This window comes from Emydura macquarii, unplaced genomic scaffold (genome assembly GCF_026122565.2).
Source record: "Emydura macquarii macquarii isolate MOO-44397 ecotype Brisbane River unplaced genomic scaffold, CSIRO-AGI_Emac_v2 contig_2676, whole genome shotgun sequence".
In the NCBI taxonomy this organism is placed as follows: Eukaryota; Metazoa; Chordata; order Testudines; family Chelidae; genus Emydura; species Emydura macquarii.
In genome coordinates this window covers 12693368-12765456 of record NW_027132813.1, presented here as the reverse complement: position 1 = coordinate 12765456, position 72089 = coordinate 12693368, and the positions used below count along the sequence as shown (strand labels likewise).

General features: G+C 42.5%; 1 long non-coding RNA gene across 1 annotated transcript; it reads left to right on the top strand.

Annotated features, from left to right (window-relative positions):
* Nucleotides 1-56054: 56054 nt before the first annotated feature.
* On the top strand, nt 56055-62502 carry LOC137164504 (uncharacterized). Its single transcript, XR_010923060.1, has 4 exons — nt 56055-56740; nt 59299-59431; nt 61138-61247; nt 62223-62502. It is a non-coding gene; the product is annotated as an uncharacterized lncRNA (long non-coding RNA).
* The last annotated feature ends 9587 nt before the right edge of the window (nt 62503-72089 follow it).

Genomic DNA, 72089 nt, shown 5'->3' with positions numbered 1-72089 from the left:
TTAAAGTCTCATTTCGCTGGGATAGCTCCTTTGAGAGAGAGATGGTGAATAATGCTAGGGAACCACTGAACCAACACCACATAATTACATCACCGATATTAAATATTCCTGTTTATGCATTCATTATGGTTTCATGCATTTGATGCACGAAATTTGAGATATAGTAAGCAAAAAAAACCACCTTAGGACGCGCTCAGGTTTAACTCAAACAGCAGGCATATTAAATTCAGTGAAGGTTCCATATCCTCTCCCCAACCAAAGCATTACTGCCAAAACTTTATTTTATAGCATAGCTTTCTGAACAGCTGCAGGACACCACAAAATGCCTGCGAGAGTGAAATACAGGTCAGTGGATAGCTCACAGTGTAAAGGACAGTTACTGGCTGATATTAGTTGCATTAGTACCTGAGGCAAGCAAGCGCTCTCTCCAACCCCAAAAGAAGAGATGCTAAAAATTCTGAAAGTCATCTGTCCTCAAAACAGGCTAGAATATTTAGTGACGTGAGTGAAAGGTAAGTTAAAGGCCAGATTCTGATATCGTTAATGATATGGAAAATAATGCTTTGCTCTATGAGTGGTTCCAGCAAAACCAGATGAAACTACTGTCAGGGTCAGGCACTATTCATCACCAGTAATGGGATCAGAAACTGGTCCCTTAAATGCAAGACCCTCAGTTGTGTGTACTTTTTCCTCCCCTTACCATTTTTTCCTCCTGCTCTCTTCTTTCTTCCCTCACATTTTATATCAAACACATTCTCTTTTTTCCTCCTGTTGACTCATTCCCTTTTCTTATTTCCCTTGCCCTCTGTCATGAAGAGAAAGGCACGGCACTTTGGAACCGCTCTGATGAAGCCAGTCAGGACACTAATGAAGTGGCTTTCTCCTCAGGCTACACAACCACGAGGGCTTCAGCGCCTCTTGGGTCCCACCTCAGAGCGTTCAGCACCCCTGTTCCACTGTGAGCTTCACACAGTGCGTCCCCCTAGATGGGATGCCTCGGGGAGCCTTAGAGGCCTCAAAGGGACCATGCCCCCTGCCATAAGAAGTGATTCTCAGCCAGCTTGGAAATTAGAAGGGTTTATTAGTCTTTGAGAACACAGCGTAGAACAGTCCTTGTTAGCACAGAAATCAAGAAGTTACAGCAAAGGCAATCTCGGGGAGTTCCAGAGCCTTCATTCTTGGGCTCTTCTCCCTGGGATCCCACAGGGGACTGACCCCTTCCAGCCACCCACCATCAGGCACGCCTCTCCCCTCTCCTTGCCTTTGTCCTTTTTCTCGGGCAAGGAGGTCACCTGACCACTCCTCTCTTCATCACCTCCAGTCTGTGCCCAGGCAGCTAGAGTCAGCCACATCTGGTCACGACAAAGATCACACACCCTTAACCCAACACCTAAATACTTGAATAATACACAGAGGAAACTGAGGCACACAGACAGTATTCAGAGAAAACAGTAACATTCCCACTTTGTCACACCTTCTGAAAATGCCCTCCATAGGGCCTGTGGTGACACACATTGCCCTCTGTGGGGGGAAGCAGGACTGCTCAATGGTGCTCATCACTGGCCAGGTCATTACAGCGCAAAAGGAGATCTACACTCCAGTAACATTGGTGAAAAAATCGGTTCCAGATCCAGTCCAAACACGGAGACTGGCCCTATAGCTTTAATGGGTCAAACCAAAATCCCAGTTCTTAACACCTCTGGCAGTCTGCCCGGAAGTGAACATGGCTACCGGTCTTTGCAGGTCACAGAGATTTAAAGGTGAAGTACACAGAAAGAATGACAGAACAGTTATGTAGTTAAATATGCCATAGCTCCAGACTTTTTAGCTCAAGCCTCGTTATAATAATGTAAGATGCTAGCACTTTAGACTGTGAACTTGGTTTCCAGAACAAGGACACACAACCCTAGGTGCTGCTGCTTTCCTAATGCTGTCCTTGTAATCTGAGTAGCTTACACTAGCAGCTAATGAATGAGGGGACATGCTAACTGTGCACATCTACAATGCAGAGCTTCATGCTTCTTAACGCCAATAAAGGCTATGGCTAGTTAGAAATGCACTCACTGCAATAATTGACTTTGCATGGTGCACATGGACTAAGAAAAGATTTCAAGCTGCATGCCCCCAGCTTTTACAGTGTGAGGTCACGTTTCAAGTTCATTTTACCTCCTTTAGAGTTTAATATCAGTTTATGGGAGGGAGAAGGGGAAAGGGAAATTTGGAGCCCATTGCATTGTAAAGGAGGCAGGCAGAAAGGGAAGGAAAGGAAATGCCTTTTCCTTTTCCCCCAGCCTATGGAACAGCTGCAGAGGCATTCCTTGGCAGCTACTCCAACCTAATGGCTGAAGTAGCATCCACAGACGTCTTCCCCCAGCGCTCCGCAGTGGGAAAGATCTGTGTAGCAACAGATCCTCCAACCCCTCCTCTTCCCCTAGGTCTGCCCTAGCACAGCCTGCGAGCGACACCCTTCCCCTCACCCCTCTCCAGGCTCCCATGCCATTCTTAGGGCACATGCCTCACCTCTCTCCAGCATGCAGTAGAACCACACCAGTTCCACTGCCTTTCCAGACACCTGGACAAGGGTAGATCTGTCCCTTAGTTAGCTTATAGGTATTTAACCTGGGCTCCTGGCACCATTTCATTATTATAGTGATTTGAAAACATCATGCTTTATAGAAGTATGATCAGACATGCTGCAGTGAAAATCCTGGACCAAAGCTCAGGTAGAAATTCAGAGTCCCGGTCCCATCTCTAGTGTTTTATCCATATTATTGCATGGCTTGTGGAAATATTTGTTGGCCACAGGCACTGTAGAAAACATTTGTGTACACATTGCAGCTAGCCACTGAATTATTCCATACTTCGGATTCTGCCTCCAGAGAGGAACACTACCTCTATGCTCCAAGGGCAATCATTCAGGTTCCTGGCAGCAAATCAAGGTGATGCACATGGGACTGTCTCAGAGGTTGAGCTAAGGGCAACAGAGATAGGTAAAGATCACATGAATCGGCTTCCTTTGTTATTGGGTGGGTTCATAATATTATTAATTTCATAATATGTTGCATAAACCCTACAGAGGGGTCCAGTATGGAACATGGGATCTAAAACCCTCTTTTACAAACTCTTGGAAAATTCAGGTTCTGATTCAGCATCTGTTCTGAACTTGGTAAATAAATAATGCTTTGACTTGCATAGTACCTTTAAACAGAGGATCTCAAGTCACTTTGCAAGTATTAATATTTTATCCCTGCTACATCCCTGAGAGACAGGGAAGCATTATCCCTATCTTATAAATGGGATAACTGAGGCATGGAGGGATTAAATGACTTACCCCAAGTCAAAGAGGAGGCAGCTGTAATAATATAACCAGGTGTCGTGGCTTCCATGACTAAGACCACCAATCAGGCCTGGCACTATTGCATTTAATGTTTCCTTTGAAATTTTTCATAAAAACAGGAATTTTTTTTAAATGAAGCATTTTTGTGAAAAATTCCATGTTAAAAAAGGCCAAATTTAGAGGGAAATGTGAGTGCTAGAATAATTTGCAGCAGATCTAGCAATAATACTGGCCCACCTACCAGGCAGCGGCGTGGTAAGGATTAGCTAGTTAGTTAATGTTTGTACAGTGCTTTGAATGTCAGGCACTCTTTGGATGCTAAGTATTATCCTCACATATTACAGCAGGCATGCTCCCCTTCTGCATCGGAAGCTCTGGGAGACAGCGCAGTACATCCCAAAGCATCCCTCAGAGCAACAAAGCTCCGCACCACGGGCTTGGGTGGGAATGGGCAAATGGGTCACTGGCCCAGGACTCAGGAGAACTAGATTCTTTTCCCAGCTCAGCTACCGACCTGCTGCAGGACATGGGCAAACCATCATTTCTACATCTCTGTTTTCCCTTCTTTCCTTTGTGTCTCTTGTCTGTTGAGACTGTCAGCCCTTTGGGACAGGGACAGTGTTAGGCCTTGTCTACACAGACAAGATTTTTCAATATAAATTGATGTGCGGATTTAAAACCAATAGAATTACACTGGTATAATCCCAGTGTAGACAACTTATACTGATGTTACTTTAGCAGTATAATTATACTGCTAAAACTTGCCCATATATACAAGATGGCACTATATGTCTGTATGGAGAATAACACAATCAAGCCCTGATCTCAGTTGAGACCTTCGGTGCAAACACAACACCAAGAGCAAGAATAGCAGTTTGGCACTTAAATAACGATGGCTTGATTTTGGCATTGTCATGTGACTACAATTTTTTAAGTCCATAGTTTTTTCCATCCATTGAGCTAACAGCTGTATATTAAACAAGCTGTACTGAACAAGGGTTGCTGCTGATTATCTTAGGGCTAGCCCACACTTAAAACTTACAGCTGTGTCACTGCAAGAGCGCTTGTGTAGCCGTGTTATGTCGACAGGAGACAGATGTTGCCCCGCCCCCCTCATTATCCTTGCCAATCCCCTGACTCTCTCCAGCCAGTGGTTTCTGTCACTCCAGGCAGAATCCAGCTCTGTTATTACTGTCCTTTTTCATGGTCCCCTCCCTTGATGGCCCATTCAAAATTTTAAGGACTGCAGTCCTTTACCCAGGAGCCTCAAACTATGCGGCATGGCAGGATCATCAGAAGGATTCTGGACCTTCTTCTCTTATTGTTGTGGGATGGAAAAAGTTGGATCTATAGATCCAATCCCCAAGAAAGTTCTCTGCTAACGTTCACTGTCGCTTACTATCTGGCCCAAGGCATACAGGAGGTTCAATGAATGGTAAGCAGGTTATAGCAAGGAGAACTAATAGGGTACTTGGACACTACAACATTTAGATCTCCACCATTACGTCTTTCCCCCAAAACAAGGGATGGTAAAGTTACGGTGTGGTTCAAAGGCCAGGTGAAAGCTTGTCTGTTCTCAAAAACTAAACACCTAGCTTGGACCTGAAAATTTGTGCTCTCCTAGAGCTTCCTACCTGCAAGGACCTGCGTTCAAATCCTATGAGAGGTCACAAGAGACAAATGAATTCCATGTGAAAAATGAGTTTGGTGCTCTCATAACAAGTCCACAATCTACATTAATCCCAAAGCACAAAGCACCTCTAGACAGATCACTACGGATAGCACTCGACTCATGCTAGTTTTAGCTGGTTAGACGCAAAGGTATAGTGCAGATTAAAAATGAAGTGCATTGAGTAGCAGCACAACTTGCACGCGGAAAGCTTGCACAGCACTTCCCTGGCTAGTGCCAGAGCTATTCATTCTCACCTCTCCCATCTCGTTTCTTGCAAATACACTTCAATGAAAGGTGACCCTGATAATATGAGGCTAGTCTGTTCCATCGGGAACAGTTTCTATTTCTTTATCAATGAAGCTGAAACAGACACTAAGAACTTTTGAAAAAACCAGAGGAAACAGATACTCTGATCGTCCTAGGTGAAATGAAATAGTGCCATACGTTTAAAAATAAAGAACATATCACCCATGTTGCTGTATTTTTTTGCCCACACAATGACTTTATATGTATGATGGAGGTTTTGATTCAAGTACTTAGCATCTAAGTCTCTGTAATCAAATACTTCCTCTCCCTGGAAAGAGAGCATCAAATTAACATATTTCCCTTTTCCCTCTGGCACAGATGCACAATGACTAAGTCATTTGATGCTAAATCACTTGTTTCCCATGGGAGATTGATAGCAGAAAATATTGTCATCTGTTTGGCCTGTATGTCCTAAAACAGCAGTCTCCCACAGGTTCAAAAAACACTGACAGCTTAGTGTATCTCAAATGTTTGGAATTTCATTTTAACTTGCTCACCTATCTTGGTTTCCATAGATATGGGTAGCCAAATTAATGGTGCCATAAGAAGCTAGACAAAGGTGGCATAGGAAGAAACTAAGAAAAATTGAAATGTAGTCATCAAAAAATTCCATTGAAAAGAAGAATAAATTGATAAAGTTTTAATTATCTTATGCTAGCTCAATGGTCATGTAAAAAGCTGCTGCTATCCTGACACTCATGGGTGTTTGTCTACATTCACTGACTCTGTATTCAGTACCAAAAAGGAGATAAACTATGGCTCTTGTCTGTACTGAGACACTATAATTTCAACTCAGCATAAGAATGTACAGGCAAGGTAGGAGGCTTTCACCATTATACGGAGAACTCTATCAACAATTGCTTTGGTTAATTTATAAGGTCTCATCTAGATTCCTGCTAGACAATCCTAATAAAACGGCAGCTATCAAATTGATATTAGCACCATTCACAATCTGTAGGAGTCCCTGGCATTGAATTAAAACATTTTTGTATACATATATCCTTTAGTTAAAATTTATTCTTTTTATTATAGAAGATCACCAGCTTTCCTCTAGAGGGCTATCACTATGAATCAGCATTTGAGTGCCCATTTTACATCCTAGGTTTAGTTGGCAAGTATTAATTTAATTAGTATTTAAGCAGGAAAGAGAGTAGACGCTAGACAGATACTGAGTAGTGCGATTCATTGCTCCACTCCTCTTCCTTCCTCACCCTCATCTCCCATCCTTTTATTTTTTCCATACACTAGACTGCTCTTGCTGTGTCTTTGGCTCCAAGGTGAAGCAGAGTCCGTGGATAAAAGGAGTCTGATGCAGTTTGTACGCTCATGTTCCGATGCAAACTGTCTAAATAAAGAGCTGACACCAAAGGCTGGGAGAAACTTGAGAGCCTGAGCCTACCTGGGAAGAGCATGATGCAAGTAGAATCCCAGGAACCAAAAATCAAAGTGTGTGATCTATTCCCTACAGGTAGATTGTGGACAGTTTACTAGATCTGGAAGGTGCTGACCTTATGCCTCCAATCTCTGCTTTCTCCCCAGTGCCCTACCCAGGAAAAAGTGTAATATTAGTGTAGTGTAAATACATCGCTTTATCTGCCATGATTTGTTTTTTGTGTACTGAACCTTCCACTGATGATAGGTCTCCTTTCCTGCAGAAAGGAGAGCTGCCATTTTGTTTTGAGATGCAGCCTGCTATAAAAGACACCCACACCATGCTTGCTAATAACCTTCATCTTGTTCTGCTTTTCTATTAATAGAAAATAAAGGTAATTCTGGATGAAAGGATGTAGCTGCTCTTTGTGGGCCTGATCAAAAAAAAACCATTGACTTCACTGGGCTTTGGATCAGGCCCAGAATCTGGAAAAACAGATCACAATAATGTACAGTAAGTACACTTTCAGAGTGTAGTGTGCTGGTCAGAAAACAGACTAAACAAGACAACATGTGGACTCATTTATCCTCACAGGGTGAAATTCACCATGTGCATTCAGCCCAAGACTACTTGGGACTCATTTGAGTTCTCCTTCTTGGGCTGAACAGGAGCAGCCTTGACCAGAAAGCCCATCCAGCGGAATTTCACACCAAGTGCAACATATTGTTGTCTTTAAAATCCAATTCTTCTTGCTGCAAAAAGAGTTGAGCTGCTCCATTGTGTATTTAACTCAGCAGCCCTGCCTACATGATAAACAGAAAGGGGTTAACATTTATCCTCTTTGAAATGCTTCCCCTCTCCCCCTACCCAAAACAAAATGTAGTCCCTGATTTAAGGGTGTCATTGCCTGAACGTATATTGGAAAAAAAGGATAAACAGATCACAGAGAACTGTATTTTAATTGCTTCAGAATCAATACGCTCAACATCAATATCCCCAAGCAAAGAGTTTCCTTTACTGTGTCAAACGGTAGACATTTTGTGCTCACTTGTTTCCCCCCCTCCCAGCTCAATCAAAATAAATGTGTTCCTTCCATTCCCTCCCAAGGGTGTTGGAACAATTTTTATAGTGGGGATGCTGCGAGCCCTTGAACCAAATGGTAAATCCTGTTTATAATGGAAACCACTTCAAGCCGCAGGGTGCTTCATTTCCTCCCACCCTCGTTTCCCCGCCCGGGCACTCCTAGTTCCAGTACCTATGTTCCCTCCCCTCGGGGGCTACAACTGTAATCTACTGAAAGCCTACATGCAATGGAAGTGGGGCCCACCAGATACTTGGGGGTGGAAAATTCCATGGGTTACACTGTTCAATCAGTGATTTCAGTCCTAGACACAGGAAGGTTTAAACCCAAACAAAAAACCCAACAGGTTTTTTACTTGCCAGTGGAAATTAGAGTGCTTGCTACAGTCTGTAACTCTCGTGACACTAATAAAATTATGTTGTGTATGCAGCTAGCATTTATGATGATTTTATCTGCCTACTCGACCGCTAAACAAAGTAAAAATCTTCCCCTCTGCTGCAGAGACAGCTGCCATTGTGTGTTCAGGTGTAGCCAGAGCAAGGGGTTTGGTTTTTTTGGAGCAGCCTGTAGATGTTTTTTGCCTCCTCACTCTCCAAATTAACTGACGCGATCCACTAGGACCATACCGCTCGATGTCGCTTAAGATTTGGGGACACTGGTGGACATGGAGAAACCCCAAACTCAACTGACTCATCAAAACCACGCATGGTTAGAACCTCTCACCCTTCTCCCTTTTACATCCACTTATGTTTCCAAAGCGGTCTTCGTCATGAAAAGGGCTAGAAAACTCTTAGCATCTGCTCACCACCACCTGAAAAGCTGACACTGTCCTTCACATTTATAGTGACCATAAATCATAGCAAGAGGATCCATCACTGGGCCCAAAGATTGGCTCGGAATGTAGCCTGCTATGGAAGAATTTGTTTTTGGTTCTTGCCTTGCTGATCTTGCCATTGAACAGTAAAGGCCATTCTCATAGGAGCAATATAGCTACTTATTGTGTATGCATTCAAAAATAGGCATTCAACACCCCAGCCTTCTTTATTTCATCAGTTATTAGCTCCCCTTCTCCAATAACTAGAGGACCTACATTGTCCTTCCTCTTTCTGCTAATGTACCCCAATACAAAGTGGGTGTCAGACTGATTGGGTGGCAGTTTATAGAGAATTAGAACCTAGTTCTACTATAAATGAATATTTCATGCCCAAAAAATAAAAGACCACCTACATTATCTTTTTGAGTTGAGACCACTTTTGGGGCACAGCTGTGAAAAAGGGCTGTAGCACTTCCATTGTGTTTTATCCCTTTGATCATACCACATCTGCTTCTCCCTCAGCCATCTTTTCTTTACTCCTTTCATCTATCACTCCAGCTCCCCCCAGATGCTGCTGTAGCTTTCTCAGAATAAGTGATGTGATCCAATTAACAACATAGCCCCTCCGGACGCTCGACCTCAAGTTTCTAAAGGATCCAGTTCTGCCACCTTTGCTTACAGTGAGTTCCAGTTGGTTTCAATGGGGAGTATTCACAGAGAAAGGTATTATTCAGTGTGAGTGAGGCTTGCAAGAGTCAGGCCCATTGTTACTGTTAGGCGGGGAGGGCTTCTTGCTTCATTGCCTTGATGGGATGTTTAAACTGATTGCCATTTGAAATGCAGCTCCTCCAAGATCGGAGAGAAAGAAAGAGGTACATATAGAATCACGAGACTAGGCTAGTCTGGGATTTTGAGCACCCCAAAAGTTACTGGGGTACTGCCTCTAATTAAGAGAAAGGGGGAGAACAGCAGCTAGCAGAGGTAGACAAGGAAGCAAGGCAAGGGAGATTCTGTAGTCACTGTTACAGGCTGGACAGCAGGCTCAGGGAAACCAGTGTAGTTTTGAACTAGAGCCAGCAGAATAGGCACAGTTGAAGGGTATTGATGTGATCCACCTATTACAGCCTGGAAGCCAGAATTAATAATGGAAACGCTGACAGTCCTTTAAAACTAGAGCCATTGGCCAGCACCATTATGATGGTTAAGTGGAAATTACTGTGGCAGACATGCAGAAAAATGGTGTGATATGTTATCAGTAATTCACTTATGAGCCTAAGTATTACCGTGTACGAACATTACTTGTACCACTACATCCGCTACAAGATGCTTTGCAGGCATTTTCCTTTGCTACACCAGGTGAGGTCAAATAGCAGTGTAATTGCGCTATAAAATAGATTAGCAGCAACAAAATCGTTTAAATAAAAATGAAGCAAATAGAGTAATGCATATGGTGGGGAGAGGGAGTAAGATGTGATTTTTACCTCAGAGTAAGAAAGGCACTATAGGAAATGTATGAGTAATCAAACAAGTAATTGGAAACAAGGAAGCAAATTCATTCTCGACATAATTCCAGTGGAATCAGTAGAGTTGAACCAGGAATAAACTTGGCCTAGTTGGAATATTAACAAGGACAATTTAAACATTTCAATCAATAAACTGAAAGGATTTTTAAAAGGGAGGTGAAAAATAAGTCTGAAAGTCTTAGTACTGTGTTGCTTGAGATAATCAGGGACTTCTGAACATCATGTAACTTTTCCAATAAATAAACTATAGAGGTGATCTTTCTCTCACTTAGACAACTTGTATACCAGTGTAACCACACTGAATTGGAATTACTCCCAATTTGCAATGGTGTAAGATAGAGGAGAATCAAGTCCTGTGTCTTCAAATAATAAGTTAGAGAAGTGTCAAAGGATTATATTTTTAATAAGAGGCAACACTAGCCAATTAACATGCTTCTATGAAAAACATTTCTATTCACTGGGAAAAGTTCAGGTCAGATTAATTTTAGGATCAAACTGTCATCAGCTATGCAATTTCAAGAGGTGTTATGTTTGTCCATCCCTTACTTATAGACTGTAAGACCATAGAACAGTTTATTGGCAAATTTTCAGGCTGAGGGAATAAGATGGAATGGAGTCCTTGGAAGCTTTCATTTAAAGATGACAAATGTAACAAGGTTTTGTCATGGAGGTGAGGCAAAAACTACTTATTGTTTGAAAACTGCTTTGCAGTTGAAAACTGCTTTATAAGAGCGATATATATTGTTACTGTGTTGGCTGGAGGTTTTCAAATGAATCTAAAGGGAGTGAGGCTCTCAAATGTCATTGAAGTTAAATGGGTAGAAGAACTCCCTTTGAAAATCCCAGGTACTCTTATAGATATATACTCAGGAGGGGTGTCAGCATTCCAGTCTGACCCAGTGTGCCCCCTTGTGGGCAGGCATAGTGTTGCAGATGAGCCCATTGTTGGTTTTCCCCTCACCCAGGGTATGAAGTTCAAACAGCTAGTTAGGTAACAAAAAGCACCACCTGGGAGAGTCATTTATTAACAGAAAAGCCAATGCGGAATATAAACACTTTCATCCCAACTTCCAAGCAGGCTGACTGGGTCATTCTTAGTCCATGTGCCCCATCTGAGTGCAGTGTTCACCTCTACCCAGGACCTTCCTCCAGGGTTCTTTGTTCCCATCTCTGTCCCTGGTGTTAGGCCTCTTGCCACTCCTGAACTAACATACTTCTCCAGAGCCTGGGGTCCTGGGAGGTCTGTCCATTCCAACTCTTCTCTGGGGACAGCAGGCGATCCTTGCCAGGCTGTGCTTCTGGCCCATGTCTGCAGGACTCTTGGCTAAGACTAGGTCCTCTTGGATGCCTGTTGGATGCAGGCCTTGATCTAGGGGGCTCCTCCTTTCCATGAGCTCCTCTTACATGCTCCCTGTCATGGTAGATTCCCCAAAGAGCTCACCATCTAGGTTCCCTGTTCTGCACTCTGGCTCAGGCTTCTCCAGGAGACTGTGCTCCCCTCCAGAGGAGCCTCCTGTCTCCCCTTGTAGTCCCCTCTAACTGAGATTGGGTAACCTTTTTAAAGTCCAGGTACTTGTTTACTAATCAGCCACCAGTGGCCTTCATGGGCAGTCATGGGCAGACCGGGCTCTAGCTATGCATGTAGAACACCTCCCCTTCTTACAGGGCAGCTGCTTTTTAACCTAGAAAAACTGTCTACAAGTTGCCTGAACATTTGGTGAGAACAGATTCTTGTAATGTTTCCATCACTTCCTGTCTGCCCTAGCCGAAAATACCACAGGAACAGCTGGACACTGCTTTGGTGCTAGAAACAGGAAAGGCAGAGGAAAGTAAGAGTGGTGAAATGCAGGATCTCAACTGCTGTGAAATTCATACAGGTGCCATGAACATTTGTCAGTTACTTAGAGGTTTGGATGAAAAATGCTATAGAAAGTAAACACTAAGGCTCAGATCCCTCAGATGTACTTAGGCTCTTAACTCCCACTGATTTTAAGTGGAGCTAGGTACCTAAATACTATAGAGCATCGGAGCCTAGGAACTAGATTGTTAATTGTTTCACACTTCCACATGGGGAGCAAGAAAGCCTTTCACACTCCTACATAGGTTACCCTTACTGGCTGTCTGGAAGCAATGAATGGAAGGGGAAGCCAAGGCTCCTACTTCCCCTTCCTTTCTTGATGGCCAGTATAGCTGAGCTGGCATAGAGAGTAGTAATTGACTGCTGCTTAGACCAGCAGTCAAGAGAAGCATGAGAGGAATTGTGACTCAGAGAAAAAGTGCTTTCCCCAGCCACTCCTGAAATGATACAACTTCTCTATCAGGCCTGTGGCTAGAGGTACAAAGTGTGGTTACTTGATATATTGTTTTTTCTATTCTATTCCCCCACAAGGGATCTTGAAAAAATGAACACAAATCCTGATGTCCTGGTAAAGCACTGGAGCTTAAGCCGTCACATCCACCATTTTGCAGGTTATTACAGTAAATTGGGACAGTCTGGCTGTGTTATTGCTATTTCCATCCCAGAAAAAAATCTAGTTACAGAATATTTTACATCATGTTGTTACAGCGTAAACTGTACCTCCTGTGGTCTAAGCTAAGGGGCATATTACGAACAGTTGGTTCCATTTGTCCACCCCATTCTTCATTGCCCACTAACTTCAGGAGTATAATCAGAAATACTTCCTCCACTTTTCATGAACAAACTTGCAAAGACCAATGTCTGACCTAACTGAGAAGTGTCTCATGAGTCACTTCTTCGTTAGTGATAAGATATGTTGTAGGTGGTGGTACCAGTGTTGGTGCTTGTCAGCGTAGGCTGCGTGTGTGTCCCCATGGAGGTGCTGTCCCAGCTCCGCGCAAGTAACCGAGACGGCGCTCATGATCAAATGAATCTACACAACCACAGATTAGCTGAGCAACAAAAGCACCCGGGCCAGGTTTTATTGCGTGCGGCACAATGAGAAGCGACCTACAGAGTATCTATGGGTCTACTTCACATGAGTGTGGCGTTACAATGGACACGGCCCAATGGCGGGACTTTCCGTTATCCCCTAGGCCGGACTAAGTTGTTCCCTCTGACACCTTCTTTTATACACTGTTACAGTCAGTTTTGTTTTGCCCCCTTTGACGTAGTCCAATACCACCCTTTACCGTTAATTGGACAATTTGGGCAAAACAACTCCATTTATCACCTTATTAGACATTTCTATTCATCAAAGTGTCATTTCAGGGAGTCAGTTATCTCTTTGGTGTCAGGATGTCTTGGTGCCTTCTGCACCTGCTGTGTATTTTTAGTAAGATTTTGGAAATGTGTATGCTTGCAGTATCAGCGTTTTCTCCGTGCCAGTTTCAGTTAGGTCGTAGTTCACAGGCTGGTTTCTGTTAACTTGGATTTTTCCACTCATGCTTCTGTTAACTTGGCTTTTTCTACTTAGGCCTTAAGCCTTAGCCTGTTTGCAGGCCTTAAACTCTCACTTCTTACTACAAGATAGTTTAATTTGGAATCCCTGCATCTATTTCCATCATCATCTTAGATGAAAGGATTTTAAAATTGGCTCATTTCCCAAACTCAGCAAAGCTCCTTGCTTTTACACCAGAGGACTTTTTTTTCCCAAAGTCTGAAGCTGAAGGGTCTGTTTGACAACACATGAGGGGGCACAAACAATGTGGTGGACTGAAGTACACAGCAGGGAGATGGAGAATTTTACTCCTCATGCCCTAAGAAAAATCTAGGGCAGATGCATTATGTGTACCAGGATAGTGCCAACTGATGATAAAGGTACAACAGAGGCACTGCAGTGTCACCAGTCAGCCATAAAAGTTACCAAGACTAGTCCAAAACACTTAAGCATGTTTGAAAGCAGAAGAATGGTGCATCTTTGATAAGGTGGTTTTGTTTTGCTTGTAAGTGATAAAGGACAGTAATATGCATGTCAAAAGTTACATATAGTTCAAAGAAGCCCTAGAGAAGACCAAGGTCACATCAGCATAAAGGTTAAGTTGGATGAAAAAAATATTCTCAATATAGCAGAGACAGCTTTTCACTCTAGGGACCAGTTTAATCCTCCCACCCAAGCTTTTTCTATACAGGTATACAGGGATTATTTTATCCCAACACCAAGCAAAACAACTGAAGCAAGTGAATTTTCAAAAGACATGTTGATACTACTAAAGAAAAGAAAGCAGCTTGGAAATCTCAGGGTTTTTCCAAAAAACAATTGTGTCCAGAGCTATGTATGTCCTCATGAGAGACATGAAAGACAAATAAACAGAGCTCTCTGCAAACAGGTTCAAAATGATTCATAGTCATTAATCATTCAGAAAAAAAGTTGTTTGCAGTGTTGTACGTGTATATCCTAGAATCAAAATGGCTACAACTATAAATACAAAATGAGGAGGTCTAAATTAGCTGTTACCCCTCTAGAAAGATCTTGGAGTTATTGTGGATAGCTCTCTGAAGACATCTACTCAACATGCAGTGACAGTCAAAAAGCTAAAGTTAGGAACCATTAGGAAAGGAATAATTAAGACAGAAAATATCATGTCACTATGTAAATTCATGATACATCCACACCTGGAATACTGCATGCAGTTCTGGTCACCCCCCATCTCAAAAAAGATATTAGAATTGGAAAAAAGTACTGAGAAGGGCAACAAAAATGATTAAGGATATGGAACATCTTCCGTATGCAGAGAGATTGAAAAGACTGGGACTGTTCAGTTTAGAAAAGGGTTGACTAATGGGGGATGTGATAAAAATCCATAAAATCATGAATGGTGTGGAGAAAGTGAATAGGGAAGTGTTATTAACCCCTTCAAATAACACAAGAACTAAGGTCATGCCATGAAACAGTCATCAGGTTTAAAACATAAGGAAGTATTTCTTCACACAATGCACAGTCCACCTATGGAACATGTTGTCGGGGATACTATGAAGGCCAAAAGCATACCTGGGTTCAAAATAGAATTAGATGGATCCATCAACAGCTATTAGCCAAGATGATCAGGGATGTAACCCCATGTCCTGGGTGTCCCTAAACCAAGAAGCTGGGACTGGATGACAGGGGCTAAATCATGAAGTAATTGCCATGTTGTGTTCCCTCTGAAGCATCTGACAGTGGCCAATGCCAGATGACAGGATACTGGGCTAGATGGATCATTGGTCTGACCCAATATGGTAATTCTTATGTTCTTAGGATAAGAGAGACAAGGTAGGTGACAATGTCTTTTATTGGACCAACCTCTGATGGCAGAATGTAACCTTCCCCAGACCTGAAAGATGTCTGTGAAGCTTGGAAGTTTGTCCCTTCCACCAATAGAAGTTGTTCCAATAAAAGATTACCTCACCTACCTTGTCTCATTCAGAAAATGTCATTTTAAATGGGAGGCTTTTGCAGACAGACAATCTTGAGTTTACCCAGACTTTTATGTAGTCGATTGTATGTATCAGTTTTTATACAGTGTCCATAATATAAAGACCTTGATTTTGATTTTTCACGTTTTTAGAGCTGAGCAGATAAGTCAATGAATAATTTATTAAATAAGTGTAGTGTAATATTCAGAAACTGTCTACCTGAAGTACTTATATGAAGTCACTTACATCAGAGTGAGTCAGTCTTTAACATACACAATACCTCAGAGATAGAGAAGTACTATAACACCCATTTTACCGATGGGGAACAGAGACACAGCAAGGCTAAACTTGTCTCCACAAACTTACTTCATGGCAAATCGGGGTTTTAGATGACCCCAAGCTACCCTGCTACGCATTAAGCATCCACATGGACCTTGCCGCCAAGTACTAGAAATTCCATACTGCACTTTTCGTTGATTTTAAGACCAGAAGGGAAGTGATTATCTAGTTGACCTCCTATATAACAGAGGCCAAAATAATTCCTAGAGCATATCTTTTAAATAAAAACGCAATCAGAGTTTAAAAGTGGTCAGTGACTGGAGAATCAATGATGACCCATGGTAATTGCTCCATTGGTTAATTATTCACAGTTTTAAAAGTTGCCTTATTTCCAGTCATTTGAAATGGGAATAGATTAAAGGTCAGTAGGGAACTTTTAGTGTATGACAGCAGGATCCACACAGAAACTTAGATTGGGTCTACACTGAACTTGTAGATAGGCATAGCTACTTCAGTTAGGGGTATGAAAGATTCACAGCTGAGTGCCACAGCTATCCTGACCTAACCCCTGGTGTAGACATGGCTATATCAACAGAATAATTTAGCTTCCCTCAGCTTCACTACTGCTGCTTGGGGAGGCAGACTATCTAGAGAGATGAAAACCCCCTTCCTTTGCTGTAAGAAGCATCTTACTGCAGTACTGCTGCAGCATATCCACAGCACCATAGTGTGTGGCATGCTAGTGGGGGGTAGACTTATACCCCAGCTTGCCACAAACTGTTTGTGTAGCCACGACCTATGTGACTTGCCCACGTCTGTGGCAGAGCAGACAATGGAACCCAAGAATCCTAACCACTGAGCTACCCTTCCTCTGCAAGCAGCTTATTAGATTTTCATGTTTTGCTTTGTGGTTGGATACTGCCCCCTCTTCTTGCCACTCAGTTGATGAGTTCTCATTCTGAAAGTTGACCTCAACCACGAGCTCCAAGCTAGTGGAGCCCTGTAGACATACAGGGCCCTACTCATTTGAATTGAGTTCCACATGGACACAGGGGTCTGCCTATGCAGAAGCTGTTTTCAGTATCGCCCCTCTCCCAAATACTATGCAGTAGGAATAAGGGTGGCCAAATCTGGCCTGATGCAAAACTGTTCACTAAAGTTGGAATTTTCAGAAAGGTTCAGCACCCACAACTGGGTCCAGATTTTCAAAATCTCAGCTGCCCTATAGGCATCTAAATCCACAGCCAGAATTTCCAGAGAGCTCATTACACTGGATACACATTGTGTATTAGCCATACAGCCATAAGGGTCACAATGGGAGCTGAGCACTCCCAATATCTGAACCTTACTGGAAGCTGACTTCTTTGGAAAGTGTCTAATTATTGGGGCTAAAGACTTTAAACATCTGGCCCAGAAGACCAAATTGTGCTTGCCTCACTCACCCCAGTACAACATTGAGACTATGGCGCTGAGCAAGACAATGATATAGTTTCAAATCATTTTTATGACTAATTCTTGCTCAGCAAGTTGTTTATAAGCAATTTGTTGTGACTATTCAAAACTCAAGCTGTGCTGATTAGTTTTGATTGGACATGCAGTTCTCATGGCATCAGTTCGGTTTTGTGGCTGCTTGAGCATAACTCTTAAAATCAGGGTCCAAGTGTGAATACTCCTTTATGAGTTGCCGTATACAATAATGTAGTTGTTACTTAGGGCTAAGTTGTGCCATACTTGCTTATGGTGAGTACATAAGAATGGCCATACTAAGTCAGACCAATGGTCCATCTAGCCCTGGATCCTGTCTTCTGACAGTGGCCAGTGCCAGATGTTTCAAAGGGCATGAACAGAACAGGGCAATTTTGAGTGATCCATCAACTGTCATCCAATCCCAGCTTTTGACAGTTGGAGGTTAGGGGGTTGCATCCCTGGCCATCTTCACTAGAAGCCACGGATGGACCTATCCTCACTGGATTTAATTCTTTTTTTTTATTATTATTATTATATATTCAGTTATACTTTTAGCCTTCACAACCACCCAGGGGAACAAGTTCCACACTATCTTGCTCTTTAAGAAGTTCCATTGACTTGAATAGGGCCAGCTGGAGTAAAGTATTATTCATTGTGAGTAAGGGTGAAAGAATTTAGCCTAGTTTGCTATGATATTCAAGGAACATGAACACATTCAAACGGACAAAGATTGAATCAATTTTTACTTGAGCCAAATTTTCAGACTTAAGATATTCATTGCATATTAGAGTGGAAACCAGCCAGTCTCATGGTATGTCTACACTGCAATTAAAAACTAGGTGCTATGGTTCAGATAGAAGAACCCATTAGGTAACTTCATTCATTCCCTGTCCACGACACCTATTATTGACTACTGCACTAACACAGTAAGGACAAAGGTGGTAGTTCCCATGTGAATATAGAAAGAATTGCTCTGGTAGAGTGCTAATTGTATTCCAAAAGAGAGAAGGAAAAAAACCAAAGACCACCACTACATTTTAATCAAGCTGAGTGTTCCTTGTATGAAAAAGAAATAGGCCTCTGATATAGTGATTCCAGACATATCTTTTTGGCACCAACCCAGTTTGTATGTGACCAATCTCATTTCTGATACTGAGATTTCATTATGATGGGCTGAGTCAGACAGGAAATCCAGGTGCAGTAAGTAGGAATTGAAAGATACGGTGTAATACAACTACTTGGTAAATATCCAGTGTATTTCATATGAACTGGAAATGGACCCATTCTATTCATAGAGGTAACTGGACCCTTAATAATTTCATTAAAGGCTTTCAGATGTTCCCTTCACTTGCTATTCCTCTCTATACTGTGGGTCCATTAACTGCAAGCTAGCTGGTGAAGTATAATTGTTTTCTGCTCTTTACTACCTTAGGTACTACAACAACAACACCTATATGACCTAATTGCGGACCAGGATCCCATCATAGTAGGCACTGAATGTATTTGTACGGTCCTACCATCATAGGAATAGAAGCCCAGCTCCATAATAGGATTTAGGTGCCTGAATCCAAGATATAATCACAATTTAAATCCATATCCCCACCACCACCCCACTTGGCAGGCACCTAACCCAGTAGGCACCCAGTAGACAGTTTGCTCTAAGAGTTTGATAGATGCCTACATTTCTGCCTCTGGCCGTGCACACACTGTCAAGGTCCAGGTGTGGGTGGGAGACTGGAGGGAGGGAAAGGAAGACTTAGCACCTCTTATTCCTCTGCACTGGTGACAGCCAGGTCACAAGTAAACTTTGGCAGCCTGATATGTGAAGTTCTCAACGAAACCCCATTGTGAGGCAGGATGTAATAGGCTCCCACATCAGCCATGTGACTGACATTCTGTGACATACACTATCTGGTGACATTTTGGCGCACACATACATTGCACTGATCACAAGTTAACATGGCCATAGAGAGCCAAGCGTGGCCATGGTTTTAATGCAGTTTGTAGCCAGCAGCATACACAATGTGAAGAAACAAGCAGCATATTTCTTGGTTACATAAACAGCTATATAAAAAAACATTACTGAATGCAACATCAAGCATTCAAAATGCCAGGAATAAATCCCTGTTATGTTAATATGTACCCCTTGTGCACGTGCATTAAATACAGGCTTGCCTTGAATTACATAGGATGTCTGGCAGAGCTAGAAGTAGAACCCAGTTCTCCTGGGTACCAGTCCACTACCTTCACTGCAAAAGAACAGACTCTTCCCTTACAGCCCTTTACCTCATTCAGTGTCTGTCCTATGACTTGAATGAGGCATGAATCCTATAGAACAAGTGCTGTATATTCTGTCAGAGACTTTCATAATTCATATGCACAAAGGAGCATCCTCCCACAAAGTTTGCTGAGTTCCCTCATTCTCACCTCACTCCTTGCAGAAGCCATGCTGTCATGAAAGCCAAGGAGATAGTGCAGAGGCCTAGGGTCATTGGAAATCTTGTGAGATGTGGGGGATCAGCTCCCTTCCATCCTTCTAGGGTGCAAATCACCCCTTAGGATGTGAGCTAGTAGAACTTTTGTGAGCCTAATTCTTCTCATGCACACTTGTTTTATGCTGGTTGACGTCAATGGAGTTCCTCCCAATTTATATTGATTTACAATAAGAGTAGAGAATCCCTGTTAATACAGAATTCATGAAGTTTTCAGTCTCCTACATAGGTATAACCTGAGTAGGGCACAATTTGGCTTATTGACTAACATTTTTACTCCTTCCCCCTTACTATGTAAGCTTCCCATTTACAGTTCCTATAAGACATTTTAGAAAGAACTCTGCTGTAAAGTACAAATAAGAGCTTGGCCTGTTTGCCTCCCGTTTCAGTGACTAGCCTGTGAAGGAAGTAGGATTATCTGGGCTACAAACAAAATAAAAGCTTTTTTAAAGATCTTTCTAGTTCTTACTACCCTGGGACTCAAAACAGTAATTTAGAAGAGGCATGCTACTGCTTTCAACTACTAAAGCATCCCTAGTAGCCATCTGTATTCCCTTGAAAGAGGATGTGCTTGCATATTAAATCTTTCAGCAGGGGGGTCAGGGCTTGCCCATTTGCTTCTCTGTACATGTTACTTTAAACCAAAGATTAAAGGGTAACTCATATCAAGTGCGTATTCCAGTTTGGTTGGCTTTGTTGCAAAGGTTAAGCATGGAACTTCTCAGCAATCAGTTAAAGGAAAGGGCAGGCTAAAACTGTATCAACTGTCTATAGCATCAGAGGAGGCAGCATGGGATATAGCTTCCTTTTCCAACACAAGATGAGTCACCTGTTGTCTACTGGAGCTCCGGCCAAGAATGCTCCAATCTGAATTTAGGAGAGTGCTTTCAAGAGCACTTAAGCCAACAGCTGTTTTCTTTCAGTTGGGCTGTTGTAAATCCAACCTCAAGTTAAATCCCTGAAGGGAAAAAAGTTGGTGCTAGATGCCAACAAAAGAGGGCCAAGGCCTCCTAATAAAGTGGAAATAGATCACTAAACTCATCTGCACAAAGCTCAGGGTGGTAAAGCATCCCCTACGTTAACATTGCCACCTTGTCATGGCTTCTTGGCTGGTTCATCACCAGTTCCGGCCAATTGAGACCCCTTAGAGAATTTCTACCAATTCCTTATTAGAAGGCACATAGTGTTCAATGGAAGTGGCTTACACGGAGTCTCAGAAGTTCACATATGTAATCACCCAAGTTCTGTACAGCAGGTCCTGAGCTGCTTTAGAGAAGACAATGCCCACAGTGAGGAGGATGTTTGAGTGATGAGGGCACTACCCTGGGACTCAGGAAAGGAGGGCTTAGGTACCTGCTCCACCACAGATTTCCCATGTGACCTTAGACAAGTTGCTCAGGCCCAGACGAAAAAGGTGCTGTGGTGCTTTGTGTCTGCAAATAGGAAGAAAAAGAATTACAGGAACACTGATCCACAAAGCCTGCGGTAGGCACCCAGGCTCCCTATACAATGAATGGAGAGAGAGAGTCACCTGAGAATGGGATCCACAAAAGCTAACATGCAAGGCAGAGAATCACCTATGCTAGCCACTGAGAGATGCCAACAAGAGGGGTGCTAGGCCTTGCCCCTCTCAGAGAGAGGTTCCCAGTTGTGGCTAACAAACAGAGATGGCCACCTGTCTCCTGGAGTCAGGTACCTAAGTTTTTTCTTATAAGAAAAAAAGTCAATACCTGCCTCACTCAACACAAGAGAGCTACAAGAGGAGAGGGGCATGATGCTCATCAGCCCAGTGTATTGAGCAGTCACAGGGATGTGGGAGATGCAGTTTCAGTTCCCTCCTCTGCCTGCTGGGGAGACAGGATTTGAACAGGGGTCTCCATCTCCAGCCCCACTAACAGAAATTCCAGACCCTCGGGGAGAACAATCAATGGCCCCCCTGGAAAGGGATGGTTGAGGTCCAAGTGGGCTTCTGCCAGAAGTTTTTACTGATTTATTATGTGCCATGCAGGTTCCTGGGTGGCTGAGACAGTGGTATCTGCTACTCAGATTTCCCTGGAGATTACTGATGAACCCAGGAAGCTGAGTAACAGATACCACTTCCTCAGCCTGCCTGGGAACCTGCATGGCACATAATAAATAAGCTTGGCTCAGGGGAGAGGCAGCAGGGACCTCCGGGGAAGGGAAAGGTGTGGAGGAAAGGAGGAGAGGAATCTATCCCCCCATCCACCTGGGCCCTTTTAAAAATCACTGAGCCCCTGGGCAATTGCCCCCTGGTCTCCTCTGTTTGCAGGCCTGCCCACCTCTCAGGAGAGTGCTCTAACCACTGAGCTATGGGAGAGTCTGCAGTGGGGCTCCCTCAGTCTCTCCTGCTGATGCTGTTCATGGCCTAATGATTGTTTGGCTAAATAAAGTGAAGAGAGAATGGTGGATAGGGCACCCACTGGGAATTGAGACCCAGAGTCTGGTCTCCTTGAGCAAAAGGAGAACAGCTTCAACAGGAGAAATTGAGAGAATCGAACACCAAAATATCCCATTGCTCAGTGGTTAGCACACTCTGTATGGGTAGAGCTGTCTGCTGAGAGACATGCAAGGTCCCTGTTCAAACCCTTGCCCCACCCTCAGGCAGAGGGGGAACTTGAACTTGTCTCCCACCTCCCAGGTGAGCGCTCTAGCTCCTGGGCTAAAAGTTACCTGGTGAGTGCCGCCCCTGACCAGATCTGAATGGGAGCTGAGCTGGTTGGCAGCCTCCATGTAGGCCTGCTGGATCAAGCCCCACAAATTCCTACCTTGCCCTGCTTTGTAGATTGCTCTGGGGCTTTGGCAGTGGGCTACCTAGAGAGAGGAACAGTGCACATGCTCAGAGGCAGGAACATAGGCACCCAGTGAATTTAGGTGCCCATGGGGTTAGGCAGCAGCCAAGCTGGAGTTGCAATGGAGCACAGGTGCCCAAGTTCCTTTGGGAATCTGGGCCTTCGTCTGTGCCTCCACAGTGCTTCCCTACCTCACCAGGGGAGTTGTGAGGACAGCTACATTAAAGGCTGTGAACAACTCCTAGATTACAATAATGGGAGCCATATAAGTACACCTCCCTCCTGCTGACTTCAGAAAGTTGAGGGGGATGCTCTCCTAAGAGGGGTGAGGATCACCTCTTATCCCCAACCTGAATACGGTCACATCAAAATGCAGGGAAAACCCATTATTCCCCGCCCCGCCGCATGCCACACTGCTGCTTTTTCACAGTCTGTAAAATACCCACATGCTCTCAGCATGCTGCTCTCTACTTCTTTACATTTGAGACTGTTTAATGTGTGGAAAGATTTTCCTCAGCATTCTGTAAACATGATTTGGGTCTAAGAGACCTTGAGGGAAAAGTGACCGCCTTTTCTGCTGAAGATATCAGAGGAGACCTTTACCTGATGAACATGAGGCAGTGATAGCAGCTCTGCATGCTGCAATTGTACAGCAGATAAAATACTTTACTATAATCTTGACTCTACAGGAAACTAGCAAATATAGGTGTGAATGCACAGCATGGCATGTTCTTCTTGTTCCTTGTTCACAGCAGACAACACACAACCCCCTCAGTCTTCAAACATGCTGGAGGATTTCACAGGTGTCATGCCTTTGATACAGACACCTCCTTGCAGGTGTGCCATAATGGTTTCTCATTCCAGGATACATATTTTCCAGAGGATGGTAGTTCCAGATTTTAGATTAGATAGCAGAAAGGTGAGTATAACAAATTCCTCATTAAAATTGAACTATAAGCTACAAAACCTATTTTTAGATCAAAAATGTTATTTAAGTGGAAGGAAAATATACAGCATAGTTATATATCTTAAAACCAAGAAGGACCTTTCTGATTTAGTCTTACCTATATAACATAAGATCAGTGATTTAGCTGAGGTTAGTCCTGCTTTGAGCAGGGGTTGGATTAGATGACCTCCTGAAGTCACTCCCAACTCTAATATTCTATGATTTCAGTATCTAGCCCAAACATACATGCAGGCTAAACATAACAGCTGGTCAGAAATTTTCCACTGAAAAATCTGTCAGCAAGTGCCTTTTTGTTGAAAAAGAACATTGAGAGTCAATGTGTCAATTTCAATGAAGCTTTGTTTCAAAATGTTGGAATGGGGCATTCCAATAAGGTTGCAATTGACCATTGCAATTTTCCATTTCAAAAGGACTGGTTCAATCTTCTTTTTAATAAAAGACATTTAGAGATATTTTGATCAACCCAAAAACTAGTTTCAGAATTTAGTTTTGTGGAAAGTTTGATTTTGGTTTTATTCCATTTCAGAACAAAGTTTCCAAAAAACAAAAACACAATTTTCCATGAAATGGAAAGTCCAGTTTGTGCGCAATTCTGTTAACAAGAGACAAAATCATGCACTTACAAGGAGGGGCAAATGGAAGTAAATGATTAAGAGGAGACATTAATCTCAGTGATTAAAGGGTTAAAGCTGCCACCCTCACTGACAATAGGTAGCATTTATGCAATAAACCCATAGAGTCAGCTGCTACCTGTATGAGTAAAGGGTGCAGAAACAGGCTTTTGACTTGAAGGTATGTCTAAAGACTAGTTTTGAGTCACTCTAAGGCTATGTCTACACTACAAACTAAGGATGCAACTCCACTGCTTGCATGCACACTCACGCTAAGGATAAATGGCAGTGAAGCCACAGTAGCATGGGTAGCAGCAGTGGAGGCAGAGCTGAGTAGGGTTCAGTACAAAGCCACCTGAAGTCAGTGGATCTGTACCCAGCATGGTTCAGCTGTCTCTGCGCTGCTGAAAGCTAGCATGAGAGGAGAGCTAGCATGAGTCTGAGTACACAAGCAGTGGACTCAAGCCCCCACCCCCACCTTATGTTGTAGATTTAGCCTTAATCTCTTAGGGTGTGAGACTCCACAAGACAGTTGTTGAAGTTAAGAGTGTTACCCTTAACTTGACTCCCATCCTCATGCTCACATTAAGTGGTGCATTAAGCTCAAACTAGTTGGCCCCTTGGGTGGAGGGAGGGAAGTAAGATGCTGCTACATCCCCACTGCATCACACACTTGAGCAACAGCTCAAGTTGCAACTCAGCAGCAGCTAATCCAATGACTAACCTTAGTGTTTTGAAGTGTGGGCGCTGTCACTCAAGCTAGGCTAGCTCATGTGCAGTTACTCTGCTGTACTAACTCAAGCTAGCCATTGCAATGAAGACAAGCCCTCAGAAAGCCCACCTGAAAATGCCAAGGCCAGGGCAGGCTACAAAAGGAAAGTAGATTCTCCCAGAACTGGTGGGTAACACTGCAGTTAGATTCCACAACCAGTCACAAACAGTGCTCCTGATTTCCCACACTGGTTATCAAGAATCTTCAACAAGGAATACTTAGCCCCCTTTATCGCATTTCAGTCTCTGGCTCCCAATCAATCAGTAACTAGGTCCAGTAAAGAAATAAGTTATTTAAACTCTATTCCCTTTACCAAAATGTTCTCCTGATCCCCAAAGAATCAGCCACATTGCCAGATCAATATTGATTTAGATCTCACCCAAAATACCACGCTGTCAGCCAATCCTTTAGTAACTAAAACTAAAGTTTTATTATAAAAGAAGGGAAACAAACAAGGTGAGAGATGTTAAATGGTCGAAGCAATCAGATACCTACAAATTACTCCAAAGTCCATACATATCAGATTCTTAGCAGTATTTGATTTTACAGGCTTGTACAGTTTCTCTGGAGTACATCCAGTACCCAGATGGGTCTCAGTCCTTTGTTTCACAGCTTCAAATGTAGAACAGTTGATCCAGAGGTAGGAAGCAGGAAAGACGACAAGATGGCAGACCAGAGAGTATAAAATGCAGCTTCTCCATGTGGCTTGTTTCAAACAGAAGCTCACAGCACATGGGCAGGGAAAAGCACTTGCAGTCCCCCTGACCACAGGCATGCCCCTACATGTTCTGATGACTCAAGGTGTAGCCCTGATTTCTCTCCTTGGGTTCATTGTGTAAGTGATGCCCCCCAATAAGTCATCAATTCGGACACTTACCTGCCTAGGGGTCTATAACCCAGGAGCACAGCGCAACTGTTTGGATACAATAAACATCACACAACCATAATTTACAGTACAAAGACAATACATAAACAATATCACCATACTTAGCAAAGTATAACCTTTCCAATGGTACCTGACATGGCATATCTTGTAAGAATCATTGCAATTTTGTCATATTGGTATTAAATATTATAAATGGTCACCCCAATCCAGACAGCATCACAAAGAGGAGCAATTTTTAAATAGTAACTTTATACAAGACCCAGGGTATGCATTGACAATGGTAACCTTGTGCTTTGCACACCTTACAGTGGAAAGCATGGCCTTCAGTGCATCCCCCACACCAGTGGAGATTAAAAGAAGGAAAAAGAGAATGTATGATGACATGTTCAATAAGATAATGAATGCTTTGGGGACAGCTGACATGGAGTTTAGAGCCTGGAGGATTTCATTGTCTGAAAAATGAGACATGGAGAGCATCCCAGGAGCATGAGCATGCCACACAGGATGAGATGCTGCAGATTATGAAGGACCAATCAGACATGTTGAGGTGTCTGGCTGAGCTTCAAGAGAAGCAGCTTGAGGCTAGATTCCCTCTGTAACCCCTGCAGAATGGCTTGCAAACAATTGCCTTGTTCCCAATACCCCTCCCCAAAACATTCCAGGAGGCAGGGAGGGGAAGGTCAGGTGCTGTATCCCTTCCACTCAACACTGGGGGAGGGTTCTAAGAACAAAAGGTGGCTATTTGAAGACCTTTGATGGACAAGACTCCTGTGCTTTCACAGACAAACTGACTTGGTTTCTCCCCTCCCAATTTTACTGCACCATTTGCCAAGGTTCAATTATTTTCCTGCTCTTTCAGTTTCTCTGCTTTTGTGCAATAAAAGTAAATGTTTTGAGAAAGAACTACTCTATTTCAAGCATGGGGACTGGGAGGGGGGCCTGGGGGGGGGGGGAAGGGGAGGTGAAGGGAAATGGACAGAACAGTATGGGAAGGCACAACGCAGATAAGTGGCGCATGTTACTGTGGCTCCACCTATGTTTTCAGACTTAGTTTAAGCACCTAGAGAGTTCAGGTGAAGTTTTGTGGATCATAGTAGAGACAAGACTGGGAATTAGGTGCCCAAGTCTGGGATTTAGGTGACTAAATATCTTCATGGATCCCAGCCTGAATGCCCTTTATGTGTGAATGACATGGTGCCACCAGGGCAATGTTGGGGCACATCGATAGACATTTGCATGGGAGACTTGTACTACCACTGCCTATATTTGACCTATTCTGATCATGTAAGTCTCCAGGGCTGTCAGACTAATACGTTTTACAAGCACTAGTCCCCTTAAAAAAATAGATCACAAACAAATTTAAGAAAAGCCATTGCAGATTAAATAGCCACTTCACTCAGCTAATGAAATGATCACTTCTAGTAAACCACAACTGCTAATGTCACTATTGAGCCCAGATTCTATCTAGCTTGTGAGAGTCCCAATGCAGTAATATCCCATACATTATAATTACAGTGGGATGATTATAGTTTATTGTTTTGTAGAACTAACAATGTGTTAGATGCTTTACAGACACATAAAACCACCCAATCCCTGCACTGAAAAATTTACAGTGTTAATACATGGACGCACCACTCTTGTAAGTCCAAAACCTTCCCTGGCTTCGAGTGTCATTCTCTCTATTTTAGGGTTTTATTTAATGCCCAATCACCATCGTATCTAAATGCCTTCCCCATGCACACAACAGCAAAGTCCCTGGAGGAGGTGGTTTTGAAACTTACATCCACTATTTAGATCTAAAAGCCATTTCACAACTATTGTCCTTGAACTTGCAGCTTTACAAGTCAAAGCTAGGCCACTATCCCTCGCAAATGATTACAAGGAAGTTTAATACAAGCACAGGCTTTTATCTGGATTAGTGGCCATGTAACAGGTGTTACATCAATCATGCCAAAATTGAGCTGCAGTTGGATTAGAAATGCAGAAATTATGCTTATATACATGTTCAGTGTAGCTTTAGCAGTTGCAAACCTTGTACTAAATTCATTTTGATTTGAGTTGTGCAAAGTGGAAATTGGTCAAAAAATTGATGGTAATCAGCAGAGCAACAAGCAACACCAACAGGAGCATCAGTATAGTCTAAGCCTGGACCAGTCCACACAAGAAATCCACTTCCTGGACACTACAATACAAATAAATGGTCACATTAATACCACCCTATACCTAAAACCAACTGACCCCAATACAGATCTTCATGCCTCCAGCTTCCACCCTGGACACATTACACGATCCATTATCTACAGTCAAGCCTTAAGATTCAACCGGATTTGCTCTGATCCCTCAGACAGACACAAACACCTACAGGATCTCCATAAAACATTCTTAAAACTACAATACCCACCTGGGGAGGTGAAGAAACAAATTGACAGAGCCAGACGGGTACCCAGAAGTCACCTACTACAGGACAGACCCAACAAAGAAAACAGAACACCACTGGCCATCACCTACAGCCCCCAGCTAAAATCTCTCCAACGCATCATTAAGGATCTACAGCCTATCCTAGATGATGATCCCTCACTCGCTCAAGCCGTGGGAGGCAGACCTATCCTTGCTTACAGACAGCCCCCCAACCAGAAGCAAATACTCACGAACAACCGTACACCATACAACAAGAAAACTAACCCAGGAACTTATCCCTGCAACAAACCCCGTTGCCAGCTCTGCCCGCACATCAACTCTAGTGACACCATCACAGGACCTAACCACATCAGCCACACCATAAGGAGCTCATTCACTTGCACATCTACTAATGTAATATATGCCATCATGTGCCAGCAATGCCCCTCTGCCACGTACATTGGCCAAACCAGACTGTCACTACGCAAAAGAATAAATGGACACAAATCAGACATGAAAATGGTTACATCCATAAACCAATCAGAGAGCACTTCAATCTCCCAGGACACTCTGTAGCTGACTTGAAAGTTGCCATACTTCTACAAAAAACCAGACTGTGACCCTTCCGTGCCTACGGTAGCCACCTGAAAATGCCAAGGTCAGGGCAGGCTGCAAAAGGAGAGCAGATTCTCCCTGCACTGGTGGGTGGCACTAAGCCAGACTTCCCAACCAGCCACAAACTGTGCTTCTGATTCCCCCAAACTGGTTATCAAGAAGCCAGTACACTAATGCACACAGCCCCCTTTACTGCATTCCAGTCTCCAACTCCCAATCAGTCACTAGGTCCAGTAAAGAGACCAATTATTTAAACTCTATGCTCTTTACTAAAAAGGTTCTGTCTGACCCCAAAGGGTCAGCCACAGTACCAGATCAATATAAGTTTGGATCTTACCCAAAATACCATGCTGCCAGCCAATCCTTTAATAATGAAAACTAAAGGTTCATTATAAAAAGAAAAACAAACCATAAGAGAAATGTTAAAGGGTCAAAGCAAATCAGATACGTACAAATGATTGAAAGTTTCTGGGAGAATTGTGGAGTTGCAGGCTTGTATAATTCCTCTGGCATACATCCAGTATCTGGATGGGTCTTAGTCCTTCGGTTCAGTTGCAAGTGAATTGATCCAGAGGCAGGTATGTGTCTGTAGCTGAACAGGAACAAAAGACAAAATGGTTTCCCAGGCCATTGCCTTATATACCTCCTACCCCTATCCATGCTGTCTTGTGAATTTTATAGGAACTAAAATGTAGTCCAGAGTCACATGGGCCAATCCTGGTGCATCATCAGGTATGCTGCCTGTGGAATTTCACAGGAACCAAAATGGAGTCCAGAGTCACATGGGCAAGTCCTGTTGACTCCTCCTGGGCCCCTTGCACCTAGGAATGTCTTAATGTGCTATTAAGCAGGCTATTGTTCTGCAGCCATCCTGTCTGAGATGCCACTCAGACAGCACAATTTGAAATACTAATATACCAAACATATCTATAACTTCCATTACACATGTAACACATGAACATAAGTATTATCATCTTACTTAGCACATTAAAGCCTTTCTAACAGTACCTGACATGGCATATCTCACATGAATTATTATGATTTTGATATATGATGTTACATCGTATATTAAATGCCCCCGTCCCCCAATCCAGCCAGTGTGACACAGACTTCAGCGAGAAACTGCAGAGCTGGAACTCATATGCAATCTTGACACAAACAAACTGGGTCTGAATAGAGACTTGGAATGGTTATCTCATTACAAGAAGTAATTGTCACTGTTCACACAGTCTCACCTTCTAATCAATGGCTGTGAATAGGCCTCATTTACTTTAACTGAATGGACTTTGCTAACCTACCCTCCCCACTGTTGGTCCTTACCCTTGGATGTATATATATATATATATATATATATACACACACACATATACACACACCCCATATCTGATTTCTATTTCTTGCATCTGACGAAGTGGGTTGCAGCCCACGAAAGCTTATGCCTGCAGAAATTAAATTTGTTAGTCTTTAAAGTGCTACAGGACTTATTTTTTCACCAGTAAGACAGCCACAGCTTTATTTCCAGTTCAACTGGCACAGAGCTCTCTAAATCCCTGACTGTTCTGCAGCAGGAATATTTAAGTACTTTTAAATCATTGCACCAAATGTGGTTTTTTGTTTTTAAACCACACAAGTGCTCACACACAAAACTTGGTCAATTGCCATCCAATGCTCGAACCTCATCCCCAGAGCAGAGAGAGGTAAGTTTTAAATAAAGAGGATTTGGTTATGTTGTGTGCACTGATAAGTGGCTGAAAGTACTGTCTAGTTAAAAGAGGATTCAGGTTCAGATTCCAGGTGTGTGTCAACCAGCTCTCCAATCTCCACCCCTCACACACAAAGTATTTCATCCTTTACTGAATTCTTAGCCACTTATACCCCCCATTAGATTGAATTCTACATCTCTTGCTCACATGGATTTGAGCCCACTCACCCAAGTCACATCCAGCTGAATTCTAATGAACTACTCATGTAAATAACCATTACTTGCATGAAAAAAAAAAGAGTGTCCCATTAATTAATACAGCCCCTTTTCTCTATCCAGGAGCAACTGTAATGGCTGGACTGACTCAGATAAAGTCAGATGCATTCCAGGTTTCTGCTGGACTTCACAGATGGAAGCTCAGCCTTCAAGCTGGAAAAAGGCTAACCAGGGTCAGGCTGTGGTGGCAAAAAGCAGTAGCCAGAGCACTTATTTTTATCAAGGAGGAGACATGAGCAGGGCTACCACAGGATGCAGTAGCTCAATACACACCAAGAGCAGCTCTCTTGCTAGTCCTCCTAGGAGTATTACTGCAAGTTAAAGCTGCCCAGGCCTGATGGAACCCCTGCCCTCCCTCCAGGGGAAAAGCCCCTGCAGTGAAACTCCATGCACCATCTTAGGTGAATTTGGTCCCTACAGTGTGAAGTGTGCAGGCTTAGCAAATCACCTATCAATTTAGCTTTTTCGTTTGGGGGCGGGGGGGGAGGGGAGGCAGTGGGAGGATCCCTTTTGAATTCTCTGAATGAGTTTCCGCCTGCTACAGACTATAGAGGCCCCAAACTGAAGTTTAATGTGGCAGAGTGACCACCTGTCCCTGAATGGTGGAACTTGTTAATTCATTATATTTTCTATTGGTCTGGCCAGTTATCACAGCGACAGACACAAAGAAAGCTAGGGAACTCTTCCAAAGCGGTGAGAATTATACCCCTCAAGCCCAATGGTTCATTGGCAACTCAAACTTGTGGAGCCACACTCTGCTCTTAGTTACATCAATGCACCCTATTGGGCTTCAGAGCAGGGATCGGTCTTAGACTCTCACGTCAATGCTGTTAACTAGCCTCTGTGGCCATTCGACTCTTATGGTGGATTCAGTAGGGAGCATAGGCACTATAGCTAAAGTGCTCTTGTGACACAATGCTCTCATGATTCACTATTATGTAAGTGACTAAGACATCGTAAGATAAGAAAGTTTGGTTGCAACAAGAAAAAACCCAAACATCTACTGCCAGATACAGATTTAAAGCAATTAATAAACTAGGTTAATTGATATCCCATCCAATCATTTTTAAACCCCGTTTAATGTAGCTGTAGACACTCTTTACCCAGCTAGGGAGGGATTTTCAAAAAGATTAAGATTTATCTAACTCTCTCAGACTTTCAAACAGGATTTAGGTATTTACCTCCCACAGGCCCCAGCCATGAGCAGTCAGTCCTTTTCTGAATCCTGCTAAGTTCTTGCCTCTGATCTTATGGCCATGAGTGCTACAGGCTAAGTGCATCTTGAGCAAAGGTATTGCCTTTTACCACTTTTAGACTTGCAGCATCTCAGTTTCATGGATTGTTCCCTTGCTCTTGTATTACAAGGAAAGATAAATAGGATCAGCCAGTCTACTTTCCCCAGCTACACAGCAGACTGGACACAGGATTTGCTCTTTCCTGGAGAGCTTATTTTTGTTCTTAATATAAAATTAAGGTCATTGTCTTACATCATCTCTCACTACCCCATTTGTCTCTGTCATCCACCTTTTTGCATCCTCTGTGTCAGCTCTTGCCACAGAGTACTTACAATCTAGTTGTCATGTTTGTTATTGCTCTGTGCTGCCCCAAGCGCAATGGGGCCTGATCATTGATTTGATTTCTTAGGTACTATTGTTATATAAATAAACTGCCATCACCTCAGGCTGCAGACACATGGCTGCCCTTTTGTATGGAAAGCCATAAGAGTCCCAGATGGAGCTGAATCTCCCTCCAGGAATTTACATCAACTGCCACCAGCAGAGACAGAGCATTTTTTATTTTATTTTGTTTACTTTCCGGTGCAGGGAGAAACCGCAACAGAACTGCAACATCTCCCCAATGAGTTTCATGAATGTGGTTTATCTGGCAGCTATTTTGGTCACCAAAAATGGCTTTCAGATGAATAATTATTTTGTGCCTGCACAGATTACTACATATGTTCATGAAAATTTTCCCCAAGCCTGAACATGAGCCATCTACGTGTAGAAACCCAGTTTATCACATTGCAGACACAATGTTCCAACTGAACACCCAGTTCAGCAAATTATTTCATACATTGGAGGAGAGGTGCGGGGGGAGGGTGGGGGCAGAATTGCAAAGCAAGTTGTAAAAATTGTGCTTACTTACCCAACAGAAGACAAATGGTTGACTGGCTTTTAGATAACTCTGGCTTACTATCACCACCCTACTGCTAAAAGTCAGAACTGACCAGAATAGACACATTTATAAGGCTCACCATCCATTTCTTCCTAGCCAGCTGTCTGCATTTTACTTAGAGTCCAACCTTGCTTCAGACATGATCTTTATTCTGAGATTCATCTGGCCCTCATCACCATCCGGGTTAATCAATCAGACAGATTTTTCTTCCAGTCTTTGCCTTAAATTTTTAACCCTTGGTCTACCTCAGCACATTGCCCAGGAAGAGAAAGTACTTAACTCAGTTACTACAAGTATAGCATATTTGACAACCGCCATCTTGGCCAACACACTAGCAGTTGAACTGGTGACACAGACACCTAGGCCAGATTCTAATTTGGATAACACAGAGCCAGATTTTCAAAAGAATTCAGCATTCAACAGTTCCCATTTAAATACCTAACTAAGTGGCAAGACTGTTTCCAACGAGAGCTGAACTCTTTTGAAAAAGTGCCTATTTCATTTAAGTGCCTAAATGGGAGCTGACCTCTTGAAAAACCTGGCCCAAGGTGTGGGTGTGGAGTACTTTTTGAAATCTGACCCATAGCACCTACTTAAAATTCTCTTTGCGATTTTAATTGGATATGGCATTCTTCACAGCCTATCCTATATTGTTGCATTGTGTGGCTGTGCACTATTTAACACATGCTGGTTGGGGTGGTATAAAGATTTTACTGGCATTCCTTTGGGAGGCTTGCATTTCACCCAGTGGGCAAAGCCACAAGTGAACAATGCAGTCATCCCAAAAGAGTGCCGATAAAAGCTTGATATCATCCTCTGTCATCATGTGCTCTACATTCCCTGTAGAGAGGTTTACAAATTCTAGTGGTGCTATTTTTCCTCTCTCTTAGTCTATCACGCCAGTCTCTCTGTCTGTAAAGCACTTAGTACAATGCTTTGAGTCCATCTGTCCAGGCCTCAGAGGGAGAGGAAAATGATAACTAATCTGTCCCCGAGTGGATAATTTACTTCTGGATAGTCAGTGCAGTTGGGAGCATGTTATGCTGTTCATGGGCCAAATCTTTAGATCAGATCTCAAAGCATTTCACAATGGTAAGGCATTTAGCCTCACAACATTTCTGTGAGGTAGGCAAATATTATTACTCCCATTGTACAGGTGGGAAACTGAGGCACAACGTCACACAGGAAGGCTGTGACAGAGCAGGAAACTGGACCCAGGTCTCAATTCCTAGATTGGTGCCCTAACCACTGAACAATCCTTCTTTACTAGCTACCTTTTCTGGATATAAAGATAGCCAGACTCTAGTTATATTTTAGCTCTAAAGCCTGATTCTCCTCTCATACACACTGCAGTAGAGTCATTCCTGAGAGGAGAACATCTCAGGACCTGTGGTGAGAGCATCTGTGGTGCTGAATATCAAACTTGATGGTTGAGACGCTCCCCTTCCTAATGGTATAAAGTTCCTACTTCTAACCCTGAGGGGGTCAAGGGATATCAGATCTTCAACTTCACAGTGGCGCAGGATTGAATCTTCCCTCTTCTTCATTTTAGGGCAGTGTTATTTTTAGGAAGGGTGGAAATTTCACATTTGAATTGGGTAAAAACTGGGTAAGGACTTCAGGGTTTGAGCACAGAGATTGGATAGTTTGTAAATTAAGTTTGTAAAATACTTTTAGATTGGGGGGGGTTTTGAAAAATGCTTGAAAGAATGTGCTGGGAAAGAGCAAAAAATAGTCCTCTTGTTTACTGGTCACCTCCTGTGGGGAGCTAGTCTTGGTTCTCTATGTATGGGAACATATGTATCATTTATTTCTATGCTTCTATTCACTGTGGGAGAAGCAAGAGAAGATAGTATGGTAGAGAGGTCTACAATAGGGAAGGGTGAAGGGCAGATATGCTTAAGGGCAAGGGAGAAAAGGGACAGAAAGCTATAGGCACAATCCATATAAAAGGCAGGGGGGGTTGAGTCAAGGAACCACCACTCAGCCCCCTAAGGGCCATATGACAATGCTTAGAAACTACAGTTCAAATTCTGAGCTCCTTACTAGATTGCTAAATACTGCCTCGGATACAGGGGTGCAACTCCCGCTGAGTGCAATGAGCCTTCAGGCAAAACTCATTCAACAGAGAGAGAGTTTTGTCTGAGTAGACTCAAGCTTAGTCTACCCTAGAAAGTTGCATCGATTCTTTTCTGGATGTGTCTACGCTCAAATTTGTCTCCCAATGAGGCAAGTGCCCCATTAAGCAAGGCAGTAACATCACCTCCCCAAACAACATTGAGCTATGGTCAATGTACTGTGGTCAACACCATGCAAATGTAGGCACTGTGTTACCTATGTTGACCCTATCTGTCTTCCAGCAGTTGTCCCAAAATGCCTGACAGTGACCACTTGGGTCACCGTTGTGGACTCATAGATTCATAGACTATAAGGTTAGAAAGGACCATTATGATCATCTAGACTGATCTCCTGCACATCGCAGGTCACAGAACCTCACCCACTCACTCCTGTAACAGACCTCCAACCTAAGACTGAGTTACTGAAGTCCTCAAATAATGATTTAAACACTTCAAGGTACAGAGAATCCACCAGCAAGTGACCTGTGCCCCAGGCTGCAGAGGAAGGCGAAAAGCATTCAGGGCCTATGCCAATCTGACATATCCGATCCCAAATATGGTGATCAGCTAAGCCCTGAGCATATGGGCAAGACTCACCAGCCAGACACCAGAAAGAATTCTCTGTAGTAACTCAGAACCCATCCCATCTAACATCCCATCACAGGCCATTGGGCATATTTACTGCTAGTAGTCAAAGATCAGTCAATTGCCAAATTAGGCTGTCCCATCATACCTTCCCCTCCGTAAATTTATCAAGCTCAGTCTTGAAGCCAGCTGGGTTTCTTTACTGCACCCCTTGGAAGGCTATTCCAGAACTTCACTCCCCTGATGGTTAGAAACCTTCATCTAATTTCAAGTCTAAACTTCCTGATGGCCAGTTTATATCTATTTGTTCCTGTGTCCACAATGGTGCTGAACTTAAATAACTTCTCTCCCTCCCTGTTATTTATCCCTCTGATGTATTTATAAAGAGCAATCTCAGCCTTCTTTTGGTAAACAAGCCAACCTCTTTGAGTCTCCTCTCATAAGGCAGGTTTTCCATTCCTTGGGTCATCCTAGTAGCCCTTCTCTGCTCCTCTTCCAGTTTGAGTTCATCTTTCTTAAACATGGAGGACCAGAACTGCACACAGTATTCCAAATGAGGTCTGACCAACACTCCCCTATCTCTTCTGGAAATACCTCACCTGATGCATACTAGGACCGCATTAGCCTTTTTCACAGCCACATCACATTGGCAGCTCATAGTCATTCTGCGATCAACCAGTACATCCAGGTCCTTCTCTTCCTCTGTTACTTTCAACTGATGCATCCCCAGCTTATAGCAAAAGTTCTTGTTATTAGTCCATTATTAAATTTCATCCTATTTCTATTACTCCAGTTTACAACGTCATCCAGATCTTGTATGATATCCTGGTCTTTCTCTGTATTACCAATACCTCCCAACTTTGTGTCATCCTCAGACTTTATTAGCACACTTCCACTTTTTGTGCCAAGGTCAGTAATAAAAAGGTTAAATAAGATTGGTCCCAAGACCGATCCATGAGGAACTCCACTAGTAACCTCCCTCCAGCCTGACATTTCACCTTTCAATATGACCTGTTGTAGCCTCTCCTAACCAGTTCCTTATCCACTTTCCAATTTTCATATTAATTCCCATTTTTTCCAATTTAACTTATAATTCCCCATGTGGAACCATCTCAAATGCCTTACTGAAATATAGGTAAATTAGATCCACTGCATTCCCTTCGTCAAAAAAATCTGTTACCCTCTCAAAAAAGGAGATCAGGTTGGTCTGGCACCATCTGCCTTTTGTAAAGCCATGTTGTATTTTGTCCCAATAACTATTAACCCCGATGTCCTCAACTACTTTCTCTTTCAAAAATTTTTCCAAGACCTTGCATACTACTGTGGTCAAACTAACAGGCCTGTAGTTACCTGGATTACTTTTTTTCCCCTTTCTTAAAAATAGGAACTATGTTAGCAATTCTCTACCCATATGGTACAACCCCTGAGTTTGCAGATTCATTAAAAATCCTTGCTAAAGGGCTTGCAATTTCATGTGCCAGTTCCTTTAATATCCTTGGATGGAGATTATCCAGGCCCCCTGATTTAGTCCCATTAAAAACTGTTTGAGTTTTGCTTCTACCTCAGATGTGGTAATGTCTACCTCCATATTCTCAATCCCATTAGTCCTCCTGCCACTATCCCTGAAATCTTCATTAGCCATATTAAAAACTGAAGCAAAGTATTTATTTAGATATTGGGCCATGCCTAGATTATCCTTAACCTCCACCCCATCCTCAGTGCTTCTGTCTTGGGTCACACTTCTTTCTTTGTTTTCTTCCTGTTTATATAGCTATAGTTCCTTTTACTATTGGTTTTAATTCCTTTTGCAAGGTCCAACTCTGCTTGGCTTTTGACATTTCTCACTTTGTCTCTACATGTTCTGACCTTCAAGAGATAGCTTACAAGGAGTGGAAAATGGGAGGTGTCAACAAGGAAAGCTTTCTGCTATCTCTTAATCACCTGTTTGAGATGCTTGCTCATCCAGCTTGGTCTACAACTCTTGCTTGTGAATTTTTTCCCTTTCCTTGGGACGCAGGCTTCAGATAGTTCCTGCAACTTTGACTTGAAGTAATTTCAAGCCTCCTCCACCTTTAGATCCATGAGTTCTTCATTCCAGTCCACTTCCCTAACTAATTCCCTTCATTTTTTAAAAGTTAGCCCTTTTAAAATCAAAGACCCTAGTCACAGATCCATTTTTGTTTATCCTTCCATTTAGTTTGAACTGAATTAGCTCATGGTCTGGGAAATTAAAATCTCCCATAATCACACAGTTCCCAGTAGTATTTACTTCATTAAAAATATTAAGGAGGTCTCTATCTATACCCAAACCAGATCCTGGTGGTCTGTAGCACACCCCAAACACTATCCCAGGGGAAGCTCTAGTAGTTTTCTTCCCCAATGTGATTTTTGACCAGATAGACTCTGTCTTATCCATTTCATCACTTCTAATTTCTTTACAGTCTACTTCATCATTGATATACAATGCTGCTCCACCACCTTTGCCTTTATTATTGTCTTTCTTAAACAGCACAATCCCTTCAATACCTGTATACCAGTCGTGACTACTATTCCACCATGTTTCTGTTATCCCTATAATATCTGGTTTTAGTTCCTGCTCCAGTAGTTCTAGTTCCTCCATTTTGTTACCCAGGCTCCTTGCATTGTTATACAAACATCTTAATTTTTGCTGTTTGGCTTCACTCACATGCCTTACACAACTTGTCTCAGTCATTCTACCGCCAGTATCACCTATTAGACTGGTATCTACACCACCCTTCCTCTTAATGTCCATTCTCCTACCCACTGCCATATCCTTTCCTATTTCATTTTCTTCCCTCTCAATGTTAAAATCAGGCATGGAGATCACCTGGACACCTCCCAACCATCTCCCCCAAATTCCTAGTTTAACGCTCTCAATCAGTTGTGCCAACCTCCGTCTTGGAAATCTATTTCCCTCCCTATTCAGGTGAAGTCCATCCCAAGAAAACAGTCCTCTGTCCATGAATGCCTCCCAGTGGCCACACATCCCAAAGCCCTCCTTATAACAGCACTGCCTGAGAAATCTTTTGATCATCATAATCTTGTCACACTTTTGTTGTTCTCCTCTAGGGACAGGCAGAATCCCACTGAAGATCACCTGAGCCTCGATTTCCTTAAGAGTCTTCCCTAGCCTGGCATAGTGTCCCTTGATTCATTTCAGTGAGAATCTAGCCATGTCATTTGTTCCTACATGAAAGACAGTCAGTGGATTCTTTCCCGCTCCCACTAGGATCCTCTTCAACCTCAAGTCCACATCTCGTATCCTAGCACTGGGCAGACAGCATACCTTTCAATTCTCCAGATCAGCTCTGGTTACAGGCCTGTCTGTTTTTCTCAGCAGGGAGTCCCCAGTCATGTAGACCTGCCTTTTCCTGATGACAGTGCAATTCTCCAGCCTCTCCCCTGTTCTTTCTGGCTGCAAGTCCTCTCGTCGTCTATTCTCCCTTTTAATCTTCTGCAACCCATCCTGGATGCCCCTGGGGCTCTTATTTGCTGGTATCTCCATTCGCTTATCCACTCTTTGTGTAGGACTAGCTGCTTTTCTCTTCTTCCTTGCCCTCCCAGCTTCAATAACTACCTGCTGTGCCCCTTCATTTTTGAACTCAGCAAACCTGTTCTTGAGCTCTATTTCTCCTTCACTAGCCCGTCTTTTCCTCTGCCTGGTTCTCCTAGTCACATGTTTCCACTGGCCACTTTCCTTACCCAGTAGTATCTCCTCAGAATTGTTTGGTCCTGCTTCCATCTGCAAGTCTGGGCTTTTCCCTCCAGCCTCCTCATGCCTTTGCTCCATCATCTGCTCAAATCCTCTTCTAAACACCTGCATAGGGGTCACAGAGACCAGAAGTCCCCTCCCCTTCTTTTAAGACCTCCCACGTATTTTTGAAAAGCCTTTTCCAGGTTGCCCAACTTGGCAAGCATACCTAGCAGCTCTCCATTGTTGTGTGCCACTGCCCAACTGCCCATGCTGGCTATACATTCTACATGTGCTCCTGCCTGGAGTAGACGGGAGGTATTGGATCTCCTGGGCCTCTGGGGAAGATGAGATGGTGTAAACATGGCTATGGACCAGTCATAGAAATGTGAACATCTATGAGCAGATTGCAAAGAGGTACAGCAGGGACCAGCAGCAGTGCCATGTGAAAGCCAAGAAATTGTGGCAGGCATGTCATAAGGACAGGGAGGACAACTGAGCTGGTGCCAAGACATGGACCTGCTGCTTTTACAACGAGCTGCATACCATATTTGATGGAGTCCCTACCAGCACTCTGCAGGGCAGGGTAGATATCTCTGTGAAGCCTGAGATGGAAACCCTCCTGTGAAAAGCAAGGAGGAGGACACACAAACAGTGGGGAAGGGTGTCCACTTATGTCATGAGACAGGATCTTTTTGAGACTCCACCTCAGTCTAGGCTGACCCACTAACCGAGCAGAGATAAGCCCAATCCAGGAGAAGGAACCTTGAGTAAGTGCGTGCTGTACTCTGCCTTAAAATGTTTAAGTGTGAAGATGGTGCTTGATCCAACCCTAGGTTAGCAGGATACAAGTACTGCCTTTTTGTTGTTTAACTCCTAATGGCCAGAGTAACTAGAGCGACCCTGGTTTTCAAGGCAGCATGGCCTTATGGCCAGAGTGGAAGGGATCACCACCTGGGGGAGCGGGGTGAGTGGCAGCCAGGGTAAGGGGACCCGGCCCCTCCCTGCTCGACCGGTTCCCAGCCCAGGGCCCTGTCAGTGACCCGTGAGTGTCACCATGTCAGCGGGGCTCTGGCCAAAACATGCTGTTTCTTCACAAGTCAATATGTAGTCCTCTCCCTGGGCCACTTCCTACTCCAATTCCTGAAGCCTTCACCTGGGAATCTTCGGGATCTCCGGCTCCTTCAGCAGGCATAGCAACCTGTGAATCTGGCTTCTGTGGGGCGGTTGCAGGCTCCTCTGCTGCCCTGGTGGGACCCTCCACCACATGTCCTTCCTCCTGAGCGAGCTGGGCTGCTCCCTTTTATACTGACGCAGCAGTTGGACCATGCCCAGCAGGAGTGAGGGGGCATGATATGCTCCAACCCCTTCATCTCCAGTGCAGGGCACATGCACCCCATCACAGTAGTATTCTCAGGGTTCGGCCCAGGAGCAGCAGCATCTGCTTCCAGCTAAACTAACTATATAACAGCAAATTGCATACTCAGGGCCATATTGCAACATTAAGGTAGAGGCCCATTTTGATGCAAGTGAGGAACCAAGCCACCTTTAGGGGGAGCTCCCCACTGGGCAGAGAGAACATGACTGTTGCACCATCCTTTAAAAGGGTGCAGCATGCACTACCCTCCATAGCCATCCAGCTCTGCTGTCCATTGCAGAACAGTCAGTGCAGACCCATGCCTCCATCTCCTCTCTACCCCTTACTCCCCAAAAGCACAGGGATTACAACTCTGCCTGACTCCTGCATGGGGGCACCCACAAGAGGAAGGAAGGCTCTTTGCACACCCTTGCAGAGACCAGGCACAGCAAAATGTTCCATGAGATCATGGGTTTGTTTTCTGGCAAGCAGAGCTCTTTGCTTTGCTTTGCAGATAACAAACACAGTGCTGGCTAGGGAAGCTCTGGGAAACGTTTGACATCAGCACAGTCTGCCACTGAATAAAGTCTAGGGCAGCACCAAAATAACAGCTGTGGTGTCTGATAGATTTCAGTCATAATAAACAGTTGCATGATGCACTTCACAATTATATCTCGGCTACATTCAAGTCTCATTTGGCCAGCATAGGCATGTTAAGTTTCAGCTGAAAGGACCCACTTATAATTGTCAGGTTTATTTATTTTTAACATTAGGTTCAAGAAGAGAGGAAGGATGGTCTTCTGGTGACGGCATGACTGGGACTCAAGAGGTTTAGGTTTTGTTCCCAGCCCTGCTACAAACTCCCTGTGTGCTTTTGGGCAAGTCATTTAATTTCTGTCTCCATTCCTCCTCTGTTAAATGTGGCTTCTCCCTCCCTTTGCTTGTCTTGTCTACGTGAGCTCTCTGAAATAGGGACTGTCTCTTACTACAGTTATGTACAGCACCTAGCAGGCTGGGATCTCAAATGTGATCCTGTCTTCTAGATGTTATTGTAATAGTAAGAAGAAAAAGAACCATTGCTTTGATGCAAGTAATATTTCATCCTACCTCATCAACGTATGCACTCGTTTAACATTAACCAAGGAGGTTACATTAACCCAATTATTTTACACAGCAAAACACATGCCAATGAAGCCTGTTAGCTTCACAATAGGTAGAAAATGCAGCAGGCATCCTTATCAGTAGTCTCAGCAGAGAGGGCAGGGACCCAGTGTGAATAAAAGCTGAACTACTCTCCTTCTCAGTGTTGCCTCTGGGGCTCAGGGTTGAAACATTGGCAGTGCAGTGTGGGGAATTCTGCACCCAGCCTCTAGCTGTTCTGTGAATAATCAGATAAAAGCACCTTTCACTAGCACTAATTCCACTTTAGCTCTTATTCTAGCTGGATCTCAATACAGTCATCATCATTTTGCAGCTGATCCATAGCTAAAAGAAATCTCACTGGGCTGGGGCCTTTGCCAACTTTTCCAACTGCAAAAAGCTTCCCCTTCCCTGGGCACATGACGTCACCTATGAGATTGCATAGCTGGTATTTCAATCTCACAGGTGAACACATAGGGTGAAAACACAATTCAATCTTCTGGACAGACAAACAACCTCTGTATTAAATGCACGCTATTATAACACACGCTCATCCTGATGCTGATAACTGGGCACAATCCTTATTTAGGAAATCATATTTATTCAATTTGGGTGAAGGGGTTTTCCATAAAACATGATGCCACAGGATGTTCAGTGCCAGGCCAAATAGCTTCTTAACTTCAAAGCTCTGGCGAGAGCTTTGAAACGGATCAAAACACACTGACAGCTGGCAGCTGGGGCTAGCCAACTGAGAAAGCAGCCTCCTGGGCACGCTTATGGTATAAGCAGGAAAGGTCAGACCATTCTTCTATGGAATATGATATTTGTACTACTCACTTATGGGATAAATATTGGATTACAGCGTGGCATTACCCCGCATCAGCATGCCAGAGCAGATCCTGCTGACAGTGTTGTATGCATCAGTCTTTTGTAGACCTTGCAAAGTAAAGTCTGATTGATCGTGTGGATTACCAAGTGCAGTTCACAGAGAACCCCTCAAACCATGCCCTGCCTAGAAAGGTAGCCATAATTCTTCACCAATCTGAGATAATACGACCAGTGCTCAGCCTGTGTAGCTGTGCCAGGTGCTAGGCAGACACACAGGAGGTAGGAAGAAAGGATTCTCCCTCTTAGGGCACAGAACATCGAAGGCTCCTCAAAGGCTCTTTATACCACTGGCTGAAGATCTCCCTGGCCCATCATACACACACAAGAGCATGGAATGAGGACAGGAGAACTGGTGTTTTAGAAGATCCTCTGGCCACCCCCCTTTGGGTTGCTGATATTCTGCCTTCACCCATTCCAGATGAACCTTCGCAGACAAGAAGGCAGGATTGAGCTAATCTATGAGCACTTTAAAACAGAGACTATGTTTTCTTATATACAGTTAGAGCTCAGTAATAATAGCTCCTCTGTAGTGCTTTTCACCCAGAGATCTCAAAGCACTCAACAAAGGAGGTTATCCTCATTTTACAGATGGGAAAATTGGGACACAGAAAGGTGAAGTGACTTGCCCAAGGTCCCACATCAGACCAGTGGCAGAGTTAGGAACAGAATCCAGGTCTTCCAAGTTCCTCGATATCAGGGACCAAGCTGGGATGCAAGTATCACAGCATGATCTGTCCACTGGGACATAGCTTTTCTAGTAAATATTATCATCTTTTTGGTTACCGATTATCAATTACATTTAAACAAAAATGACATGAAGGACTAAAAATATTAGTAAGTGTGGTGCAATATGAATCACAGAGCCCAATCTGGGCCATGAACTCTCATGACAAAAATTTCTCCAACAAAGTTACATTGGGATACAAGCACCTATGTACAGTGTCACAATCAAAACAAGGCCTTAAATGTTCCTGTATGCTGCTTTAACCCAAGCAACTCAGTGAAATAACACAGTCAATTCCACAATGAAAGTTTTCCAAACGATAGCCATTGCTATTGAGAGCTGCTATTGAAGGGTCTCTCTTTGCACAATGCCACTGTGACTAAAGGTGATACAGCTGCAGTACCATGGGCCAATGTTTTAGAAAGAAGACTGTGTTATGTACAGTTATGTACAGCAATACAGGGAAAAACAGTAAAGTCAGCAGAGGCTGAGGATCAGATGAAAATTAACTTTTAAAGCAGCATAACTCCAAAGGCTTGGAGAGGAAGTTTGGCTTTGTGGCTAAGACACTGGTCTGCCAGTCGGAAGCAGAGCTGTGCAAATAATTTCTCAATTCAGTGGCTGAACCAGAAAATGTTTAAAAAAAAAAAAAAAAAGAAAGAAAGAAAATAGTTTGGGGCCAAATAAAATGTTTAATTCAGTCTGAAACAAAATGTTTTGTTTTGTGTTCAAGATAGGGTATATTTTTAACCTTTTTTTAAAAAAAAAATTGAAATAAAAGTCTAAATGAAAAGTTGTTTTGACTCAAACGACCAAATGTTTAGTTTAGGACATGCTGAAATTAAACATTTTGACTTTGGGGGGATTTGGGGTCGTTTCTGGTTTTTTGACCAAACAATTAGTGAGTCTGACACAAATCTGTGAAGCGTTTCATTTGACCTGCATTTGCATTTTTTGTCCCCCCCAAAATGTTTTGTCTGAAAAATTGTGCTCAATTCTTCATAGGATACCTAGGTGCTCTTCAGAGCTCTGAGACAGGCCTCCAGTGTGATGCAGGGCAGTCACTTAATATCTCTGAGCTGAGCACAGTTCCCCATTCTAAAATTCCCTACCTCACAGGGGTGATGTAAGAATAAAACAATTAATGTCTGTGAGGTGCTCAGATTCTACACTGATGAGTGCCAGAGAGAAACCAATAAATACAATAAAATCAGAAGGACAGTAAGTATTAGTTACTGGATACAAAGAGATAATCAGGACATCCCAGCACTCCTCAGCTCATTTAAAGAGTCTGTTATATTTTGCCAAATGTGTTTATTTTTATCCCCTTACAGTCCAATCGGTTATCTTTACATCTTGAGGTTTATTTCTGAATGTGTCAACATGTTGCTGAAAAGGTCAGACACATGATGACACGACTACAGCGATGCAAGAAGAGGCTGAGATCCATTCCTGGAACTCATGATGATGAGGTTTTCAGAAGAAAGTGTGACGCAACAAACGGGATGGGAGACCAAAGGCGGTGAACGGCCATCATCTCTCTTTTGTTGTGGCTCCTATTTTTGTGCTTCACATGAAATTGGAAGGGTTTGCTTCTAAGTATAGGTTTTGCTGGCTTATTTTGAAAGCTTGCCATAACTCACAGACGTGATAACACCAGCCGGATGCTATATTTATTAATGTAGTTCATAAAGCAAGGTCTGAAAGAGGTCTTTGAGTTTAGGGGGTTTTTTAAACACAGCAGGCAGCTTATCTCTTTTATGAAACAGAGATTCCCTGGCCAAGTCCCATTTTATTACAATAGAAGATCCCGGATCTGTTTTTATGTACCCATGCTTTGGGTAAGTGGCTTGTATGTTAAAGGGTCAAGAAACTTGTTTATTGATTTTTTCCCCTCCCATCATTTTACTTAACACCTCACCCCATCCCCCTGCTCCTGCACTGATCCTACTTAGAGCATACATGGATTGCAGTGCCCTGCATGGCTGGGACTAAACCTTTTTACCAGTACAGCTCCCCCAGTAGTAACTGTCACAGTGCATCTCTGATCCCTTCTGGCCTTTCTGAGTGCCCCCACTCCAGGTCTCAGGCCTTTGACCGTCACCAGTCTCAGGATGGTACCTTACAGTTCTCCCACTCTCGGACCAGGCCTTGGCGCGTAGTTGTCTGTGTATTCACTGTGATTTAACTCAGCAGCTCTCACCTATGTCAAGAACCTGCAAGTCCTCTCCTTTCAGAACAATGACAGTGATAACCAGTGTCCAGACAGCCTCCTTAAAGCAAAGTATAATTGATTTTCAACAAAAGCATTTTAGAGAAAACAGGGCCGAAAACTTAACTAAACAGACTACATGCACATCTAGCTTACCACATGTCTAACCATCTTCCATATGGAGCTCCTGGTAGGTTTAAGTTTCCTGTAACCGCCAGAGATCTTGAGAGTCTGGCTGCACAGTCTGTTCCCTTAACGCACAAACCATTTCCCCCCCTCCACCGCTTTAGGGAGAGTCTACTTTAAAAACAAGACACAAATAGTAATTCTTTCACTCTACTCAGCACTGAGAAGGCCTCAACTGCAGTATTGTGTCTAGTTCTGGGCATCACATTTTGGGAAAGTTGTGAACAAATTGCAGAAAGTCCAGAGGAGAGCAACAAAAATGATTGTTTAGGCCTGAATTTTTTAGTATTTCCCTAGCCAGACTGCATGTGGATTTTGGAAGAAGATGTATTTTAAAGATCTAGAAAACATGACCTACGAGAAAGATTGAAAAGAATGGGTTTGTCTATCTGGAGAAAAGACATGATAACAGTGTTCGAGTACATAAAAGATTGTTATAAAGAAGAGGGTGATAAGTTGCTCTCCCTAACCACTGAACACAGGACAAAAAGTAATGGGCTTAAATTGAAGCAAGGGAGATTTAGGTTAGACATTAGGAAAATCTTCCTAAATGTCAGGATAGTTAAGCATTGGAACAAATTATCTATGGAGATTGTGGAATCTCCATCACTGGAGGTTTTTAAAAACAGATTATACAAAGATCTGTCAGGGATGGTATAGATGATACTTACTCCAGCCTCAGTGCTGAGGTCTCTTCCAGTCCTACATTTCTGTAATGTTTACTCTTTTTGATTTCCAAGTTTCCAGCCTAGCAAAACAAAGCTTGCATCTTCCTTGGAGATAGAATATTCGATCCTCAAAGCTAATAGCTTCCCCCCTGTCTTGTAAATGCTCCCCAAGTGTCTATTTGGAAGTTGCTTACCTGGATCCATTGTACTGGATCCCTGTTTGCATTACCTAGAGCCACCTATTAAGCTAGAATAATACAGTCATACAGGGAAGTCTTATAACCTAATATCCAGTAACTTCACCTCACTGACCAAGTCACATGCAGTGGTCATAAAATTATTACATCTCACTGTTCTTAGGCTGTTACATAGCATGTCCAGTTCTATCTCAGGAATAATAATGACTGCACTAGTTAGACTAGAGCTTGTCTGAAAAGGGGAGGAGGATTCTGCAGAAAATTTCAATCAAACCAAAAATTATTTTAATTGAAGTTTGCCACAGAAAAAAAGCTGTGTTCAGCAAAAAAATTGAAAGCTGAAATATTTCAGCTAAAAAACGAACTATTTGCTTATAGGAATTGTAGTTCAAGTGCCTCATGGTCCTATTCTCCTCTATAGGGCAGGGTCTCTGGTCTCCCATGATGCACCACATTCTCCCCTCTTAGTGAGGAGAGACGATGCATTATGGCAGTCGTATAGCCATAGTGCATCAAGGGAGATGAAGTTTAGGTGGGCCATAGAGAAGAATGGGAGCATGAGGCACTTAAATCAGCTTTTCAGAATCAAAATATTTCAGTTTTCAGTTTTTCAATGAATATTCGAATTTTCCAAAGGAAAATCAGCAGACACTGATAGTAAAAAAATTTAAGTCAAATACCCAATTTTCCACTGAAAAACAATTCCAGTTGAAAATTTTCAAACAGCCTTAATGTAGTCCAGCCACTGGTATTTGCCCCATGTTAGAGCAAGCCTAGATAAAACAAGTGGTAAAAACAACAGCAGGGTTCCCACCATTGCTATCATTGCAGGAGTTACACAATCAGGAGTACAGTGGGGAAAAGTTTTAAGAAGATGCTCAGTATGGACAAGGTCTAAAAGGATGAAGTTTATCCATGTGAAGAATTTCAGATATGAGGCTCTGTCTAATTCCCTAAGGAAATGAATGTTATGGATGTGACTACAACCCCTACATTTAGATGCTGTGGAGAATAACATTTACCTTGTCCACAGTGTTTATTGATCCAGAGATCCCAAATGTTCCACAAAGGTGCGCAAGTATCACTAACCGCATTTTATAAATGAGCAAACTGATGTTCAGAGAAGTTAAGTGATTTGCTCAAGGTCACACCATCAGTTGATGTCTTCTCCACACTGCCTAGAGTTTTAGTGACCACAAGTTCAGGGCATTGGAAGGAAGGCCCTGGGAAATATTTCATTCCACATACCATGTTAAAAATTCAATTTGTATTTCAAAATCTATTTGCAAGGTGTCCAAGTAAATGAATCATAATGAGCTGGAGGCAAGGGGTTAGCAGCCTGAGCATCAGGTTTGATATACTTAGACTCGTTAGCTTAAAATCCTAGTAGGGTCAACTTAGTCCTTCCTTTTGAATGAGATCAAGTGCAAAAATGATAGAAAAATGGTGAGTATTTTTCATTAAAATATTTTGAATTTTTTGGAGAACGTTATCATTGACATTTCAAATGTTTGATTAGTTTCAGTCTGGTCTATAAACTAGTCAAAAATAAAAGTTTGTGGAATGTGGAAACATTTTTGTCAAAATTTAAAACAACGTGTTAACCAGCTGTAAATGAATTGATTTTCCTAGCTGTGGCGCTTTTGGATGAGCTCAGACACAGTCTGCTTTCTGTGGACATTAAGTATCCTATGACTTTTCATGTAGAGGATTGCCCTAGTGTCCTTGGCCATAACTTCCCCTCCCCCAAACCTAGCTTCACCCACTATCCCAGACAGAAGTGGCTGATGCTCTGCATATAGTTTATCAAGCACATTGGGCTGCAAGGGGCTTGATAAATGTAAAACATTTCAGGCTTGATCCCATCTTTAGTAAAGTCAATGAGAGTCTTTTTTATGCATTTTTGCGATGGGACTCTGGTCCAGGACTATGGAGCAAAACAACAAAACAGCAGTGCTAGACACCATCCCCGAAACAGTCATTCAAGCTTGTGCTTCTCCCAACCATGCCTTTGATAGCAATATAAAGAAGAAAAGAAGCACAAGGAGAATGATGGATCTTAAAGCTGATAAATCTCATTCTTCAGTCAAATGGAAGCACAATACCACTGGTAATGCAAAGACTTACGCATGTGCTTAGTTTTACACACTATGAATAATTCCATTGACTTTAATGAAACAACTCATAGATCAAAAATTAAACATGTACAGAAGTCTTTGCAGGATTGAGACCAAATATTGTATCACTGCACACTCTTAAATAGCCATCCTTTTCCACCACAGAAGTGATTGTATTTCAGATGATGGTAACATGATTTTTGTCATCATAAAGGATTGTATATGCTAGGGAAAGACAACAAACTACCCCCTACCTAATCCCAAGTCATTGCCTGTATTGTTCCTGTTACATTTCCAATGCTCGGGAGCTTAACTCACTCCCTTGTGTCAACAGAGATTTGCTCACATCACAATTATGTTTGCATAACCAACTCCAACTCTCATATACCCCAACTTGGATGTGCATGATCCAGTGTTTTGGTCTGATCCTACCTTCAGGCCCTATCTTTAGAGCTCAATCTCATGAGGTGACGATTGCCCTCAACTTCCACTGAAGTCAGGGCAGTGGGAACTGAGGATGTCCAGCTCTTCACAGGAGTGTTCAACACCTTGTGGGATCAATCCCTCAGTGCTTAGGCGTTGCAAGCCACACACAAGACAGGTACCGTACTGTAATGTCACAGTGTTCTGAGAGACCTTCCTAGAGGCAACAGAGTGAGCTACAGGTGAAGCCAAATCCTGAGTTCTGAACTGATGCCGATTAGCCATTTCCGTAACATCATCCAAATACACTTTTTAATATGATCCTGTGAGGGGAGCAGTGGCATAGTGTTAACACTGCAAAAAAGGACAGGATCTTTGATGAGGTCGTGATGTGCCATACACTTGGAAAATGAAAGGTACAAGTCCCAGTTTTCTTAGGCAGAGCTACCATGACAGACTTTGAGCAGGAAATGTATTTTTTTAAATGACCTGCTTCAGGAGCGAAACATTTCTTGAGAACCTCTTTTTTTCTTTTTTTTTTTTAATCTCATTAAGCACCAGGGCAAAGAGGCAGTCTTAAAATAATGATCAAAGGACCAGCTCCTCAGCTGGTGTGAATAGACATAGCGCCAGGCACATCAACGGAGTGATCATGAACTCCAGTCCTGCCTGGCCTTCATGTGGGCCCTTCAAGTGGGACGGTAGCTTGCTGCCTCACCTGCCACAGGCAAGCACTGATGTAAGAGCCAGGTAGGATCTTGCCTAATGAATCTGCAGGGAAGAAAGAGCAGTTACAGTTTGTCAAGTGATAGACAGACACCTGCCATCTAGTCACCACAGTGAGATAGACAGAATCCTTTGCCACATACCACGCTCAGGGATCATGGTGTTTGAGAGCACTAGCAAAAAAAGGAAATAATTATAACTAAATCCTCTCCAATCCTCTTCATTCTGCCTCCAAAAAAGCATTTTGAAATTTCTGTTGAAAAACAGTCATCTAAGGTCTAATAATCTGCCTTGGATTGTTGCTGTCCCCACATCTTAAACTTAAACTCCTTGTAATGGAACAAATGGACGGTGCAACTGACTTAAAGAGCTAGCAGTGTTCTCCAGATGGACTACTGCAGAGGTGATACAGTGACTCAGTCAGCAGCATATAGCCTGCTACATTCACTGTGCTATGATTTTTAAATCCCAGCTCTTTTGGCTGCAGTGAGGGTTTCAGCTGTGGATGCAGCAAATCTCTGAAGCATGGGATTTAACATGCAGGCTCATTCCCCTCGGGGTAAAGGAGAAATCAGATCCTGGAAGAAAGAACAGCATCAAACTGATTTTACTTGGTCTGCTCATGCCAGCATGTGATGCTGAATTAGAAGAAAACACACATTAGAAGGCTTTGGAAAGTGGAAGAGAGATGTACAGTTAGGAACTTTTTTCAGCACCCATAGCATGTGTGTGTCTTTCTATCTATGCTTGTCCATACTGCGCGTGCATGCTGTCATGTATGTGTAAGCATGCATGTGTCCATGTACGTGTACTTTTGTGTATGTGTGTTTATGCATGTGGGACAGAGGTTTTTAACGCCTGGCTTGACAAAACCCTGGCTGGGATGACTTAACTGGGGTTGGTCCTGCTTTGAGCAGGGAGTTAGACTAGCTGACCTCCTGAGGTCCCTTCCATCCCTAATCTTCTGTGATTCTATAACTGACTGAGTCAGAGCATCAAAACATCCTATGCTGTAAACAGAGGTCTAGAGCAAAGATGACAGATATAGTGCTTATTAAAAAGTGAACATTTGCCAGAACTTACCACATTGTGGTATTGCAAAGGACCACAGTTACTTCCTGCTCTGGGCATAAAGGGAAAACATGGTGTCTTGTACACCATAGCTGGTAAATGTTAACAAATATTTTCTTTTCTGTGGATCCCAAACTGATTCTAAGCCTTTATGAGGTCCAGCCATTGCAATTTTCAACCCACTTGTGGCTACATTTCACTGCTGTGTGAAATGATCCTTTTGCCATATATAATAGATTGCGTAACACTTTGATAATATCCAACACTGGCTAATGTGTACGTGCACCACTGCCTTCTACTGAAGAGAAGCAGAACTGCCCTACTGAATTCATGAGGGTCTATGCCACTAAGAGCTAGTGGAGAGTCCCTTGTAGTTCATTTTGTTGGACGCTGTGTATTTGAAGCAAAAATATCTGTATTCTTACCCATCTGTTCCACCAGTTTCCAAGCAGCCACCTTGTGGGACAAGTTCAGCAGGTTGGGAAATCTGGGTTGAAAAAGTTTTCTAATGGAAAACGGAATTTATTTTCCAAATAAATGTTTGCAGCTGATACTGATACGAAGTCCCACTTTAGCATCTTCCACTTTTCATGCTCATAGACGTGTTCTACCCCCATCAGATGGCTTCAGTTTGACTAGTAATCTTCAACTGGACAGCAGGGGCAGATTTGCAAAGATGCATGACAGTTAGGTACCCAACTCCCTTTTGTGCCTTTGAAAAATCAGCCCCATAGATTCCTACTATTCTTCTAAAACGGAGGTTTTTAGAAGTATGGAGGGTTTTGGTTTTATGTTGATTTGCTTTGTCCAAAGTTATCTTTATGCCTACCTTTTCCAACATATTAAAGGACCAGATGACACAATATTTCTCTTTCCCATAAACACTTAAAATAAGTCACTCTTTAGAGACATACAGACAAATCTTAGAGAAGGCCCTTAACTAGTTGTTTAGTACACTAGGAATCAGAAGAATGGCAAATTCAGGACTGAACGTATGTTCTCACAGGGAAGGGGAAAGTTTATACTTAGAGGATATGCACAGTACCAAAAGTAATATAATAGGACTGTAACCCATTACACCACATATGGTTCTACTCATCTATTATTCATATAATTCCACCTCTTTCCAATAAATAGAACAAATAAGAGAAGTGTGTAAAATAGATGAGAAATTGAAGATTTCACTTTGGCTAGGCAAACCAGTATGGAATAACGGAATGAGAACTCAATGAAACCTTCCAACTAAAATTAAACCATTTTTATTAAGTTTGCAAGTGTCTGGATACCTATTTTTCCTATTAGTCTTAGTTTCTATTAATCTCCCCTTATGGAAAGCTCCAACAAAATTTAATAGAGAATGACATTCTTTCTATAGATTTTTTTTATGAACCTGGAGTATGTAATAGAAAATGTATATCCCTGACTTAGAAGTCAATTGCTTGAGTTAAAAAATCTCTATTGAAAGGACATCAGTCTATTCAATTCTATATTCTTGTCAATATTACTGTATTAAGATCAGGATCCTATTAAAATACACACACATACATTTGAGGACCCCCACTGTATAAACACATATAAAGATACAGTTCATACTCCAAAGAGTTCTTAGTTTATAAACTATTTAGAGCAATTTGAGCAATTTGTATCAATCCCTTTTGACTGCATCTCTATTAAATTCCATGGATGTTTTCCATGAGGATCTCCATTTGGACTATTATGAGAAAGTCTGTCCCCATGTGATTCCAGACCAATATCACAGCCCCTATTCACTTGTCTACTTAATACAGAAATAAGTTTGCATTACGCATCCATTCAAAAGTTCTTTTCAAGCTATGAATTCAAGTTATGAATGAAGCTGAGCATCATTAGCAGTGCTGTGGGAAAATGGGAACCTCAAATTTGAATCGCTTCATATGTCAGAGTTTTGGGGGGTGGGTGAACAGGGGACTCTGATCACAACTTCTGGATTTTAACTTGCTGCAGTGCCCCTGGTTTGGGTTCTGTGTCAAGGCCCATTTTCTGGTTCAGTTTCAGATGTTGCTGAAAATTCACAAAATTGACCTAAAATGGAGAAAAAAATCTCACAAGAACAGCTTGCAAAACAGTGGTCCTGAAGCAATCTTGACCCATGATCTCAATCCTTAGCCTAAAACTGATGCATAGACCCAAACACGACCTCCTCTACCCAGGTCTCAGCTGTCATCTGAACTAGTCACAGAACTAGTCACAAGCACTGGACTCACTATGAATGTGACTTGCACTACCTAACATATCACTCCACAAACAGTCCCATTGAATTCGTGGCAATGCTTCTGGGAGAAGGTACTACACAACAGGAGTCAGGGTGATGCACTTAGACCCTGATCTGGGAAAATTCATACACCTCTCTGTGTTATGGAGATACAGTGTATTATATTATTATTATCATTACTAGATTTCTCATTATTGATTAAACAGTTATGTTTAGCTTTTCGTAGCTCCCTTGGTACTGTCACCTTCTCTAGCTGAGAGTGCAAAATGTCTTACAATCTAAAGCATGTTTTATTGTTTAGTGGAAAAAACACAGCTTGCGATGTTTATGCATATTTTTAAGAGTGTTTTTCAGACTGTAGGAGGTAAAAATCCCATTTGTTTATAAAGCAACTGGAAATACTCAAAGCATATTTGCAGCTGGCCTCTAAATGCTATGAAGAAACCTATTTCTCAATGCCCTGCTGCGACCCATTCAATTTTAATAGAAAAAGTGGCTTTTGAATGGATGCGTAATGCAAACTTATTTCTGTATTAAGTAGACAAGTGAATAGGGAGTTGTTTCCAGATCCCGGAGTCTTTTAATACTTTCAATCATAATCCTCGGAGAATAAGCGAGCAGAGCATGGTCCAGACTGCTCTGATCTTTAGAGCTATTGTAAATAGAAACTTATTTGCAACCACCTATGATCACGATGAGTTTGTTTTGCTAGCATTCATATTTGTTGTAATACTCCATTAAGCTACAGACTAAAGCAATGCAAACTTTTTTAATTTCCCTGCCACTTTTTTTTTTTTTGCTTTATGTTTTCCAGAATAAAAAAGCATCAAATTACAAATTGAAATATATTTTTAATATCTATAATTTATTTAATAAGCTGATTTTCTGTGTAATGGAGGCACTCAGAGACCATTGAGAAAGACAGACTGACCCAAGAGATTTACATAACTTAAATAAGGTCTGGATAAGCAAAACTCCCAGTGAAGTCAATGGGGCCAGGAAATCACCTTTAAGCTTCGGGAAGGAATCTGGCCCAGTATATAGAGCTGCAGACACATGGTCTATAGGCCTGGATTCAATATCCAGCTCTGTCACTGATAAGTTGTGTAACCCTTTGTCATGATTCCTTCCGCCTCAGTTTCTTTATCTGTAAATTGGAGATGATAGTGTTTAGCCTTCATCAAATGCTTTTAGATCAATGGATGGACACAGCCATATAAGCACTAAATATCATTCATATTGTACATCCAGATCTCTTTTATGCTTTCCCCAAAACTCAGATAGAAGTTGAATCTTATTTAAGAATTGGTCAGCATTTTTGTATGTTTGTTTTGTTATTTCCTTCTGCCCTTTCTGGTTTCGGCTGTGACTAGGAGTGAAAGTATAAAACCCTGCAAAAAGCTGTATCCTTGTGGTGTTTCCAATGTGCCTGTCCCTATCAGAGCTCCAGCCCAAAGAGCAGGAGATAAAGGTGTCCAAACAATCTCCAAACCTTTTAGATTCTTCCATCACCATTTAAAAAGGCTTTTAATGAAGAAGGTGCTTTCATCTCTGCTCTCAGGGAAGATGAGAACTGTGCATTGGCAACACAGTGGTCCCTATCCTCAACTAATCTAAGTGGAATACCATCAGACGTGTCAATAGATTTACACCAGCTGAGGATCTGGCCCTGGATATTTTCTTAAATCATCTGAATACATTGAGGACAAGCCCACAATGGGTTACTGCTGGAACGGGAAAGAGAAAGAGGGTAGAATGCCTGCTATTGTGGGAAATGAAGTTCTCCCAGCCTGGTCGATTAAGAATGCCAGAGAGCTATGCCATCCAACAGTGCCACTGCTTGTTCACCCCTGGCTCCATCTGGATATTTTATATAGTTATCTGCATTTATAGTATGGGTTCTATTTCCCCTGAGAAATGCAATTAAGCACCATTTAATGTGCCTTGAAATACTTCTCTAACTAGACATTGCCAACAGTAGCTAAACATTGTCTGATATGATGAAACTACTGAATCAGAGAATTGCATGGCATTGAACTAAAATAAAAATGCTGTAGAATTATTCCCTTTCCATGTTCTGTTCTACTTCCTTTGTAAAGTTTTCTTTTCCTAGCCAAAAGAGCTATAATTAATAAAATTGCTGGGCACTAGACTGGCAGAAGAGATCACGGTTTGAACTTGGCTGGCTTCTTTCTCTGTAGCTTGGGTCTTTAATGATGAAAGATGTGCAAACAAGAAGAGACATTTCTAGTGCAATGGCCAGCAAACTGGCAGAGATTGACAATACAGGCATCTCAACACATCCCAGGCAATCTGTTGTCCTGTGTGCAAATCAATTAAGGTTAGCAGATGGTGGAAAAGTTCAGTATTAGAAACCAAATCCTATGGAGGTTTGAGTATGCCCCCAAAACAGGTCTTATTGTGCTCCCATTAAAGCCAGGTGAAAACGTTGATTGGCCTCTTAGTGAGTGGTGAAAGCCACTGTTGGCTTTGATGTAGCGCCAGGAGATATTACAAGGAGAACATAATTTGAGTTTTCAATTATGAAATGCAGTCAAGTTTACTGCCGCTGGTAATTAATGAGGGGACCCACCTGAGTCAGTAAAATGGGCTGCCTTTTGAAACAGAAATGAATGTAGGCAATCATCAGCTACAACATTTTAGGGCTCAGTTCATTCCAGGTGAAGAAATAAAGCCAGCTATTAACAATGGGGAGTATGGAAGGCTGGTGGGTGCAGGGTTCAACAAGTCTGACCCTTACATCATACAGCAATGCGTGACAGCAAATGCAATCCAATGGCTACAAGAAGGAACTGACAGACAGGACTCCTCAGTTCTTTTCCTGACTCTGTTATTGAGTTATTTTGTGCCCTAAGGGGAATTTATTTAACCTCTTCATGCTCAAGTCCTTTAGTCCTGCTACATCCTGCATTAGCCAGACTTGGAAGCTGGCCCCTTATGTAATCAAGAAACATGATCCTATTTGGGAAAATGGCAGCTTGTTGGAGCAAGTGAAAGGGATATAGTTGTGTGTAGCACACAGTGTCATTGGGAGGCTTAGTTATTTATGGTTTTTAAAGCTTCTTGAATCATGGATTAAAGGCAAATATAATTCACATCTTTGCTAGGAAACTGGGACCCATAAATCTAAATCTCTGCTGATACAGTTCCTTCAGTGTTAGCAACAATGGACACTGTCGGGTAAAGAAGGCTGTAAAGTAGAGTGGTTGCCATTGACAAGTCAACATTTGTCACAGCACAGTATCTGAGATCCTGGCCTTATTTCCTATTCTTAGTATAAGGGACAACTGTAGTTGCTCAGATGCTGTGGGGTGGTAGGAATTGGTAAACGTTGATTTACTAAAGACAATCGCTCCATTCTCCCACTTGGAAGTACTTTCCCCTGCACCATCCTTTGAGCAGTATCACCGACCTTGAAAATAACTGCTACTGGAATTGGTGAGTAACAAAAGTCCTGAAATATCTTGCAACTGCCCTTTCAGGTGAGATGTAAGGTAGGAGTGGGGGCCCATACAGCAAGGAGGCCTTGGGGTGGGGAGGGAACTGCCAAACTTTTACAGCAAGTTCTAGGTGTTTGCTAAAGCAACCGGAACATTTAGAATGAAAAAAGGAGGAAAGCACTGTGTCAAAAAATAGATGAGCCTGTTCCACTGTTCCTAATTAATTATGTTCTTCATTGATATGTAATCATGTGTCTGGAGCCCAAGAATTGTTTTTCAGCTCTTAGGATGGCTGCCATTTTTCATTCTGCCAGCCAAACAAGCTTTGTGTGAACTCTCTCTGAGGAAGGCAACTCAGAAAGTGCTTTGATTCTTCTGTGACCCTTGCTGTAATGGTTGTTAAAGCTACCCTCCTTTCGATCTTTGCCAGTCTTTCATGCTTTAATTTCTCATGACTCCAACAGCTTCTCCTTCTTTCTGCTCAGTGCAACCCAGTTTACTGGCCTCCCCGCTAGCAGCTCCTGCTCCCTTCCTGCCTGCCTACCTTCCCTCCCTCCCTTTGATCACTCCTTTTGCTCACATTCACAAAGCCCGCTCTTGGACCACCAGTGTGGGTGACTTGTGTCTCCCTCACTGCCTGCTCCCTCCCTCTGCTGCAGAGATCAATGGATGCCTAATCTAAGGGGTAGGTATAATGCTGGCTGCTGGTTTTAACAATGGCTAAAAATATACCCTGTCTCTTTGGATGTTGCCTGTGATGCATGAAAACTGGCTGGAACCAAAGAGCTAGTTAATATGATGGCACAGTTACCTGTGCTAGTACTGAACCAAAATGTACCCAAATACTAAAAACAATGATTAATACACACTCAGTGATCTGGCTTATCATCAGCATCTATCACTCCATGAATCTGAGACTATTAGTTGGGACTAGTGCTTATAGAGTGGGCTAAATCCATGATTCCTGGATTTCTGACATTTAATCATCAGTAAAATGGAGATAATACTTACCTAATTCAGAGGGGAGTGATGTGTGTTTGCAAAGCCCTTTGAGGTCCATGGATGAAAGTGCAATATAAGAAAGTCCAAAGTACTTATGTTGGATAAACACAAATGAGTGTTCATAAGAAACAGAAGCCAAATCCTTTGATTCATTTGTTCTGGCTTCTGTTTCAAAACCAAAAGGTAATTTGATTCAACTGATTTAATCCCTGGTTTTTATTTAATTCACCTGGGTCTTTTAACTCTATCTTTCTCTTATTGTCTGTGCTGTGGAATCAAAGGGAAGTTTCTCTCTGTTTCCATTTGTTAAAAATCCAGCATATTAAAAATAATATTAAAGAACAAAGTACTAGGGTGAAAATATATTGTTTCATTTCAGTGAAAGAGAACAGAGTACAAAGACATTTAATCATTTCATTAAAACAAAGAAATGCAAATCACATATTCATTTAAATCAATAGTTGCAGATATGCTCTTTCTGGACTGCTCACATGGAAAGCTCTATCCATGAACAATGTCACTGACTCACCTCACTTCAGAATGGAGGGCTGTCCATAATTTCCTTTTGGCAGGATGAATCAAAGCGATGGTGCACCCCAAAACTACGCAGTAAACCCTGTTCAAATGGATGCATGTGGCTGTGGGTGGATTTTACAGCTGACCTTGACACAAGTGTGCTTGGGTGTGCTTATCATTTATAGCTGATAAGGGATTTCATCTCATTAGGGCTTTACAGCCCAGAACCTTTGGCATACAATGTCTTCTCCACACTGCAACTCTAGAGTGTTAAAGCTCTAAACCTGGCACCGTGTTTGGGGTATACATTCAATGTTGTGGCTTCTGCCACTGGGCCCATTGGAGCCACAGACAGCTGGGTTACATTTAGATTAGGCTTCAGGCTGCTGCATATTACACCAAGGCACCTGCCTGGCACAGAACACGCTCAACAGGATTGAGGGACTAGAAAGGCCATCTATGCCCCTTTGAATCTTTGCACCCATTCAAGCCATGCCTTTCTGAGCAGGACTGTGCCCACCTCCTCTGTAGCTGAAGATAACGGCACAGTATGTTCAAAGCATTTTAGAAACAGTGAGTTATCTTCTCTACACCCACATGAGATAAATGAATAAGGGTAATAATCCCTGGTTTACTGGGAGGAAGATTGAGGAAGAGAAGACTTGTGCAAGACCACAGAAAGAGCTGGGGTCAGAGCTGGCAATAGAATTCAGGGGCTCCAGGCAGTCCCGTGCATATGCCTAATTAACAGGGAATTATGCGTTCATCAGAGAACCGAAACCCAAAGAAAGGCAGGCACAGAGGAACAGGAAAAGAGTTTAATGGACTTGTGGCTACCCACAGAGAAATTTCTAAGACAAAGAACTAATTAACTAACAGGCATATAACACTGGCATTGTCGGTGGCTCAGGGAAACTTAGGCCTCAAAAATTCCTTTCACTTTGGATAGTTTTATTGTAAGAATTAAATGACTTTTACATGTGGCCATTGTCTTAATGTGTGCTATTAAAACTGTGCTTCTTTGTTTTATTTATTCAGAGGGCTGATGAAAAATGTCATTTTGATTACCCTGAAGACTTGGGACCTCGGTATCCAGAGAAGAGGCACAGTGTGGGTAGTGGAATTTCTAGCTTCCCACCCGGTGCTTAATCCTGATACTAAAGATGAAAGGGTTTGTATCTCTTTACTGATTTACAAGGCTACTCAGTTCTCCTCACCTTGTATACGCTGGGCCTGATCCCCAAGCGTGAAGGAAAAGTGCTTGACACACCAGGGGAGAAAAAATATGATTTAGTTGGGGTTGGCCCTGCTTTGACCAAGGGGTTGGACTAGATGCCCTCCTGAGGTGCCTTCCAACTCTAATATTCTATGATTCTATGAAAAGGGCAGGTGGATTTACACAGTCTTTCTGCCCCCCAATCCTCGGGGTTGCTGGGCACCAAATTGACCCTGGTACAAATTAGAGCAGCCTCTGGGCAACTGTAAATTGCAGCAGTGATAATTGTCCCTTTGAGACCACTCCATCAGTCAGGATTGCCAGAGAAAAAATGGGCTTCTACATGACCCATTTGGGCTGAAGGGGTGTAAATAAGTTTTGGCAACATCTCTTCAGTGGCTTTGAGCCAGAGAGATGGCTAGCAATACACAACAGGTCTTAAAGTGCCCATATCTGCAAACTACTACTGTGGGACACAGGTGTATTATTGATGGCTCTGAAGCACTCAGAAAGGTGAAGCTGCAGAAGGTGACTGCTAACACTCACAAAGGAGCAGAAACAGTCCATGAATGCAATTAAATGATATCATCTAAAGAACATACCACTTGTACTACTGGTAAACTGTTTTTAAGTGAACCAATCAGGATGGGTGGACAGAGGTGTGCTCTGGTTCTCTCCGTCCTCCAAAGAAAAGGAGGGGGATTGGGTCTGAGATGATAAATGAATTTGAGACCAACGGAAAGAGAGTTTTATGGTTTGTTTTGGTCTTTCACACTAAGAACCCAGTTCTGTGCAAACCACCTGACTTCAGTGAATTCACATGGGTATAAATAAGTGCCCTCGCTAAGTAGATAATATGTCATCTCCTCAGAGAGTAGACAGGAGATTGTTTCTACAAACGGGTGTTATAAGTTTTAGAGAGTGTTCTTATCTTTCCTGTAACAAAGTTTTCTAATGGCATGAACAAATCTATTCAACAGTATTTAATACAGGAGTTTCTGTATATTCTAATTGTAGTTCTTTTCTATGCTGTGTGATTGCTGCTTTGTAAATAGTATTAATAAATGATATAATGTTAATACTTTTTTACAATATCATATTTAAGAGTGCCCCCTCTCTTGGAAAGCCAGTTAACCAAAAGAGAACAAGGCCATTATGGGCCATTATTCCAGCATAGAGGAGAGCATTTGAAAAAACAGACATCAGGCCATTGTGAAACCATTGTCCCATTCCAGGATAAGTCAAGGTGACATTATCACAGAGATGGAATCCTGGACAGGCTTGACATTTAGTCAATGTCGCTACAGTACTAAGGTGGATGGGAGAGAAGTCCATGATAGTTGTTGTGATAGATATGACAATATCTTGGACAAATTTTATTAAATTAAGTTTAACATCTTTTGAGTTAATTGTATTAAAAATGCAAATGTTTATGTACTATTGTGACATTGTATGTAACTTCTCTAGGAGGAGGTCATATGCCAGTGTAATTCCTCTGGTTATCAGCCATTTGAAGTTTTGCCTTGGGAAGGGACCAATTGTCTGACTGACTACCTATTCACAGTCTCTTCAAAGGTTCTCTACAAACCAGCAGACAAAGAAAGGATGTTGGGATAAATAACCTGAGGTTAAACTGACTATGGGTGTTTGTTCTGACCCAGCAAACAGACAGGACCTCCAGTACACAGAGGGCCCCAATCTTTAGGGAAAAGCTGGAAGGTCTGACACTGACAAGAGCCTTTGTGGAGATGAAGATCAGGGATGATCTCCGGTAAGATTATTAGCCTGTGCATAGATGGTTTGTTTGTTTGGTTTTTTTTATTGTTTTTGTCTCTGTAGTGCTTTTACCTTAAGAATAAAATATGCTTGCTTGTAACGAACTGTGTGGTAACATGTAACAGTGGGCAATTACATTGTTATTGGTCCCTAAAGAGAGAGCAAACAGGCCTGTTCAGACAGAATGCCTTCACTGTGTTATTCCCAGAAAAAGGTAGAGAACTGTTGAGCCTGAAAATATCTTGGTCAGAAGGGAGAGACACATGGGCCTCGGCCCAAAAAAAGCAAGAGCTGAGGTGCTGAAAGACTGAGAATGGATGCCCTGTTGGACCACTAAGAGGAAACATGTGCAGTTGCCTTGAATTGTGATTAGGACAAGTTGAAACTAAGGTATTTGTAGAACCACCTATCAGCTTCATCTTCAAGAAATGTCTCTTGAGCAAGAGAAGTTGGGAGTGCTGAGAAATTACCCAAAACTAGAAACTGTCTAGTATTGACCTTGTTCTTTGGTAATAAACACTGAATTTACACACATGAACTAGCATGCAGCTACAAAGTAGGAAGTGGAAGTAGCAGACAAGCAGAGGGAAAATATCTGAAACAGCAGTAAAGGCTGCAGGGCAATAAGCATAGCAACTCAAAGGCAAAGCAAACTGAGGGCACCCATTTCTAGCAAAACAAGATCAGTCACATACCTCCATGTTAGTCAAAGTTGAACCCAGTGACTGGGAAACTGTATGATTTTTTACTCAGTCCTTCCTCAAGACTTCCCTCACAAGAACCTCCTGTGCTCCTCTCCTTGTATGACAGTCCTGTCTTCTCCACAGTCTTTCCCCTACTGAACTACCTCAGGCTCCTTATAAGGCCCAGCTGTCTAATACTCCTTATCTAGTCACACCCCCTCTGGTTAGAAGGCAATCAGCCAATCATCTCAATGACTCTAACTGAGGTTCTTTCCTTTCTCTAACAGGTGATGGGAGAAAACCCCAACACAGGATCCCTTTCATCTTTATTATTTGTATTACAATAGCACCCAAAGCCCCATCTAGGATCCCATTGCTCTAGGCACTGTATAAGCATATAGTAAAAGACCAGAAATTAGCTGAAGAGCTTACAAGCTCATATAAGACAAGATGCAACATGTTGGTGCAACATACAGAAGATAAGGAGGATGAGGGTGATAGTGATAGGAAATGTGGTTACACAAACTAGCTAGATGGATCTGAGTCAATTTAAAAAAATATCTATAAATAAACAAATAAATAAAATCAACGTTAGTAGTCCCTCCTTGTTATCTGCTTTGCTATTATCAGCTTCTACATACCTGTCCAGGTACTTCAGTGGCCACAGTATCTGGCATTGCGTCTATACTGACACTAATTCGAATTAGTTAATTCGAATTAGACACTACGCCACTTGCAGAGGTGGTCTTATTAATTTGATTTAAAGGCACCTTAATTCGAATTAACAGTGGTGCTAGTGTAGATGCGGGAGTAATTAATTCGAATTAAGGGACTTTCAATCGACCTATGTCACCAGTGTAGACCAGGCCTGGGTTCCTCCCATAAGTTTAGAATGGTGACAGTGCCATCTTCCTTTTCTTTCCCAGACAACATGACACAGACTTAGGGGTCTTGAGGTTTTTGGCATCACAGGAGACGTAGGTCTTAAGGAGGGATTTGAAGGACAGGGTAGTGATTTTATGGACTAGTCCAGAGAAGGCATTCCATGTATAAGGTGCAGCATGGAAGAAAGCACACAGCTTCTTGTGAAAGAAATGGCATCACTGATACAGCAGAGGAGCCAGGGAGCAACATAAAACACAAGCCAAGAGAATCGAAGCTGTGAAGGATCTTATGTGAGGAGCAAGAAGCTAGAATCTGATACAATGAGGAGTTCGAGGTGGATGACGTAATCAGAATGGCAGGCCAACAAAATGAGTTTAGTGGCAAGATTTAGATGCGTGGAGCTAAAGAGAAGTGAGAGTCATAGATGATATCCAAGTTACTTGTCTGCCTGACAGAGAGGATTGAGGGTCTGTCCACAGTGACTGAGAAAAAGGGGAGTGAGGAAGGCTTAGGAGTGAAGGCAAGGAGTTCAGCTTTGGTCATGTTAATTCTAAACTGGCAGCAAGCAATCCAGGAGGAGAAGTCAAAGAAGACAGGCCAAAATGGAGAAATAGAGGGAAGGAGATAGATCCAGAGAGGAGTGGTCAGTCTGTGAGTCATTCTCATAAAGAAGGTAGTTGAACCCATGTGGGTGGATGAGCTCATCTAGAGAAAGAGAAAAGAGGAACAAAGGACAGCCCTGTTTTCATGGAGACAGTAGCCTCCTCTTACAGTGGTGACAAGACTATGTGCATTGAAGTCAGTGGAGTAACATGAATGTAGGATTTATATAAGTGAAAAGAGAGTCAGGCCCATTATTTCTAACTTTCACCCTGGTATCCTTCAATCAGTTTTATGTTGTTAAAACCTAAATATAACTTGCATTGCAAGTACTGGGGAAAAACCTCAATGATACAGTGCTCATATAAATCAACATTTCTCTTTCAAACTTGATTGAAAGTCAAAAATATACAGTGCTGTGTGAGAAAGCACCAAGAGCAAAAATGTGTCCTTGTCTAACTGTGATAGGATTATTGTAAGGGCAATAAATTACCCGGAGATAATATGAATTGCTCACACTGAAAGGATCAGTTTACCATTTGGTGATACAGGTGAACAGAATGATCTTTTCTTGTCAATTTCAGGTGCTACCATAACATATCAAATTCCATCATTTAATAAAAAAGTCTTATCATATCATATTAGTCAGTGATACAAGATGCAAATAACTGACCAGTATCTATTTATTTCATTTTGGTTGTTTAACCTTTTAAACATTTTAATTGTTTTATTCAATACAAGTATCAACAAAGAGAAATACAGCAAATGATACCTGCGACTGAAAAGCATGCCTGAGTGCAGTATGTTGCAGCAGAATACTTATATGAGGTTGTTAAATATTAGAGCTGATCAGAAACCAGAATTCCCATCTCATGGGACTCTGATATTTCAACATTTGTTTTTGTCCCAAATCAGGATGAAAAGTTGAAATAGCAAAACTTTTCACACAATAAAAATTTCAGTTTGGAACTGCCACCATTTCATTGCTAGATTTTCAATCAATGTGAAACATTTTGAAATTCCAGTTGCATTTTGGCTTGGTTCAACTTTACACTGTATCTTCCTGAGCCACTGCAGTGTCTGATGGGGGTTGTAGCTCAGATGCCTCAGACCCCATTCTGTGCTATTGGCTGGGCTCCTCAATCAGACTACATCTCCTGTGATGCACCACAGTTATGGTACTCCCATGATGCACTGGTGGATACAGTTTTATGTCAACCTGATCCGAAGTGAAATACTCCATTGTAATTTTTCTGTTGGAAAATCAAAAAATGTTGGCATAAGCAACATTTTCCCACCAAAAATTTTGATTTTGCAGAAGCCACATTTTCTGTTGAAAAAATCTTTTGGCAGAAAATTATCAATCCATTCTTTCAAATATATACTTTATATACTGCCACTTGGTGGCATTTTAGCCAGAACCCATAACAAGGAGCAGTGCTAAGCTTCGCTGCCCAGGAAGGACCATCAGGGGCCATTCTGACTCACAGAGCTCTCCTGTTGCACTGGAGACTACACAGATTGCAACATCCCTTTACAAGGGGCAGCATAACTCTCCCATATATATGTGACTTACTCTCTCTCCCCCTCCTATGGCCCAGTTGCTCACCAGGAAGAGCATCTTATATATGTGATAGCCCTTGTACTTCCCTTCACACAGGGACTGCAATTCTAGAAGGCCCTTGTGTAGCCTCACAGTAGGTTAGAGGAAGCTCCTCACTCCTGCCCTGCACTGCCCAGCCGTATAAAGGATAGTCACAATCCAGCCCATGGTGACATCTTATTTGCTTTGGGGATTTTTCAGGACAATTACATGATCTCAGTGCTTGCAAAGGGTACTAGAGTACACCCTGAAGACTACAACCATCCATTCATTCCAAAGAAAGGACCAATATGAGTGTAAGCTTCCCCATGCACTCTACTAATGTGCCTGGACCTTCACATTAGGGAACCATGTATAAACAGAAGACAATAGTTCATCCTGCACATCCTGGTTAGTCTCTCAGATCAGGCTGCCACCAGGTTTGCCAGTCAGTGCCAGTAACAGTGAGGGGTTTTGTTGATGTGTCCATTGGTAATTGGACTGAGTCCACAATGGCTTCCTTCATTTTAGTTCAGATAATTAATGATTCACTGGCTTCCAGATGTTTAGAAAATATGACATTTGAGTAAGTTTGGAAACTTTGGCCCTCTCAAATGGGGGGGCCATTAAAAAGAATCAGTCCATCAGCCATTAGCACACAGCTGAGTTTCTGTTGTTTGAAGAGGTTCATTGTATGATAGGCAAATGCTGTACTATTGGAAGGCTTCCATCTCTGCAGTTGGTGTGTCATTTGCTCACTACAGCCAAATCCTGAAGTGTCTACTCAGGCAAAACTTTAACTGAAGTCAGTGAGCCAAATCAAACCCAAAGGGACTCAACTGCACTTTTGCTTGAGTAAAGATTGATGAGTGAAGTCTGAGTAGGGACTTCAGGATTGGACCAAACTGAATGGGATACTTCATCCTATTATCATGATTTCATTCCTTCCACTAAAGTTGTAGTTTAGAATATTTCCTCTGTTGTCTGGAGGGGGAGAGTGTTAAGAAGAATATCTCTGGGATTCTTATTTTCATGCTGAGCATAAATGATTTACCAGGTAAACCAAACAATTTAGTTAATATGAAACAATATAGATGATAAAGAGGATCCCAGGGAGATGCAGAAAAAAGAAATGAGGAAATTGCCCAGCTATTGTAGTAGGAATAATGCACAAGATTTAGATTAAAGTATAATTTATCATGTGAGTCATGATGAGAAGGGGGTGCTAAACTGATTCACAGGATGAGAGAGCAGCTGCAACAAGCGCCGTGTGCTATACATGCAAATGAATCAGCCCAGGCTGAGAGATCTCTTTTTAGTCAGTCAGCATTGTTGTTTTCAGTTTATAAATATGTATATATTTTTAAACAACCCATGGTTCTTGTTATGAGAGATTGTGGCAAAAGGCTCTCACCTCTTTTTCACTCTCACTCAAGGCTGCCTTGGATATAGGGCTCCATTATCCCACAAGCACAATCCTATAAAAAGAGATAGGGCAGTGTGTTGTTCTAAAGACCCTGTAAGCTTTTGTTCTGATGATCTCTTACTGGCTAACTCCCCTGATGTCTATAGGCCTGATTCGCCGCTGCTTTGCCCCTGTGTGCCGTCTCTGTGCCAGGACAGTGCAAAGCGTACTTATACTGGTATAAGTGAAAGAAGAATTCTGAGCTGGTAGCATTTTACACTCAATTTGCACAGGTATAAATTGCTACACATGTAGCAACTGGCACAGAGCAAGACTTTCTTTATTTAAATATGGAGGGCCTGATTCACCAAGCGTGGTGCTCTTCCAGTAACCCAAAAGTACCTGTGCCTAGTACAGGTCTATGACAGCTTTGCATCACCAGAGCAACACAAAGCAGCCAGAGTATATCAGTGAATCTGGCCTGAAAGGGCCAAACCCTAAAGTCCTTATTCAATCCTTACTGAGGCAAAACTTCCATCGGATTCTATATGCCAGGCCATACTCACCTACATGCACCACATGCCTTATGCCAGCCAGGCAATGCAAAACTATTGCAAACTTGATTTAATGGGCCAGTGAGGCCAGGTTCAGAACTGCTTTGTGTCCCTGTCCTATTTTTGGACTTGTTCACACTGCCCCCGCGATTCGGCGGCAGTTGACAGGAGTTACGCAAACTACGCAAAGTGGTTTGTGTAACTCAGGTCGACTGCTTCTGCGTGCTGATCACACTGAACTGAGCAGATGGGAACAGCGTTCCCGTTGGCTCAGCACTACGCTACTTGAGGGGGTGGACTTACTCAGTTGACGTCCAGATCGATTGAGCGGGTCTCACTGACCGCTCAATCGATCCAGAAAGATCGATCTGGCGGCGGCAATTTTGCTGCCGTCAGTGTAAACATAGCCCTATTCTACATAGGTTCTTATACTATCCTGGTCACTAGTATCTGAATGCCTTCCAGCAGTGCACTAAGCGACATAACTGACTGTCAAGTGTTTGTTCTCTCACCTTCTCCCCAGGGAAGAAATGTGTGCAGTGAGGTGTCTTGTTTTGGTAAGGTTGTTGCTATAATTATTACTATTTAATACACATGATGCTCTGTGTTTATGTTAGAGAAGGTAAGGTCCAAGAACTGTGCTTTACACTTGGAGCGGGGCGTGATAAGGTTTGTGATGGTCCCTTCGTTCACTCCACAGCCTCGGACCACCCTCCTTCTCTCCCCTCCACCCCCCCTGAAAGCTCTGTCTCCCACACAGACAAGCTTTACCCTTATTGTAGAAAGTTCCTTTGTGCCAGAGAAGCAGAGGTGTTAACCATGATCCTCAACCTGGGGCTCTGGGTGATCTTTTAGATGTCCTGGGCCCAAGCCATTGAATGCCCTGTAGATAAAGACTGAGACCTTGAACTTGTTTCAATATCCTGTGGAAACCAGTGTAGAGAACTGAGGACAGGTGTGATGTGCTCGCGGTACATGTGTTCTGGGGAGAAGTGCTGCAGCGTTCTGTACTTGTTGGAGTTTCCTATACACTGACGGACTCATGCCCATATTATGTTGCTGTAGTCCAGCTGTGAGCTAACAAAGGCATGCATAACTGAGGCCAGGTCATCCTCTGCCAGGATGGGCTGGAGTCTCCTTACCAGCCAGAGATGCTAGAAAGCATGGCTGTTCCTGTCTATGAGCTTAGTGTCAGCAAGAAATCCAACTGTATTAACAACTGTGAATTTGTGCCATCAGTCAAAGAAGACTGTGCCATGGCTGTAAACCCTCCAAAATGCTTTCCTCTGCCTACCAGCATTAGCTCTGTCACTGAAGTGCATTGCAGTAGCTGGAACCAGTGAATTCCTGGCCCTTGGTATCTTACATCTGGCATGTTGCTCCCATTTTTCAGTATTGAAAAAAAGGACAATTCTGCTTCCATTGCTTTTCATCTTGCAGTGATAAGTACAACACAGACAAACTATTTCCTCGCTCTGATAGAGCAGGCCTTCAGAAGAGCTCACTTTAGAGTTTACATTGTTATCTTTCAAGTTTGCTTTTCATTTTTTTCTGTGCTGTTTTACTCCTTCCCCCTCTGACACTCAGACCTTGTGGCTTCTTAAATGCTGCCTCCAGTCAAGAGGAAGGTGAGCAAGTGGCTGTTTCTGTCTAGCTGATGTAAAACGACTTCCTGTGCCTTCACTCTCTGAACAGTGATTGTCTATAGAGTACCTGCAGGGAAATTCCTTTTGATACAAATCTCCCAGTGGCCATGGTTACACAATCTACTTCGTTCTCTGTTTTTAAATACACCTCAATTTACGGACCACTTGAAACACCAACCAAAAAACTAAGAGTGCCACAATCAGCACAATCTACCATCAGGACAAATGGTCTGACGCACTAACGTATGTTATCACTCTGCAGTCTGAGGCGAGATCCAAGTGCTTTCTGGTATCAGTGAGATGAATGGGAAGATTCCATCACAATCCAAATGTCTTGGATCAAACTTGCTGCCCTCATCTTCCATTTTCAGAGGAGACTAAATAGGCGTCGATCTGGGGGCAGAGGGCCTAGATGTGTGTTGCAGGAGTCACAGGGAAGGCAAGCGCACCTGAATGCCCTTGCTTTATCCTTGATCGCACAAAATCCTTTCCAGTGGAACTGAGTTATGTGGGTGGGGAGGGGCAGGCCAAAGGGAGGGAGGGGTTGTTGCTGTGGGTATGGCTCCTCTCTGTAACATCATCCTCTACCTCCATCAGGCCTACCTGGATTCTTATTGACTTATGTTGGCTCCCCAAACCCTGCCTAGGAGTCAGGCAGCAAGGGGAGTCTACAGGTCTGTGGTGAGACGTAGGCAGCCTGGTTCTCCTCTCCATTGCCAGCTCTGGCAACTGTATCATGACTCTTGTGATATTTGGTGGGTTTTTTCAAAACCCCAGCTCCTGGAGTCATGTGAGAATCTCAACTTTCATTGGAAATAAAAGTAAGTTTCTAACCCTTATAGCTGCCAAGGACACCTTGAAAATGTGATCCTTAAAGGGTCAAAAATGGCAAACAAAAGAAACCAAAAATGTAGTGTTTGTCAAACAGATGGTGATTTTTTAGGCCAGTGTCATGATTTGGGGTGGCAGTGGAGGGGACTGACTCATGATTTTGAAAGCTTGGAATTGCCAATACTGTCTCACTCTTAAACAGGACTCACTCCAGTAAAGCCAATGGAATTACACAGGGGTAAAAGCAATCTTGGTGAGAAGAAAATCAGGATCTCCATGCACTTGGTCCTGACGTTCACAGATTTCTTGAGATCCACAAATTTCAGGAGCAGAACACCATCCCCACTCTGCAGAGGACAAAACCTACCCACAAGAAAATGACTGGATAAATATGCTGATTATCTATCTATGTTTTTATATGGTCACCCATTACTGTGGTATCTGAGCACTTGCCATGAGAACTAAATACAGAAATATCTCAAATTATACAAATATCTCTCTGTGTCTCCCCCTTGCCCTCCCCCGCCCCTTCCCTGCCAGCAGGCATAAGTTTCAAGTTATTGTTGGGCTTTTAAAAAAAATCTGTATAAGTGTCAGCATGTTGATGTGTTAGAGAGGGTTTTTACAGGACAACTAAGTCAAAGCCATGGGTTTTGCATTTAGTGGTGAATATGACTAGGGTGGTGACTGCACTGGGATCATTCATGGACGAACATGAGTAAATGCAAAGCAGAATACAACCTTGGATGATACCAAAATAAATAAATATTGGATTCCTATAAAGCAAAGCTCTTGTCTTTGAGAACATGCATAACTGAACACATTTTTATCCCAGGATAAACATTACAGGGTAACTGAAGTTTATCTGTCTGCATAGTGAAGACTAAGCAAATTTGATCTTGCAAGATGTCCACCAAAAATGTGTGGTGTGCTTTGGGACTTCTATTCACAGAGATTTTTATTATCACATTTCAAGGCAAATTATGCTCATTTCGCTCTGGAAAGGCAGTGTAATTTCTTCCTCTTTGTGAGGATTAATAGATTCAAAGAAATTAGAGATGGAAAAAGCATATTAGGACATCTGGTCCATCCCCTTGCCAGTGTAGGATAGTTCACTACTGCATATTTACAGGTGCCTTATCCAGTCTAGTTTCAACTATCTAAAGTGCTGAAGCTTGTCTGGGGAGACTATCCCATAATCTAATGGGTTTCAGAGTTGAAGACCATCTGTGTATGAATGGTCCCATCACCATCCGACATTTGGGAATTTTAATTTTGGTTAATCTCTTGGTCCCTTTCTCTCAGTTAGAAGTAACTGTGGCATTATAGATGTGTTTGTAAAGGATGGCTGTGTCTCTGGACTAAACCATTTAGGGCCAGGTTGGTATAGTCTTACATGGAGTAATATCTTATTTCATGAGCCGTCCCATTGAAGCCACTGGGGCTACTTGTGGAGTAAAGGCATCAGAATCTAGCCCTTAAAGTTCCAGCAACAGCCGAAGAAATCAGAAAGTAGACTCAGACTCAGCTATTCTCTTTTTTTGTGTTTGCATTAAGATTGGGGCGGGGGTTATATGTATCCACAGTCTGATGGTGGCCAAGTTTTCAAAAAATGACTAGTGGTTGTGGATATTCAAATTGAGATACCTTTAACGGACTCAGTTTTCAGCAGGAAGGTGCTCAGCACCTTCTGAAAATCAGGCCCTTTAAGGTATCTCAAGTTAGATACCAAATCTTTAAGGTTCTCCAAATTACTAGTCATCTTTTAAAATTCTGACCACATCAGAAGTCTTTATGTTCATTTCTGGGTTAGGATAGGGATGCACAACACATCTTTCTGGCCAAATGGCTTCATTGTCTCGTTTACCATGTCCAGAATGGAAGAGTCAATCTGACCAAAGTGCATTGCTGTAAGAGCTGAACTAAAGACCACTGGAAGTCTTCCTATTGACTTCAATGGGCTTTGAACCAGATCTTAAGGCAGCTTCTTTTAAATAGCATATAAGGAAACAACTACTAGAATTAGAAGGACTCTCTCTTTCGAGGAAGTCAAGAGATCTGATTCTATTCTTAAATCTACTACATCGTTCTGAGACAAGTCACTGGTTAATCTCACTGTGGTTCAATTTCCTCATATGTAAAATGGGGATAATCACACCTCTGTACCTCATGTTAGTGTGATAACAATACATTTATTAATGTTTGTAAAGCATTTTGAAATTCTTAGTGTTGGAGAAGTGCAAAATATTATTATTAGAAATAATCAATTTTCAGATTATAAAAGTACAGTGTAACAACAGGCTTAAATTAATTGCTCTGTTTGAAATTTTTCATGAACTATTAACCTACTTCTGCTTCTGATTGATACGGTCTCAATCAGTGAAACTCTGATCTTTCTTTTTATCCATCTCCACTGCTATCCATCAGTTTTTGCTGTGCTGAATTGTGAGAGATGAGGATCATATGGCATGCTGGGTTTGTAAGTTGTTTTCATGCATCAGCTCCTGCTTTCAAGGGCAGGGATGACAAATTGAATACTGAGCAACTGTTACTTTTACAGATAAAATATGCTTCAAAAGTGGATAGAGCACATACTTACGATTGTGCTCATCACAGGCTACTAATATATCAACTGCCACTAAGGGATAACA